The following is a 72,089-nucleotide window of genomic DNA, read 5'->3' as shown; positions in this document are numbered from 1 at the left end:
GTGTGATGGGACGGTGTGGAGGGAAATTCACTCTGTGTCTGACCCCGGGAGTGTGTGATGGGACGGTGTGTGGAGGGAGATTCACTCTGTGTCTGACCCCGGGAGTGTGTGACGGGACGGGACGGAGGGAGATTCACTCTGTGTCTGACCCCGGGAGTGTGTGATGGGACGGTGTGGAGGGAGATTCACTCTGTGTCTGACCCCGGGAGTGTGTGACGGGACGGTGTGGAGGGAGATTCACTCTGTGTCTGACCCCGGGAGTGTGTGACGGGACGGTGTGGAGGGAGATTCACTCTGTGTCTGACTCCGGGAGTGTGTAACGGGACGGTGTGGAGGGAGATTCACTCTGTGTCTGACTCCGGGAGTGTGTGACGTGACGATGTGGAGGGAGATTCACTCTGTCTCTGACCCCGGGAGTGTGTGACGGGACGGTGTGGAGGGAGATTCACTCTGTGTCTGACCCCGGGAGTGTGTGACGGGACGGTGTGGAGGGAGATTCACTCTGTGTCTGACTCCGGGAGCGTGTGATGGGACGGTGCGGAGGGAGATTCACTCTGTGTCTGACCCCGGGGGAGTGTGTGATGGGACGGTGTGGAGGGAGATTCACTCTGTGTCTTCCCGTTGAGTCAGTGACTTCGCCACGCTCACCGTCTCATCAGTCCACTCCTCGTCCCATCACTCCTCTTCCTCCCAAACCTCTCACCCCTCCTCCCCAAAACCCACATGTATATGTGTATGTGCGAATATCTGAGATATACATTAGTTTAATAAATGACAACATTATTAGAATTAAAACATATATACAATACCCAAGACTATATAAAACACAAATTAAAATGCTGTTATTACAATCAATAACATACACGATCCCGGAATTGTATCCATGGGCACCGCATGTTCCTTCGCCATAGATTCTGAGTGCGACAGTGGCCATTGTAAGTCAGTGTCTCACTCCATCCCTGGCGGACACATTAACCAAGGATTCGCCCATTTTAAATCAGCGCGTCCCTCCCTCTCTTGTACTCACTTCTACCAAAGCCGCCACTCCCTCCCCAGCGGCCATTTCAAGTGAAGCGTCGGACAACCCACCTCTCCCGGGAGTTCCGGGAGTCTCCCGCATATTGATGGTGCCTGCTTCCCTGAAATGAGATTTTGCAGGGTGGGATTAATTGAGTGATGGAATGGTGCAGACGGAGCTTCACTGTGTGTTTGGCATTGCAAGTGTGTGATGGGACGGTGTGGAGGGAGATTCACTCTGTGTCTGACCCCGGGAGTGTGTGATGGGACGGTGTGGAGGGAGATTCACTCTGTGTCTGACCCCGGGAGTGTGTGATGGGGACGGTGTGGAGGGAAATTCACTCTGTGTCTGACCCCGGGAGTGTGTGATGGGACGTTGTGGAGGGAGATTCACTCTGTGTCTGACCCCGGGAGTGTGTGATGGGACGGTGTGGAGGGAGATTCACTCTGTGTCAGGTCCTGGGTGTGAGTAAATTTACAAATGTAAATTAAACAATGTGTGAGCTGCTGACGTGCGGGAATAAATAAACTGCTTCCGACTCACTCACAGTCACACACAATTAACTGACCGGCGACAACGAGTGACAGTTTGAATCATCAGTCCGGTTTCTCACCGTCACTCTGCATCAGGGAACCCATGATTATAAAATCACACTTCAGTCCACTGTGGCCGGGATGTTAATCAAGGCTGTTCACAAGTATCCAAACAAATCCACGGTGAGTTTGCAGTTCCCTGCCTCCGTATCCCTCCCCACCTCCCCCCACCCCCCCCCACCCCCGTCCCAGCCTCTCTTTCTCTCCTTCGCCCTTCTCTCTCTCTCCCCTTCAGGCTTCTCTCTCTCTCTTCTTCGCACTCTCCCTCCACCCCTCTCTCTCCTCCCCTGCCTCTCTCTTTCTCCCTCTCTCCTTCCCCCCCTCTCCTCCTCCAGTCTCTCTCCCCTCCCCTTCGCTCTCTCCTCCTCCCCCCTCACTCTCTCCTCCCCTCTCTCTTTTCCCTCTCTCCTCCCCTGTCTCCTCCTCTCTCCTTCCCCCCTCTCTCCTCCTCCAGTCTCTCTCTCCTCCCCTTCTCACTCTCTCCCCTCTCTCTTTTCCCTCTCTCCTCCCCTCTCTCCCCCTCTCTCTCCTTCTCCCTTCTCCTCCTTCAGTCTCTTTCCCCTCCGCTCTCTCTCTTCTCCTCCTTCTCCCTCTCTCCTCCCCTCTCTCCTCTCTCTCCTTCCCTCCTCTCTCCTCCTCCAGTCTCTCTCCCCTCCCCTTCGCTCTCTCTCTCCTCCTCACTCTCTCCTCCCCTCTCTCTTTTCCCTCTCTCCTCCCCCTCTCTCCCCCCTCTCTCTCCTTCTCCCCTCTCCTCCTTCAGTCTCTTTCCCCTCCCCTTCGCTCTCTCTCTCCTTTCTCTCTGTCTCCTCCCCCTCTCCCTCCCCCTCTCTCCCCTTTCTCCCTCTCTCCCCCTCTCTCTCCTTCCCTCTTCTCTCTCCTTCCACCTCTTTCTCTCCTTCCCCCACCCTCTCTCTCACTTCCCCTCTTTCTTCTCCCTTTCTTTATCCCCCATCGCGGTGTCTCTCACATTTCTCTTCCTCCTCTTCCTCTCTCTCTCACTCTCTCTCTCTCTCTTTCCCCTCCCTTTTCCCTGCGCTCCCTCTCCCGATTTCTTCATCTCTTCTCTACACCATCTCCCTCTGTCCACTCTTCTCTCTTCGCCCTCTTACGCTCCCCTTCTCTCCCTCTGATCCTTCCCGCCTCTCCTCCATTTTCACTCCGTGTCACTCCCCCATCTCTTTTCCACTTTCCTTCCATCTCTGGGACTACCAACCCGCTCTCCTTTCTCCCTTACCACTGTCCCTCTCTCTGTCCATCTCCTCGCTTCTCTCTCTCTCTCTCTCTCTCTCTCTCTCTCTCTCTCTCTCTCTCTCTCTCTCTCTCTCTCTCTCTCTCTCTCTCTCTCTCTCTCTCTCTCTCTCTCTCTCTCTCTCTCACTCGCCCCCTCTACATTCTGTCACGTACACACGACCCTGTGAATGGAACAGCATACAGCCGGAGCCCGGTGTTGCTGTTAACAACTCACTATTTTAATCGTAACTTCCAAATATAGTAAGAAAGTAAACCAAGAGTTAGCAATATTATGCCTATATAGAGGTAAAAATAAAGTTCTCAAACTCATTCAAGCTCAGTTGGCAGGAGTCACAGTCCAAAATGGAGGGTAACGGGGTAGTGTGGGTTTAGTACTATTTTTTAAGGTTTATTTGGGTCGGCACAACATGGAGGGCTGAAGGGCCTGTACTGTGCTGTAGTGTTCTATTCAAAACAAGCCGCAGGGAAAATCATTCATTGTCCATCAGATAACTCCACCTCCCACACCATAGTAAACAAGTCTTTCTCACCCCCCACCTCCCTTCCAATTTCTCTCTCTCTCCCTGTTCCTATCTCCACTTCCTTTCTACTTTCTGGCTCTCTCTCTCTCTCCCCCTCCTTCCCTCTCTCTCTCCATCGCCCCGTATCTTATCTCTCTCCCCCACTCTCTTTCTGCATCCCTCTCACCCTCTCTCGATCCTCCCTCTCTCCTCCCTTTTCAATTCCTCTCCCACTCTCTCTCTGTGTCCCTCCTCCCGCACCGATTCCACACACACACTCTCTCTCTCCCCCCTCTCGCTGCTTTCCCTGTTCAGTTGGTCTCCCCCTCCCGTCACTTCCACTGTCCCTTTCAAACTTATCTCTCCCGCTCCTTGTCTCTCCCCTTCCATCTCTCTCTCCCTTTCTCTCTCTCTCTCCTCCTCTCCCCTCCTCTGCCTCTTCTCAATTTATCCTTTGCTCTTTCCTCCCACACTCCCTCTCTCTCTCCCTTTCTCTCTCTCTCTCCTCCTCCCCCCTCCTCTGCCTCTTCTCAATTTATCCTTTGCTATTTCCTCCCACACTCACTCTCTCTCTTTCTCTCTCTCTCTACGGCAGACGATCGCCTGCCTGGTTGCGAATGTGATCTGCGCCCTCGCCTGCACTCCCGCCGTCATCCTGTACTCGCTGAACGTCCGCATCTTCCCCTGCATCGGGTACTGCTACACCGGATGCCGGATGGTGAGTGTTCCGTCCGCCCCCCAATACACACACACACACACACACACACACACACACACACACACACACACACACACACACACACACACACACAGACACAGACACAGACACACACACACACACACACACACATACACACACACACTCACACACACACAGAGACACACACACACACAGAGAAACACACACACTCACACACACACACAGAGACACACACACACAGACACACACACACACACACACACACACACACACACACACACACTGGAGAGCCAGCCCTCATCCACACACCCCCACCTCGCACCCACGGCCTTCCCCCTCTCCCGCGGTGTTACCTTGCTCCCCTCGCGGTAGCGCTCCCTCACTCCACGCAAAAGCCTCCTCCGAACCCTCCCTCCCGTCTGTTGTAGCGGCCCCTCTCTCCTCTCCTCCCCCCTCCCTCCCTCGACCAATTCCTCCGGCAGCTCCTTCCACAGACGGACCACCCGTATCCCTCTAAACCTTTCCTATCCGTGTCCCTGTCCGAGTGTCGTTAATGTACCTGCCCCGACCACTTCCTCTGGCAGCTCCTTCCACAGACGGACCACCCGTATCCCTCTAATCCTTTCCTATGTGTGTCCCTGTCCGAGTGTCGTTAATGTACCTGCCTCGACCACTTCCTCTGGCAGTTCCTTCCACAGACGGACCACCCTCTGTGTGAAAAATTTTCCCATCGGGTCCCCTATTAAATCTCTAAAACCTGTGCCCTATGATTCAAGATTCCCCCCTACGCTCCAGGGAATGAAGTCCCTACCTGCCCGACCTCTCTCCGTAACTCAGCCCCTCGAGTCCCGGCGACACCCTCGTAAATCCCTGTGAGCTCCCGCCTCCGGTACACGGTGCCCTGTCCGACGATGGCGGTCATGTTAAACGCCGCCTTCACCGCCCCGTCTGCCTGTGACCCGACTTCTAGGGAACCATAAATCTAGGAAAATCTAGGAATCTAGGAATAATGGTACATAGTTCCCTGAAGGTGGAATCTCATGTGGATAGGGTGGTGAAGAATGCTTTTGGTATGCTGGCCTTTATAAATCAGAGCATTGAGTATAGGAGTTGGGATGTAATGTTAAAATTGTACAAGGCATTGGTGAGGCCGAATTTGGAGTATTGTGTACAGTTCCGGTCACCGAATTATAGGAAAGATGTCAACAAAATAGAGAGAGTACAGAGGAGATTTACTAGAATGTCACCTGGGTTTCATCACCTAAGTTACAGGGAAAGGCTGAACAAGTTAGGTCTTTATTCTTTGGAGCGTAGAAGGTTGAGGGGGGACTTGATAGAGATATTTAAAATTATAGGGGGGTAGAGTTGACGTGGATAGGCTTTTTCCATTGAGAGTAGGGGAGATTCAGACAAGAGGACATGAGTTGAGAGTTAGGGGGCAAAAGTTTAGGGGCAACACGAGATGGAATTTCTTTACCCAGAGAGTGGTAGCAGCTTCCAGTAAAAGTGGTAGAGGCAGGTTCGATTTTGTCATTAAAAAAATGGACAGGAAAGGAATAGAGGGTTATGGATTGAGTGTAGGTCGGTGGGACTAGGTGAGAGTAAGCGTTCGGCACGGACTAGAAGAGCCGAGATGGCCAGTTTCCATGCATTAATTGTTATATGGTTATAAACCAAAACTTGGCGTGTTCCGTTAATCGAAGGCTAAAGTTCTCCGTCTCTCACCCCTCTCCCTCTTTCACCCCTCTCCGCCTCTCACCCTGTCCATGTCTCACTCTCTCTGTCTCTGCCCCTCTCTGTTTTCCACCCTTCTCTGCCTTCCCTGTCCGACCTCTCTCATCTCCTGCCTCTCACCTCTCTCTCCCCCATCTGACTCTCATGTCTCTCCCTCGATCAACTGTCCTCTGCCACCTCTCTTCATTCTCCCGCTTCCCTACCCCCATCTCTCTCCCACCCACCCCCTCTCTTCCTCACCCATTGCCCCCATTCTCTCCCTCCCCGTTTTGGTCTCCCCACCTCCGCCTACCCCAATACCCACTCTCCCTCACCCCTCTCCCATCCCCGGCCATTTCCACCCATGCCCCTCCCTCCCTCTCTCTCTCTCTCTCCTCTCTGTCTCTCACCCCATTTCTCTTTGTCTCCCCCCCCCCCACCCTCCACTCCTCTCTTTCCGTCTGGCTCTCTCCCACCTCCCATGCTCCCTCCGCCAAACACCGAATCTCGCAGAGGTTTGTCAGTGGGATCACGGTGATCTTGCTGGTCAACTGCCTGGTCTCGCTGGTGATGTCCGTCCTCACGGCCATCGCCAACTGCAGGGACCTCGAGTGCTGCGCCGCACAGCCTCCGGTGGTGAGTGGGATCTTCCTGTGCACGGGGGGTGCTGTGGGCGGCGAGGGATGGGGCATGGTGACAAGAGATGGGGGAGGTGAACAGCGTGGGGAGGGAACAAGAGAGTGGAGGGGTAGAGAGAGATGGGGGCAGAAAAGGAATAAAAGGGTGGGGAGAGGGGTGGAAAGAGGAGGATGGGTGGAGGGGGTGGAGACAGGAGGATAGGGTGGGGAGAGGGGAGGAGAGAGGAGGATAGGGTGGAGAGAGGATGATGGGGTGGGGAGAGGAGGATAGGGTGGAGGGGTGGAGAGAGGATAGGGTGGGAAGGGTGGAGAGGGGTGGAGAGAGGAGGATAGGGTGGGAAGAGGGGTGGAGAAAGGAGGATAGGGTGGAGAGGGGTGGAGAGAGGAGGATAGGGTGGAGAGGGGTGGAGAGAGGATGATGGGGTGGGGAGAGGAGGATCGGGTGGAGAGGGGTGGAGAGAGGATGATGGGGTGGGGAGAGGAGGATAGGGTGGGAAGAGGGGTGGAGAGAGGAGGATAGGGTGGACGGGGTGGAGAGAGGAGGATAGGGTGGGAAGAGGGGAGGAGGATTGGGTGGAGAGGGGTGGAGAGAGGATAGGGTGGGGAGAGGAGGATAGGGTGAGGAGAGAGAGGTGGGGGAAGAGATGGAGAGAGAAGAGGGGACAGAGGGGACTGAGAGGGTCTCATCTCCTCTCCTCACTTTATCTTTCTTCCCTCATCGATCTGACCCCTCCCTCTCCCCCACCCTGCAGAAAATGGTGGTGATCCACGCCAACCAGCCCGCACCGCCAGACCTCGCCTCCGTCTTCTCCGGCAAGCCGGCGCCCACTCCTGCCTTTGACGGGCCCCAGTGACGACACGTCCCCCTACTCTACGGGACAGCCTGAAGGATTCGGGCCGAACGATCTGAGGCTCAGCCCGAAAGAAAAGTCAAAGCAGGACTTTCGAGACTGAGGAGGGGAGGGGAGGGTAACGGTGCTAGCCTCTTCCCGTAGTCATATTCCTCCCCCGTGGGAACCCCGCAGTTCCATCTCCCTTGTTACGAGCCGCCCTCTCCCACCCTCGGCTCCCGTCACTCCTGAAACACTCCGCTCTCTGTCCCCTCGCTCTCCCCTCTATCACCGCCCATTTCACCCTGGCTGGTGGCCATTTTGTGATGGTTACCATTGACAACCGCTCTCCCCGCATCATAGAATGGGGCAAACCCTTTTCCTCACCTTCCACTCACTTCCCTCCCTGTTTATTCAATCTCAACTCCTCATCCCTCCTCTCCTTCCCCTCGGTGCCCGCTCTCACATCTCTCCATTTAACCTTCTGCCGACTGCCATTGTGTGACAGTCAGACCCTCCTTCCCACTCCCTCACACTCACCATCTTGTCACCCTCCTTCCCATCCCATTACTCGCAAACCCCTTCCCTACCTCCCCTCGCTCTCCTCTCCCCGCCATCTCGACGCTCTGCATCGTATGCTGGTTGGGGCTGCCATGTTGCGATGCCAATCTTCACCTCTCCTCATCGCCCTCTTTCTCTCTCTCTGTTACCCAGTGAGTCACTCCCGTACTCACCCCGTCACTCCTGACACCCTTTCCCCTCTCTGGCCCCTTGCCCTTTCTCCCGCCATCCACCACATTTTGGTGAACATTTTCTGATGGGAAATTTCGCTCCCCCACCCAATCCCTTCTCCCCCGTCCGTTGAGTGAGTCGCTCCCCTCTCCCTCGTTGAGACAATGAACCCCCCGACCCATCAGCCCTGACCGCGTCCCCGACCCCCGCTCCCCCCTTTCTCCTTCCCACGCCCCACTTTTTTGCTGCTCGTCTTATTTGTGAAGGAAATGTCACCACCCATTCATCCCCCACTATTGAAAACGTCACTCCCCCACACCCCACATCCTGTCCAATCAGACCACTCCCTCCCGTCCCATCACTTCCCCTCTCTCCCCGTCCCATCACTCCCGCTCCCTTCCAGTCGTTTCACTCCTCCTCACCCCGTCGTTGTCTTCTCCATGTCGGCCACCAGTTTGTGACAGGGACTTTCGCCCCTCCCCTCTCCGTCCCCTATTGAGTCAGTGACTTCGCCACGCTCACCGTCTCCTCAGTCCACTCCTCGTCCCGTCACTCCTCTTCCTCCCAAATCCCTCACCCCTCCTCCCCAAAACCAACATGTATATGTGTATGTGCGAATATCTGAGATATATACATTAGTTTATTCAATGACAACATTATTAGAATTAGAACATATATACAATATGGAAGACGATATAAAACACAAATTAAAATACTGTTATAACAATCAATAACAAACTCGATCCCGGGATTGTATCCATGGCACCGCATGTTCCTTCGCCATAGATTCTGAGTGTGACAGTGGTCATTGTAAGTCAGTGTCTCACTCCATCCATGGCGGCCACATTAACCAAGGATTCGCCCATTTTAAATCAGCGCGTCCCTCCCTCTCTTGTGCTCACTTCTACCAAAGCCGTCACTCCCTCCCCAGCGGCCATTTCCAGTGAAGCGTCGGACATCCCACCTCTCCCGGATATTGATAGCGGCTCCCTGACGCCCGCGAATTATATACAATATCCCGCAAATCGGTTTTTTTTTGAGAACGAGAGAGAGAGAGAATTGAATACTCTGCCATGGCAGAGTAAAAAAATATAAAACGTACTTCACCCCAGACTACACTAAAGTGTTCCCCTGCCTAATAGGGGTCAGGAATAATGACAGTGTCGCTCGCTGCCCTGTCTGCAACATTGGGTTTTCTATTGCACATGGGGGGTTAAATCACTGTTGAGGTGAGTTTAACGGGTGTCATTCGTTCATTAGCATAGCTAACGCTATTTAAACTAGCTGGCTAGCCGCTAAGGAGCTGCTCTATTGCAGACATCCCACCTCTCCCGGGAGTTCCGGGAGTCTCCCGCAAATTGATGGTGTCTGCTTCCCTGAAATGGGATTTTGCAGGGTGGGATTAATTGAGTGATGGAATGGTGCAGACGGAGCTTCACTGTGTGTTTGGCATTGCAAATGTGTGATGGGACCGTGTGGAGGGAGATTTACTTTGTGTCTGACCCCGGGAGTGTGTGATGGGACGGTGTGGAGGGAAATTCACTCTGTGTCTGACCCCGGGAGTGTGTGATGGGACGGTGTGGAGGGAGATTGTCTCTGTGTCTGACCCCGGGAGTGTGTGATGGGACGGTGTGGAGGGAGATTCACTCTGTGTCTGACCCCGGGAGTGTGTGATGGGACGGTGTGGAGGAAGATTCACTCTGTGTCTGACCCCGGGAGTGTGTGATGTGACGGTGTGGAGGGAGATTCACTCTGTGTCTGACCCCGGGAGTGTGTGTGATGGGACGGTGTGGAGGGAGATTCACTCTGTGTCTGACTCCGGGAGTGTGTGATGGGACGGTGTGGAGGGAAATTCACTCTGTGTCTGACCCCGTGAGAGTGTGTGATGGGACGGTGTGGAGGGAAATTCACTCTGTGTCTGACCCCGGGAGTGTGTGATGGGACGGTGTGGAGGGAGATTCACTCTGTGTCTGACCCCGGGAGTGTGTGATGGGACGGTGTGGAGGGAGATTCACTCTGTGTCTGACCCAGGGAGTGTGTGATGGGACGGTGCGGAGGGAGATTCACTGTGTCTGACCCAGGGAGTGTGTGATGGGACGGTGCGGAGGGAGATTCACTGTGTCTGACCCCGGGAGTGTGTGATGGGACGGTGTGGAGGGAAATTCACTCTGTGTCTGACCCCGGGAGTGTGTGATGGGACGATGTGGAGGGAAATTCACTCTGTGTCTGACACCGGGAATGTGTGACGGGACGATGTGGAGGGAGATTCACTCTGTGTCTGACCCCGGGAGTGTGTGATGGGACGGTACAGAGGGAGATTCACTCTGTGTCTGACCCCGGGAGTGTGTGATGGGATGGTGTGGAGGGAGATTCACACTGCGTCTGACCCCGGGAGTGTGTGATGGGACGGTGTGGAGGGAGATTCACTCTGTGTCTGACCCCGGGAGTGTGTGATGGGACGGTGTGGAGGGAGATTCACTCTGTGTCTGACCCCGGGAGTGTGTGATGGGACGGTGTGGAGGGAGATTCACTCTGTGTCTTCCCGTTGAGTCAGTGACTTCGCCACGCTCACCGTCTCATCAGTCCACTCCTCGTCCCATCACTCCTCTTCCTCCCAAACCCCTCACCCCTCCTCCCCAAAACCCACATGTATATGTGTGTGTGCGAATATCTGAGATATATACATTAGTTTAATAAATGACAACATTATTAGAATTAAAACATATATACAATACCCAAGACTATATAAAACACAAATTAAAATGCTGTTATTACAATCAATAACACACACGATCCCGGGATTGTATCCATGGGCACCGCATGTTCCTTCGCCATAGATTCTGTGTGTGACAGTGGCCATTGTAAGTCAGTGTCTCACTCCATCCCTGGCGGACACATTAACCAAGGATTCGCCCATTTTAAATCAGCGCGTCCCTCCCTCTCTTGTGCTCACTTCTACCAAAGCTGTCACTCCCTCCCCAGCGGCCATTTCCAGTGAAGCGTCGGACAACCCACCTCTCCCGGGAGTTCCGGGAGTCTCCCGCATATTGATGGTGCCTGCTTCCCTGAAATGAGATTTTGCAGGGTGGGATTAATTGAGTGATGGAATGGTGCAGACGGAGCTTCACTGTGTGTTTGGCATTGCAAGTGTGTGATGGGACGGTGTGGAGGGAAATTCACTCTGTGTCAGGTCCTGGGCGTGAGTAAATTTACAAATGTAAATTAAACAATGTGTGAGCTGCTGACGTGCGGGAATAAATAAGCTGCTCCCGACTCACTCACAGTCACACACAATTAACTGACCGGCGACAACGAGTGACCGGTTGAATAATCAGTCCCGTTTCTCACCGTCACTCTGCATCGGGGAACCTATGATTATAAAATCACACTTCAGTCCACTGTGGCCGGGATGTTAATCAAGGCTGTTCACAAGTCTCCAAACAAATCCACGGTGAGTTTGCAGTTCCCTGCCTCCGTATCCCTCCCCCCCCCCCCCGTCCCAGCCTCTCTTTCTCTCCTTCGCCCTTCTCTCTCTCCCCTTCAGGCTTCTCTCTCTCTCTTCTTCCCACTCTCCCTCCACCCCTCTGTCTCCTCCCCTGCCTCTCTCTCTCTCTCTCTCTCTCTCTTTGTCAATTTAACATCATTATATCGGCCAGACTACCGAATGCACCGTCCTCAGAAAAGGGAGCAAAAGGATTCTCTCCCGGGATAATCCGACCCCGGGACACCGGTGTCCCAGACTGAGCCACGGACCCCCGGGCTCTTCCTGTCTGAGTAATTCCCCGGGGTGTCACGTGGGGAGTCTCGAACACGCACTTCCGGCGGAAGCTGCCCCGCCGGACAGCAGGCGGAAACACGTCACTGCGGGACCGCTGCGAGCGACGCACACAGCGCGAGGCCCGAGTTGGTTCCGTTAAAACCGTTGGGAATCAGCCCTGGCGCGCGGCCGTTAAAGGTAAGGGCGGGAGTTAAAGGGGGAGGGCGGGGAGTCGGCCAAATGTCCCCATCCCGCGGGCGGGGATGTTCACACATTCAGATGTTCACACGATCACCTTCAGTCCGGGTCTGAGTTCCTCCAGAGACCCCAGTTCCTTCATCCCGGTCTCACTGAACCGATTCCCCCACAGCCTGAAACAGATGGGAGAATAAAGATGAAATAAACGGATTAAACAACAGTGTCAGTAACAGGGGACTGGGGTTAATGTTTCAACAACACTCACAGACAAATATCACCAGAAAACCCGCGGATCCGCTGATATTTTATCACATTGAACATTAACACAAACACTCACCAGATCAGCTCCAGACTCGGGATGGTCAGTATGAGGCGGCGGAGAGCGGGGACAGATCCGTCTGTCAGAGAGTTGAATCCCAGGCTCAGCACCGTCAGTGATGGGTTTGTACTGAGAGCGGAGGCGAGATCCTCGGCACCAGAATCTGTGAGATCGACATTGTACAGCCTGGAGATGAGAGAGAGTGAGGGTGAAGGACACAGAGAGACAGGAGACGGTACAAATCCCCAGTGTTTATCAGTAACACAATTACTGATCGCATTAATGTTCAGTGTCAGACACCCAGTGACTGTAACCACAATCTCCCACAGTCTGGTACTTACCACAGTCTCTGTATTTTACACTCCGGGTTCCTCAGAGCTGCAGACACCAGTTTCACTCCTGAATCCCCCAGTTTATTATAACTCAGGTCCAGCTCCGTCAGTGATGGGTTTGTCCTGAGAGCGGAGACGAGATCCTCGGCACCAGAATCTGTGAGATCGACATTGTTCAGCCTGGAGATGAGAGAGAGTGAGGGTGAAGGACACAGAGAGACAGGAGACGGTACAAATCCCCAGTGTTTATCAGTAACACCATTACTGATCACATTAATGTTCAGTGTCAGACACCCAGTGACTGTAAACACAATCTCCCACAGTCTGGTACTTACTCCAGTTTCTGTATTTTACACTCCGGGTTCATCAGAGCCGCAGACACCAGTTTCACTCCTGAATCTCCCAGTTTATTACCACTCAGGTCCAGATCCGTCAGTGATGGTTTTGTACTGAGAGCGGAGACGAGATCCTCGGCCCCAGAATCTGTGAGACCGACCTTGTCAAGCCTGGAGATGAGAGAGAGTGAGGGTGAAGGACACAGAGAGACAGGAGACGGTACAAATCCCCAGTGTTTATCAGTAACACCATTACTGATCACATTAATGTTCAGTGTCAGACACCCAGTGACTGTAAACACAATCTCCCACAGTCTGGTACTTACCGCAGTTTCTGTATTTTACACTCCGGGTTCCTCAGAGCCGCAGACACCAGTTTCACTCCTGAATCTCCCAATTTATTAACACTCAGGTCCAGATCCGTCAGTGATGGGTTTGTACTGAGAGCGGAGACGAGATCCTCGGCACCAGAATCTGTGAGACTGACATCCCTCAGCCTGGAGATGAGAGAGAGTGAGGGTGAAGGACACAGAGAGACAGGAGACGGTACAAATCCCCAGTGTTTATCAGTAACACAATTACTGATCACATTAATGTTCAGTGTCAGACACCCAGTGACTGTAAACACAATCTCCCACAGTCTGGTACTTACCGCAGTTTCTGTATTTTACACTCCGGGTTCCTCAGAGCCGCAGACACCAGTTTCACTCCTGAATCTCCCAATTTATTAACACTCAGGTCCAGATCCGTCAGTGATGGGTTTGTACTGAGAGCGGAGGCGAGATCCTCGACACCAGAATCTGTGAGACCGACACCCATCAGCCTGGAGATGAGAGAGAGTGAGGGTGAAGGACACAGAGAGACAGGAGACGGTACAAATCCCCAGTGTTTATCAGTAACACAATTACTGATTTTTTTTCTTCAGCACGACTGTGCAAGTCGGCCAGTGAGAAGAGCGAGAAGAGTTTAAAATGAAGACAGATTTACAGAGCGAGCGTCAGAGGAGCGGGAGACAGAGTAGGAAGGCTTTGGATCGACGGGGCTTCGGCGATAAAGGGTCGAGGCGAGGTAGGTTATCTGTTTACAATACAGACAGAGAGTATGTGTGTGAGGCTGGTTTTCTGTGCTCGGTGTCAGATGTGGGAGATCCTGGAGACTCCCAGCCTCCCGGACGGCAACATCTGCACCCGTTGTGTCGAGCTGCAGCTCCTTAGGGACCGAGTTAGGGAACTGGAGATGCAGCTCGATGACCTTCGTCTGGTCAGGGAGAGCAAGGAAGTGATAGAGAGGAGTTACAGGCAGGTGGTCACACCGGGGCCACGGGAGACTGAGGAAGTGGGTCACAGTCAGGAGAGGGAAGGGCAATAAGCAGATACTAGAGAGTACCCCTGTGGCTGTACCCCTTGACAATAAATACCCCTGTTCGAGTACTGCCGGAGGGGGGTGGCCTACGGGTTGGGGAGCATCAGTGTCAGTGCCTCTGGCACAGAGTCTGGCCCTGTGGCTCAGGAGGGCAGGGAAAGGAAGAGGAAGGCAGCAGAGATAGGGGACTATAGTTAGGGGATCAGACAAATGATTCTGTGGTGGCAGGAAGGAAACTCGGATGGTAGTTTGCCTCATAGGTGCCAGGGTATGGGATGTTTCTGATCACGTCCAAGATATCCTGCGGTGAGAGGGAGAACAGCCAGAGGTCGTGGTACATATTGGTACAAGTGACATAGGAAAAGGGAAGAGGTCCTGAAAGTAGACTACAGGGAGTTAGGAAGGAAGTTGAGAAGCAGGACCTCAGAGGTAGTAATCTCGGAATTACTGCCTGTGCCAGGTGACAGTGAGAATAAGATTAGGATGAGGTGGAGGATAAACGCATTGACTGAGGGATTGGAGCAGGAGGCAGGGATTCAGATTTCTGGATCATTGGGACCTCTTTTGTGGCAGGTGTGACCTGTACAAAAAGGATGGGTTGCATTTGAATCCCTGGAGGACCAATATCCTGGCAGGAAGGTTTGCTAAGGCTACTGGGGAGAGTTTAAACAAGAATTGCTGGGGGGAGGGAACCAAATTGATGTGATGGAGGAGAGGGAGGTTGGCTCACAAATAGAGAGAATTTGGAGACAGTGTGAAAGGGAGGATACGCGGGTGATAGAGAAGGGAGGCACTCAGTCCGATGGTTTGAGATGTCTCCATTTTAATGCAAGGAGTATGATGAATAAAACGGATGAGCTTAGAGCGTGGATCAGCTCTCGGAGCTATGATGTGGTGGCCATTACAGAGACTAGGATGGTGCAGGGGCAGGAATGGTTACTTCGAGTGCCAGGATTTAATTGTTTCAGAAAGGACAGGGAGGGAGGCAAAAGAGGTGGGGACGTGGCACTGTTGATCAGAGATAGTGTCATGGCTACAGAAAAGGAGGACACTACGGCATCTCTGGGTGGAAGTTAGGAACAGGAAGGGGTCAATAACACTACTGGGTGTTTTGTATAGACCACCCAACAGTAACAGGGACATCGAGGAGCAGATAGGGAGACAGATTCTGGAAAGGAGTTTTAATAACAGGGTTGTTGAGGTGTGAGATTTTAATTTCCCAAATATTGATTGGTATCTCCCTAGAGTGAGGGGTTTAGATGGAGCGGAGTTTGTTAGGTGTGTTCAGGAAGGTTTTCTGACACAATATGTAGATAAGCCTACAAGAGGAGAGGTTATACTTGATCTGCTATTGGGAAATGAACCTGGTCAGGTGTCAGGTCTCTCAGTGGGAGAGCATTTTGGAGATAGTGATCACAATTTTGTCTCTTTTACCACACCTTTAGAGAGGTATGGGTCAGTTAAGTTAGGGAAACCTTTAATTGGAGAAAGGGGAACTATGGGGCTATCAGGTTGGAACTTGTAAGCATGAATTGGAAACAGATGTTGTCAGAGAATAGTACCAAAGCAATGTAGAAAATGTTCAAGGGATATTTACATGGGGTTCTGAGAAGGTGCGTTCCAATGAGACATGGAAAGGATGGTAGGGGACAAGATCTGTGATGTACAAAGGCTGTTGTAAATCTAGTCAAGAAGAAAAGAAGAGCTTACAAAAGGTTCAAAAACGAGGTAGTGATATGAATCTGGAAGATTATAAGGCTAGCAGGAAGGAGCTTAAGAATGAAATCAGGAGAGCTGGAAGGGGCCATGAGAAGGCCTTGGCGGACAGGATTAAGGAAAACCCTAAAGCATTCTGCAAGTATGTGAAGAGCAAGAGGATAAGACGTGACAGAATAGGACGAATCAAGTGTGACAATGGAAAAGAGCGTATTGAACCGGAGGAAATAGCGGAGATATTTAATGAACCATTTGCTTCAGTATTCATGATGGAAAAGGATCTTGGCAATTGTAGGGATGACTTGCAGTGGACTGAAAAGTTTGAGAATGTAGATATTAAGAAATATGTGGTGGAGCTTTTGGAAAGTATCAAGTTGGATAAGTCACCGCGACCGGAAAAGGTGTACACCAGGCGACTGTTGGAAGCGAGGGAAGAGATTGCTGAGCCTCTGGCGATGATCTTTGCATCATCAATGAGGACATGAGAGTTTCCGGAGGATTGGAGGGTTGCGAATGTCGTTCACTTATTCAAGAAAGGGAGTAGGGTTAGCCCAGGAAATTATAGACCAGTGAGTCTTACTTCAGTGGTTGGTAAGTTGATGGAGAAGATCCTGAGAGGTAGGATTTATGAACAGCTGGAGAGGCAAAATATGATTAGGAATAGTCAGCATGGCTTTGTCAAAGGCAGGTTGTGCCTTACGAGTCTGAATGCTTTTGTTGAGGATGTGACTAAACACATTGATGAAGGAAGGAAGAAGATGCAGTGTATATTGATTTCAGCAAGGCATTTGATAAGGTACACCATGCAAGACTTATTGAGAAAGTAAGGAGGCATGGGATCCAAGGGGACATTGCTTTGTGGATCCAGAACTGGCTTGCCCACAGAAGGCAAAGAGTGGTTGTAGACGGGTCATATTCTGCATGGAGGCCGGTGACCAGTGGAGTGCCTCAGGGATCTGTTCTGGGACCCCAAGTCTTTGTGATTTTTATAAATGACCTGGATGAGGAAGTGGAGGGTAGGGTTAGTAAATATGATGATGACACAAAGCTTGGGGGTGTTGTGAATAGTGTGGAGGGCTGTCAGAGTTTACAATGGGACATTGATAGGATGCAAAACTGGGCTGAGAAGTGGCAGATGGAGTTCAACCCAAATAAGTGTGAAGTGGTTTACTTTGGTAGGTCAAATATGATGGCAGAATATAATATTAATGGTAAGACTCTTAGCAGTGTGGAGGATCAGAGGGATCTTGGGGTCCGAGAACATAGGACACTCAAAGATGCTATGCAGGTTGACTCTGTAGTTAAAAGGGCGTACAGTGTATTAGCCTTCATCAGTCGTGGGATTGAGTTTAAGAATCGAGAGGTAATGTTTAACAGTTGAGAGATTATGAGGGGGGATAGATCGAGTTGACGTGGATAGACTTTTTCCATTGAGAGTAGGGGAGATTCAAACAAAAGGACATGATTTGAGAGTTAGGAGGCAAAAGTTTAAGGGTAACACGAGGGGGAATTTCTTTACTCAGAGAGTGGTAGCTGTGTGGAGCGAGCTTCCAGTAGAAGTGGTAGAGGCAGGTTGGGTATTGTCATTTAAAGTAAAATTGGATAGGTATATGGACAGGAAAGGAAAGGAGGATTATGGGCTGAGTGCCGGTCAGTGGGACTAGGTGAGAGTAAGCGTTCGGCACAGACTAGAAGGGCTGAGATGGCCTGTTTCCGTGCTGTAATTGTTATATGGTTATATGTTGCAGCTATACAGGACCCTGGTCAGACCCTACTTGGAATACTGTGCTCAATTCTGGTCGCCTCACTATAGGAAGGACGTGGAAACCATAGAAAGGGTGCAGAGGAGATTTACAAGGATGTTGCCTGGATTGTGGTGCACGCCTTATGAGAATAGGTTGAGTGAACTTGGCCTTTTCTCTTGGAGTGACGGAGGATGAGAGGTGATTTGGTAGAGATGTACATGATAATGAGAGGCATTGATCATGTAGATAGTCAGAGGCTTTTCCCCTGGGCTGAACTGGCTAACATGAGAGGGCATAGTTTTAAGGTGCTTGGAAGTAGGTACAGAGGAGATGTCAGGGGTAAGTTTTTTTACACAGAGAGTGGTGAGTGCGTGGAATGGGCTGCTGGCGGCGGTGGTGGAGACGGAAACGATCGGATCTTTTAACTCCAGGAAGGCTACATGGAGCTTAGAAACATGGAGGGCTATGGGTAAAACTGAGGTAATTCTAAAGTAGAAACATGTTCGGCACAGCGTTGTGGGCCGAAGGGCCTGTATTGTGCTGTAGATTTTCTATGTTTCTTTGTTTCTACTGATCACATTAATGTTCAGTGTCAGACACCCAGTGACTGTAAACACAATCTCCCACAGTCTGGTACTTACACCAGTTGCTGTATTTTACACTCCGGGTTCCTCAGAGCCGCAGACACCAGTTTCACTCCTGAATCTCCCAGGTCATTCCCCCCAAATCTAAACACAAAGAGACAGATTGATGAACAAAGTGATTCAAACCGTGGGTCTAGGGAAATTTCTCTCACTTGGATATTTCTGGAAACATTAAACCCTTCAGTAAATCACTGATCGGAGTTCCCATCACTATCAATGTCCCTCACTGACCAGCTCCAGCGTATTCACCAAATGTCGGTAATTTAGTCTGTCGGTGTGACTCTGTAAACTCCACATATTCTGTCCCATTCCCCGATGGCTAAACAAAATGTTCCTGACAGAAAAGCAGAAATGTCAATGGGACACAGTGAAATAGACCCACCCGAGCTAAAGGGATGGGGAAGAGAGATCCCACAAGAAGAGTGGGGGATGGGGGAGAGAGATCCCGCAGGAGGAAGGGGAATGGGGGAGAGGGATCCCATAGGATGAAGGGGGATGGGGGAGAGAGATCCCACAGGAGGAAGGGAGATGGGGAAGAGAGATCCCACAGGAGGAAGGGGGATGGGGAAGAGAGATCCCACAGGAGGGGGGATGTGGTAGAGAGATCCCACATGTGGAAGGGGGAAGGGGAAGTGATAGATCCCTGAAGAGGAAGGAAGATGTGGAAGGGAGACCCACAAGAAGGGTGGGGTATGACAACAGAAGCCCCACAGAAGAAAGGTGGATGGGGAATAGAGATCCCACAGGAGGAAGGGGGATGGGGAAGGGAGATCCCACAGGTGGAAGGGGGACGGGGAAGAGAGATCCCACAGGAGGAGGGGGGATGGGGAAGTGAGATCCCACAGGAGGAAGGGGGACGGGGAAGAGAGATCCCACAGGAGGAAGGGGGATGGGGAAGTGAGATCCCACAGGAGGAAGGGGGATGGGGAAGAGAGATCCCACAGGAGGAAGGGGGACAGGGAAGGGACATCCCACAGGAGGAAGGGGGACGGGGAAGGGACATTGCACAGGAGGAAGGTCGAAGGGGAAGGGAGATCTCACAGGTAGATTGCTACCCATGCCCCGTGCTAGTGAGGCTAGAAATAGGAAGATAATGCAGCTAAATACGTGGCTGAGGGGATGGTGCATGAGGGAGGGGTTCATGTTTCTGGACAATTGGGCTTTCTTCCAGAAGAGGTGCGGCCAGTTCGAATTGGACAGTTTGCACCTGAACTGGAGGGGACTAACATCCTTGCCGGTAGGTTAGGCAAGTTCTGCTCAGGGGGTTTTAAACCAGATTGTAAGCGGAGGGTGCAGTGTGTTAGAGCTGATAGTGATGTGGAGGAGGATACGGGTCATGTGAGGACTGCTTGTATAGACAGATATCAAATGTTTGTACATGATAGAAATGTTCTCAGGTACATCTATTTCCATACGAGGAGTATTGTAGGTAAGGCAGATGAGTTTAGGTCGTGGATTGGAACATGATCATATCGACATCATTGCTATTAGTAAGACTTGGTTGCAGGAGGGGCAGGACTAATAACTATATAAACATATAACAATTACAGCACGGAAACAGGCCATTTCGGCCCTTCTAGTCCGTGCCGAATGCTTACACTCACCTAGTCCCACTGACCCGTACTCAGCCCATAACCCTCCATTCCTTTCCTGTCCATATACCTATGCAATTTTACTTTAAATGACAATACTGAACCTGCCTCTACCACTTCTACTGGAAGCTCGCTCCACACAGCGACCACTCTCTGAGTAAAGAAATTACCCGTTATATTACCCTTAAATGTTTGCCCCCTAACTCTCAACTGATGTCCTCTTGTTTGAATCTCCACTATTCTCAATGGAAAAAGCCTATCCACATCAACTCTATCTATCTCCCTCATAAGTTTAAATACCTCTATCGTCCCCCCTCAACCTTCTATGCTCCAAAGAATAAAGACCTAACTTGTTCAATCTTTCTGTGTAACTTAGGTGCTGAAACCCAGGTAACATTCTAGTAAATCTTCTCTGTACTCTCTCTATTTTATTGACATCTTTCCTATAATTCGGTGACCAGAACTGTACACAATACTCCAAATTTGGCCTTACCAATGCCTTGTAGAATTTTAACATTACATCCCAACTCCTATACTCAATGCTCTGATTTATAAAGGCCAACATACCAAAAGCTTTCTTCACCACCCTATCCACATGAGATTCCACCTTCAGGGAACTATGCACCATTATTCCTAGATCACCCTGTTCTACTGCATTCTTCAATGCCCTACAATTTACCATGTATGTCCTATTTGGATTATTCCTACTAAAATGCAGTACCTCACACTTATCAGCATTAAACTCCATCTGCCATCGTTCAGCCCACTCCTCTAACAGTTCTAAATCTCTCTGCAAACTTTTAAAACCTACTTCATTATCCACAACGCCACCTACCTTAGTATCATCTGCATACTTACCAATCCAATTTACCACCCCATCATCATGATCATTAATGTATATGAGAAACAACATTAGACCCAGTACAGATCCCTGAGGCCCACCACTTGTCACCGGCCTCCAACCTGACAGTTATCCACCACTACTCTCTGGCATCTCCCATCCAGACACTGTTGAATCCATTTTACTGCTTCAGTATTAATACCTAACGATCAAATCTTCCTTATTAACCTTCTGTGCGGAACCTTGTTAAGGGACTTAATGAAGTCCATATAGACAACATCCACTGCTTTACCCTCGTCAACTTTACTCGTAACCTCTTCAAAAAATTCAATAAGGTATGTCAAACATGACCTTTCACGCACAAATCCATGATGACTTTTCCTAATCAGACCCTGTCTATCCAGATAATTATATATACCATCTCTAAGAATACCTTCCATTAATTTACCCACCACTGACGTCAAACTGGCAGGCCTATAATTGCTAGGTTTACTCTGGGAACCCTTTTTAAACAATGGAACCACATGAGCAATATGCCAATCCTCCGGCACCATCCCCGTTTCTAATAACATTTGATATATTTCTGTCAGAGCCCCTGCTCTTTCTACACTAACGTCCCTCATGGTCCTAGAGAATATCCTGTCAGGCTCCGGAGATTTATCCACTTTTATATTCCTTAAAAGCGCCAGCTTCATGTTCTGGGTTTCCGTTGTTTCAGACGTGATAGGGGTGAAGGATGAAAGGGGGAGGAGTGGCATTACTAGTCAGGGAGAATATCACAGCTGTGCGTAGACGGGACAGCCCGGAGGGCTCGTCTACAGAGGCCATATGGGTGGAGCTGAGGAACGGGGAAAGTGCGACCACACGAATAGGGTTGTATTATAGACCGCCCAATAGACAGAGAGAATTGGAGGAGCAAATCTGTAGAGAGTTAGCAGACCGATGTAAGAAACAGAAAGTTGTAATCGTAGAGGATTTTAAATTTCCACATATTGACGGGGACTCCCACTCTGAGAAAGGGTTAGATGGCGTGGAGTTTGTCAAATGTGTTCAGGAAAGTTTTCTAAATCAATATATTGAGGTACCAACGAGAGAGGGTGCAGTACCTGATCTCCTATTAGCGAACCAGACAGGTCAGGTGACAGAAGTATATGTAAGCAAACATTTTGGGTCCAGTGACCATAATGTCATTAGTTTCAAGATAATTATGGATAAGGATAGGACTGGTCCACCAGTTAAGGTTCTGAATTGGAGAAGGGCCAATTTTGTGGAAATGAGAGAGGATCTGGGAAGAGTGGGTTGGGATAAGTTGTTTTCTGGCAAGGATGTGTTCAGTAAGTGGAACGCCTTCAAGGGTGAAATTTTGAGAGTGCAGAGTTTGCATGTTCCTGCCAGGATTAAAGGCAAAGTTAACAGGCATAGGGAACCTTGGTTTACAAGTGATATTGGTGATCTGGTTAAGTAGGTGTTTCGCAGGTATAGGCAACAAGGAACAAATGAGATACTTGAAGAGTATAGAAAATGTAAGGGAATACTAAAGAAGGAAATCAGGAAGACAAAAAGAAGACATGAGGTTGCTTTGGCAGATAATGTGAAGGTAAACCCAAAGGGTTTCTTCAAGTATATTGAGAGTAAAAGGATAGTAAAGGACAAAATTGGTCGCCTAGAAGATCAGAGTGGTCGTCTATGTGCGGAGCCTCACGAGATGGGGGAGATCATAAACAGGTTTTTTGCGTCAGTGTTTACACAGGAAACTGGCATAGCGGATATGGAATTAAGGCAAACAAACAGTAGTGTCATGGAACATATAGAGATTAAAGAGGAGGAGCTGCTTGCTGCATAACAGTGAGTAAAGGTCGATAAATCCCCCGGGCCTGACATGATATCTCCTCGGACCTTGAGAGAGACTAGTGTAGAAATTGCAGGGGCCCTGGCAGAAATATTTAAAATGTCCTCAGCCACGGGTGCGGTGCCGGAGGATTGGAGGGTAGTTCATGTAGTTCTGTTGTTTGAAAAAGGCTCCAAAAGTACACCAGGTAATTACAGGCCAGTAAGCCTGACATCACTAGTAGGTAAGTTATCAGAAGGTGTTCTGAGAGATCGGATATACAAGGATTTGGACAGCCAAGGGCTGATAAAAGATAGTCAACATGGCTTTGTGTGTGGTAGATCAAGTTTAATGAATCTTGTAGTGTTTTTCGAGGAGGTTACCAAGAATGCATATGAAGGAAAGGCTGTGGATGTTGTCTGCATGAACTTTAGTAAGGCCTTTGACAAGGTCCCACACATAAAAGGTCAGTTCAGAAGGTTCAGACAGTAGGTATCCATGGAGAGGTTGTACACTGGATTCGAATTGGCTGTGTGGGAGACAATAGAGAGTGGTAGTGGATGATTGCTTCTCAGACTGGAGGCCTGTGACTAGTGGTGGGTCTCAGGGATCTGTGCTGGGACCATTGTTGTTTGTTGTCTATATCAATGATCTAGATGATAATGTGATAAATTGGATCAGCAGGTTTGCTGATGACACTAAGATGGAGGCGTTGTGGACAGTGAGGAAGGCTTTGAAAGCTTGCAGAGGGATCTGGACCAACTGGAAAAATAGGCCAGAAAATGACAGATGGAATTTAGAACATATGACATATAACCATATAACAATTACAGCACGGAAACAAGCCATCTCGGCCCTTCTTGTCTGTGCCGAACGCTTACTCTCACCTAGTCCCACTGACCGGCACTCAGCCCATAACCCCCCATTCCATTCCTTTCCTGTCCATATTACTATCCAATATTTTTAAAATAACAAAATTGAACCCGCCTCTACCACTTCTACTGGAAGCTCGTTCCACACAGCTACCACTCTCTGAGTAAAGAAGATCTCCCTTGTGATACCCCTAAACTTTTGTCCTTTCACTCTCAACTCATTCCCTCTTGTTCGAATCTCCCCTACTCTGAATGGAAAAAAGACTATCCATGTCAACTCTATCTATCCCCCTCATAATTTTAAATACCTCTATCAAGTCCCCCCTCAACCTTCTACGCTCCAAAGAATAAAGACCTAACTTATTCATTAGGTGCTGAAACCCAGGTAGTATTCTAGTAAATTTACTTAGAACTCTCTCTATTTTGTTGACATCTTTCCTATAATTCGGTCACCAGAACTGTACACAATACTACAAATTTGGCCTTATTAATGCCTTGTACAATTTTAACATTACATCCCAACTCCTATACTCAATGCTCTGATTTATAATGGCCAGTATACCAAAAGGTTTCTTCACCACCCTATCCACATGAGATTCCACCTTCAGGGAACTATGCACCATTATTCTTAGATCACTCTGTTCTGCTGCATTCCTCAATGCCCTACCATTTACCATGAATGTCCTTTTTGGATTATTCCTACCAAAATGTATCACCTCACAAATATCAACATTAAACACCATCTGCCATCTTTCAGCCCACTCTTCTAACTGGCCTAAATCTTTGAACAACAAGCTTTGAAAACCTTCATTATCCACAACGTCACCTATCTTAGTACTATCTGCATACTTACTAATCCAATTTACCATTCCATCATCCAGATCATTAATGTATATGACAAACAACATTGGACCCAGTACAGATCCCTGAGGCACACCACCAGTCATCACTTTATTGCAGACAAGTGTAAGGTGTTGCATTTTGGAAAGACAGATCAAGGTAGGACATAGACAGTAAATGGTGGGGCACTGAGGAGTGTGGAGGAACAAAGGGATCTGGGAGTTCAGATACATAATTCCCTGAAAGTGGCGTCACAGGTAGACAGGGTTGTAAAGAAGGCTTTTGGCATCCTGGCATTCATAAGTCAAAGTACTGAGTATAGGAGTTGGAATATTATGGTGAGGTTGTAAAGGACATTGGTGAGGTCAAATTTGGAGTATTGTGTGCAGTTCTGGTCACTGAACTATAGGAAGGATATCAGTATGGTTGAAAGAATGCAAAGAAGATTTACTAGGATGTTGCCGGGTCTTCAGGAGTTGAGTTACAGGGAAAGATTGAACAGATTACGACTTTATTCCTTGGAGCGCAGAAGAATGCGGGGGGAATTCAAAGAGGTTGACAAAACTCTGAGGGGTATAGACAGGGTAAATGAGAATAGGCTCTTTCCACATACATTAGGAGAGATAAATTACAGGAGGACTTGGCTTCAGGGTGAAAGGGGAAAGGTTTCGGGGGAAAATCTTCACTGAGAGAGTGGTGAGAGTGTGGAACGAGCTGCCATCCGATGTGGAAAATGTGGACTCACTCTTAAGCTTTAAGAATAAATTGGATAGATACATGGATGGGGGCGGTCTGGAGGGTTATGGACTGGGACAAGCGGAATAAAGTTTTGGCACAGAGCAGAAGGGCCAGATGGCTTGTTTTCTGTGCGCTGGTGTTTTATGATTCTATGAAGGGCTGTGGGGTGGAGAGTTCACTCAGGCGTAAGGGCGAATGGGAAGAGAGCTCCCACAGGCGGAAGGGAAATGGGGAAGAGAGACCCCACAGGAGGATGTGGGAAGGGGAAGAGAGATCCCACAGGAGGAAAGAGGAAGGGGAAAAGCGATCCCACCGGAGGAAGGGGGATGGGGAAGAGAGATCGCATAGGAGGAAGGGAGATGGGGAAGAGAGATCACACAGGAGGACGGGGGATGGGGAAGGGAGATCCCACTGGAGGATGGGGGATGGGGAAGAGAGATCCCACAGGAGGAAGGGGGATGGGGAAGAGAGATCCCACTGGAGGATGGGGGAAGAAGAATAGATATCCCACAGGAGGAAGGTGATGGGGAAGGGAGATCCCATAGGAGGATGGGGGATGGGGAAGAGAGATCCCACAGGAGGAAGGTGATGGGGAAGGGAGATCACACAGGAGGACGGTGGATGGGGAAGGGAGATCCCACTGGAGGATGGGGGATGGGGAAGGGAGATCCCACAGGAGGAAGGGGGATGGGGAAGAGAGATCCCACTGGAGGATGGGGGAAGGGGAATAGAGATCCCACAGGAGGAAAGTGATGGGGAAGGGAGATCCAACAGGAGGAAGGGGGAAGGGGAATAGAGATCCCACAGGAGGAAGGTGATGGGGAAGAGAGATCCCACAGGAGGAAGGGGGAAGGGGAATAGAGATCCCACAGAAGGAAGGTGATGGGGAAGGGAGATCCAACAGCAGGAAGTTGTTGCGGAAGAAAGCCCAGAGGAGGAAGCGGAATGTGGAAAAGATGTCCAACAGAAGGAAGAGGATGGGAAAGAGAGTACCCAGAGGAACAAAGCTGGTGGGGAAGATAAATCTGACAGGAAAGAGACATTACATAGCAGGAAGGGGGGTGGGGAAAAGAGATCCCACAGGAAGAAAGGGAGAGGGGAAGATAAATCCCACAGGAAGGAAGGAGCATGGGGAAGAGAGATCTGATAGGAAGGGGGGGGACGTGGAAGAGAGATCATACAGGAGGATGGCGGATGACTAGGAGAGATACCTCAGGAAGTGGGGACATGGAACAGAGGAACCACAGGAGGAATAGGAGTGGGGAAGAGAGATCCCACAGGAGGAAGGGGGATGGGGAAGAGAGATCCCACAGGAGGAAGGGGGATGGGGAAGAGAGACCTCACAGGACGAACGGGGATGGGGAAGAGAGACCACACAGGAGGAAGGGGGATGGGGAAAAGCGATCCCACCGGAGGAAGGGGGATGGGGAAGAGATATCCCACAGGAGGAAGGGGATGGGGTAAAGCGATCCCACCGGAGGAAGGGGGATGGGGAAGAGATATCCCACAGGAGGAAGGGGATGGGGAAAAGCGATCTCACAGGAGGAAGGGGGATGGGGAAGAGAGACCTCACAGGACGAAGGGGGATGGGGAAGAGAGACCACACAGGAGGAAGGGGGATGGGGAAAAGCGATCCCACCGGAGGAAGGGGGATGGGGAAGAGAGATCCCACAGGAGGAAGGGGATGGGGAAGAGAGATCTCACAGGAGGAAGGGGGATGGGGAAGAGAGACCTCACAGGACGAAGGGGGATGGGGAAGAGAGACCACACAGGAGGAAGGGGGATGGGGAAAAGCGATCCCACCGGAGGAAGGGGGATGGGGAAGAGAGATCCCACAGGAGGAAGGGGGATGGGGAAGAGAGACCCCACAGGAGGAAGGGGGATGGGGAAAAGCGATCCCACCGGAGGAAGGGGGATGGGGAAGAGAGATCCCACAGGAGGAAGGGGGATGGGGAAGAGAGATCCCACAGGAGGAAGGGGAATGGGGAAGAGAGACCCCACGGTAGGAAGGGGGTTGGTGAAAAGCGATCCCACCAGAGGAAGAGGGATGGGGAAGAGTGATCCCACCGGAGGAAGGGGGATGGGGAAGAGAGATCCCACAGGAGGAAGGGGGATGGGGAAGAGAGATCCCACAGGAGGAAGGGGAATGGGGAAGAGATACCTCACAGGATGAAGGGGGATGGGGAAGAGAGACCCCACAGGAGGAAGGGGGATGGGGAAAAGTGATCCCACCGCAGGAAGGGGGATGGGGAAGAGAGATCCCACAGGAGGAAGGGGGATGGGGAAGAGAGACCCCACAGGAGGAAGGGGGATGGGGAAAAGCGATCCCACCGGAGGAAGGGGGATGGGGAAGAGAGATGCCACAGGAGGAAGGGGGATGGGGAAGAGAGACCCCACAGGAGGAAGGGGGATGGGGAAAAGCGATCCCACAGGAGGAAGGGGGATGGGGAAGAGAGACCCCACCGGAGGAAAGGGGATGGGGAAGAGAGACCCCACAGGAGTAAGGGGGATGGGGAAGAGAGATCTCACAGGAGGGAGATGGGGAAGGGATGTCCCACAGGAGGATGTGGGAAGGGGAAGAGAGAACTCGCAGGGTGAAAGGGGATGGGGAAGAGAGATCCCACAGCAGGAAGGGGGATGGGGAAGAGAGACCCCACAGGAGGAAGGGGGATGGGGGAGAGAGATCCCACAGGAGGAAGGGGGATAGGGAAGAGAGATCCCACAGGAGGAAGGGGGATGGGGAAGAGAGACCTCACAGGATGAAGGGGGATGGTGAAGAGAGATCCCACAGGAGGAAGGGGGATGGGGAAGAGAGACCCCACCGGAGGAAAGGGGATGGGGAAGGAGACCCCACAGGAGTAAGGGGGATGGGGAAGAGAGATCTCACAGGAGGGAGATGGGGAAAGAGACCCCACAGGAGGATGTGGGAAGGGGAAGAGAGAACTCGCAGGGTGAAAGGGGATGGGGTAGAGAGATCCCACAGGAGGAAGGGGGATGGGGAAGAAAGACCCCACAGGAGGAAGGGGGATGGGGAAAAGCGATCCCACCGGAGGAAGGGGTATGGGGAAGAGAGATCCCACAGGAGGAAGGGGGATGGGGAAGAGAGACCCCACCGGAGGAAAGGGGATGGGGAAGAGAGACCCCACAGGAGTAAGGGGGATGGGGAAGAGAGATCTCACAGGAGGGAGATGGGGAAGGGATGTTCCACAGGAGGATGTGGGAAGGGGAAGAGAGACCCCACAGGAGTAAGGGGGATGGCGAAGAGAGATCCCACAGGAAGAAGGGGATGGTGAAGGGAGGTCCCATGGGAGGAAGGGGAGAGAAGAGAGAGGGATTAAACAGGATGAAGGGGGAAGGGGTTGAGAGATCGGCCAGGAGGAGGGATGTGGAAGAGATGTCCCGCAGGAGGAGGGGGGTGTGAAAGAGAGATCCCACAGGATGAAGGGGGATGGGGATTAGGGAAACCACAGGAGGAAGGGGGATGGGGAAAAGAGATCCCACAGGAGGAAGGGGGATGGGGAAGAGAGATCCCACAGGAGGAAGGGGATGGCGAAGAGAGATCCCATCGGAGGAAGGGGGAAGGAGAGAGAGGGATTAACCAGGATGAAGGGGGATGGGGTTGAGAGATCTGCCAGGAGGAGGAGGGATGTGGAAGACAGTTCCCACAGGAGAATGTGGGATTGGGAAGAGAAATCTCACAGGAGGAAGGGGGATGGGGAAGAGAAATTACACAGGACAATGGGGCATGCCAAAGAGCGATCCGACAGGAAGTGGCAGGTATTCGAAACAAGGCCCCGCAGGAGTAAGAGGATGGGGAAAAGAGATCCCACAGGAGGAAGGGGGATGGGGCAGAGAGATCCCACAGGAGGAAGCGGGATGGGGAAGAGAGATCCCTCAGGAGGAAAGGGGATGGGGAAGAGAGATCCCACAGGAGGAAGGGGGATGGGGAAAAGAGATCCCAGAGGAGGAAGGGGGATGGGGAAAAGAGATCCCACAGGAGGAAGGGGGATGAGGAAGGAAGATCCCACAGGTGGATGGGGGATGGGGAAGAGAGATCCCACAGCAGGATGTTGATGGGGAGCAGAGAGTGCACAGGTGGAAGGGGATGGGGAATAGAGATCCCACAGAAGTAAGGGGATTGGGGAGAAAGATGGTGGGGAGGAGATATCCCACAGTTGGAAGGAGAATGGGGAAGAGAGATCTGACAGGAGGATGTGGGATGGGGTTGTGAGATACATGTGGAGGGACAAGACAGATCCCACAGGAAGAGGGGGCATTATGATGACCCACAGGAGGAAATGGGATGGGGAAGAGCAATCCCTCGGAAGGAAGGGGGTGGTGACAATAGATCCCACAGAAGGAATGGGAATGGGGAATACAGATCCTATAGGATGATCATGCATGGGGAAGAGAGATGAGACAGGAGGAAGTGGGTGGGGAAGCGAGATCATACAGGAGGTTGGGGGATGAGTAGGAGAGATCCCATAGGAGGAAGAGTGATGGGGAAAATAAATGCCACGGCAGGAAGGGGGATTGGGAAGAGAGATCCCATCCGATGTAGGGGATTGGGAAGAGAGATCCCACAGAACGAAGGGGGATGGGGAAGAGAGATCCCACAAGAGGATGGGGAATGGGGAAGAGAGATGTATAGGAGGAAGGGAAATGGCGAAGCAAGATCCCGTAAGAAGTGGAGGGATGGAAACAGAGCCCCCACGGGGGTCAGGTGGATGGGGAAGAGAGATCCCACTGTATGAAATGGGATATTGAAGAGAGATCCCACAGGAAGAAAGGGGTGGGGAGTTTAAATCCTGCAGGAGGAAGGGAGTTGGGGAAGACAGATCCAACAGATGGAAGTGGGATGGGAACAGAGGCCCCAGAGGGTGAAAGGGGATGCAGAAGAGAGATCCCACAGGAGCATGAGGGGTGGAGAAGAGAGATTCCACTGTAGGAATGGGGATGGGGAAGAGAGATTCATCAGGAGGAAGGGAGCTGGTGATGAGAGATCCCACAGGAGGAAGTTGTATAGGGAACAGAGAGCCCACAGGAGGAAGGGAGATGGGTAGAGAGATCTCACAGCAGGAAGAGGGATGGGGAAGGGAGATCCCACAGGCGGCATGGGAGTGTGGAAGAGAGATTCCACAAGCAGGATGAGGCATGGGGAAGAGAGATCCCACAGGAGGAAGGGGGATGGGGAAGAGAGATCCCACAGGAGGAAGGGGGATGGGGTAGAGAGATCCCACAGGAGGAAGGGGGATGGGGAAGAGAGATCCCACAGGAGGAAGGGGATATAGAGAGAGATTAAACAGGATGACGCGGGAAGGGGTTGAGAGATTGGCTAGGAGGACGAGGGATGTGGAAGAGAGTTCCCACAGGAGGATGTGGGATTGGGAAGAGAAATCTCACAGGAGGAAGGGGGTTGGGGAAGTGAAATTCCACAGGACAATGGGGCATGCCAAAGAGAGATCTGACAGGAAGAAGTCGATGGGGGAGAGAGATCCCACAGGAGGAAGGTGTATGGAGAAGAGACATCCCACAGCAGGAAGGGGGATGGGGATGAGAGATCAAACAGCAGGACGGAATGGGGAAGGGAGTCCCACAGAAGGAAGGGGATGGGGAAGAGGGATCCCACGGCAGGAAGGGGGATGGGGGTGAGAGATCCCACAGAAGGAAGCGGGATGGGGAAGAGAGATCCAACAGGAGGAAGGGGGATGGGGAATAGAGATCCAACAGGAGGAAGGGGGATGGGGAAGAGAGATCCAACAGGAGGAAGGGGGATGGGGAATAGAGATCCAACAGAAGGAAGGGGAATGGGGGAGAGAGATCCCACACGAGGAAGGGGGATGCTGAGGAGAGATCCAACAGCAGGAAGGTGGAGTGGGAACAGAGAGCCCAGAGGATGAAAGGGGGATGGAAAAGTGAGATCCCACAGGTGGATTGCTACCCATGCCCCGTGCTAGTGAGGCTAGAAATAGGAAGATAATGCAGCTAAATACGTGGCTGAGGGGATGGTGCATGAGGGTGGGTTTCATGTTTCTGGACAATTGGGCTTTCTTCCAGGGGAGGTGGGACCAGTTCGAATTGGGCAGTTTGCACCTGAACTGGAGGGGACTAACATCCTAGCCGGTAGGTTAGCAAGTTCTGCTCCGGGGGTTTTAAACTAGTTTGCAGGGGGAGGGGGCAGAGTGTTAGAGCAGATAGTGAGGTGGAGGAGGATAAGGGTCATGCGAGGACTGCTTGTATAGACAGATATCAATGGTTTGTACGTGATAGAAATGTTCTCAGGTACATCTATTTTGATGCAAGGAGTATTGTAGGTAAGGCAGATGAGTTTAGGGCGTGGATTGGCACGATAATGATATCGACATTATTGCTATTAGTAAGACTTGGTTTGCAGGAGGGGCAGGACTCGCAGCTTCATGTTCTGGGTTTCCGTTGTTTCAGAGGTGATAGGGCGGAGGGATGAAAGGGGGAGAAGTGGCATTACCAGTCAGGGAGAATATCACAGCTGTGCGTAGATGGGACAGCCCGGAGGGCTCGTCTACAGAGGCCGTATGGGTGGAGCTGAGGAACGGGAAAGGTGTGACCACACGAATAGGGTTGTATTATAGACCGCCCAATAGTCACAGAGAATCGGAGGAGCAAATCTGTAGAGAGTTAGCAGACCAATGTAAGAAACAGAAAGTTGTAATCATAGGGGATTTTAACTTTCCACATATTGATGGGGACACCCACTCTGAGAAAGGGTTAGATGGTGTGGAGTTTGTCAAATGTGTTCAGGAAAGTTTTCTAAATCAATATATTGAGGTACCAACGAGAGAGGGTGCAGTACCTGATCCCCTATTAGGGAACCAGACAGGTCAGGTGACAGAAGTATATGTAAGCAAACATTTTGGGTCCAGTGACCATAATGTCATTAGTTTCAAGATAATTATGGATAAGGATAGGACTCATGCACCAGTTAAGGTTCTGAATTGGAGAAGGACCAATTTTGTGGAAAAGAGGGAGGATATGGGAAGTGAGGATTGGGTTAAGTTGTTTTCTGGCAGGGATGTGTTTAGTAAGTGGAACGCCTTCAAGGGTGAAATTTTGAGAGTGCAGAGTTTGCATGTTCCTGCCAGGATTAAAGGCAAAGTTAACAAGCATAGGGAACCTTGGTTTACAAGTGATATTGGTGATCTGGTTAAGTAGGTGTTTAGCAGGTATAGGCAACAAGGAAGAAATGAGGTACTTGAAGAGTATAGAAAATGTAAGCGAATACTAAAGAAGGAAATCAGGAAGGCAAAAAGAAGACATGAGGTTGCTTTGGCAGATAATGTGAAGGTAAACCCAAAGGGTTTCTACAAGTATATTGAGAGTAAAAGGATAGTAAAGGACAAAATTGGTCCCCTAGAAGATCATGAGTGGTCGTCTATGTGTGGAGCCTCACGAGATGGGGGAGATCTTAAACAGGTTTTTTGCATCAGTGTTTACTCAGGAAACTGGCATAGCGGATATGGAATTAAGGCAAACAAACAGTAGTGTCATGGATCATATAGAGATTAAAGAGGAGGAGCTGCTTGCTGCCTTACTGTGAATACAGGTAGTTAAATCCCCCGGGCCTGACATGATTTTTTTTCTCGGACCTTGAGAGAGACTAGTGTAGAAATTGCAGGGGCCCTGGCAGAAATATTTAAAATGTCCTCAGCCACGGGTGCGGTGCCGGAGGATTGGAGGGTAGTTCATGTAGTTCCGTTGTTTGAAAAAGGCTCCAAAAGTACACCAGGTAATTACAGGCCAGTGAGCCTGACATCAGTAGTAGGTAAATTATCAGAAGGTGTTCTGAGAGATCGGATATACAAGGATTTGGACAACCAAGGGCTGATTAAAGATAGTCAACATGGCTTTGTGTGTGGTAGATCAAGTTTAATGAATCTTGTAGTGTTTTTCGAGGAGGTTACCAAGAATGTATATGAAGGAAAGGCTGTGGATGTTGTCTGCATGAACTTTAGTAAGGCCTTTGACAAGGTCCCACGTAAGAGGTTAGTTCAGAAAGTTCAGACACTAGGTATCCATGGAGAGGTTGTAAACTGTATTCGAATTGGCTGTGTGGGAGAAGACAGAGAGTGGTAGTGGATGATTGCTTCTCAGACTGGAGACCTGTGACTAGTGGTATGCCTCAGGGATCTGTGCTGGGACCATTGTTGTTTGTTGTCTATATCAATGATGTAGATGATAATTTGATAAATTGGATCAGCAGGTTTGTGGATGACACTAAGATGGATGCGTTGTGGACAGCGAGGAAGGCTTTCAAAGCTTGCAGAGGGATCTGGACCAACTGGGAAAATGGGCCAGAAAATGGCAGATGGAATTTAATGCAGACAAGTGTGAGGTGTTCCATTTTGGAAGGACAAATCAAGGTACGACTTACACAATAAACGGTAGGGCACTGAGGAGTGCGGAGGAACAGAGGGGGTCTGGGGGTTCAGATACATAAGTCCCTGAAAGTGGCGTCACAGGTAGACAGGGTTGTAAAAAAGGCTTTTGGCATCCTGGCATTCATAAATCAAAGTACTGAGTATAGGAGTTGGAATATTATGGTGAGGTTGTATAAGGCATTGGTGAGGCCAAATTTGGAGTATTGTGTGCAGCTCTGATCACCGAACTGTAGGAAGGATATCAGTAAGTTTGAAAAAGTGCAGAGAAGACTTACTAGGATGTTGCTGGGTGTGCAGGAGTTGAGATACAAGGAAAGATTGAACAGGTTAGGACTTTATTCCTTGGAGCATAGAAGAATGAGGGGAGATTTGATAGAGGTTTACAAAATTATGAGGGTATAGACAGGGTAAATGCGAATAGGCATAGATTAGGAGAGATACAAATGAGAAGACATGGCTTCAGTTTGAAAAGGGAAAGGTTTAGGGGGAGCATTAGGAGGAACTTCTTCACTCAGAGGGTGGTGAGAATGTGGAACGAGCTGCCATCTGATTTGGAAAATATGGACTCACTCTTAAGCTTTAAGAATAAATTGGATAGATACATGGATGGGAGAGGACTGGAGGGTTATGGACTGGGTGCAGGTCAATGGGACTAGCGGAATAAGGTTTTGGTACAGACAAGAAGGACTGAATGGCTTGTTTTCTGTGCTGTAGTAAAATCTATGATTTTATGATTGTATGGGGAGGAGAGTTCCCACAGGCGAAATGGGGATGGGAAAGAGAGATCACAAAGGAGGAAGGGGATGGGGAAGTGAGATCCCACAGGAGGAAGAGGGATGGGGAAGAGAGAACCCAAAGGAAGAAGGGATCACACAGGAGGAAGGGGATGGGGAAGAGAGATCCCACACGGGGAAGGGGGATGGGGAAGAGAGATTCCACAGGATGAAAGGGGGATGGGGAGAAGAGATCTTACAGGAAGGCGGGGGGGTGTGTGGGTTGTGTGGAAAAGACATCCCACAGGAGGATGAGGAAAGAGTAATAGAGAGCCTACAGGAGGAATGGGGGTGTGTGCAAGATTCCAAAGAATGGAAGGGGGATTGGGATGAGAGGTCCCACGGGAGGATTCCAAGGGTAAACGATAATCCTACAAGACGAGAGGATGCAGAAATTTTTTGTATGTGTGTGTTGGGTCTGAACAGAGGCCCAGAGGAGATGCGCCCTCGCTCTTTGCGTATCTGGAAGTGAGCAAAGTCACACACGGGGAAGGGCAGGGGAGGACAATCTCACAATGGTATTTCTTTCCTTCTCACTGGGACAGTCTGCTGACAGTCTCTTGTCCCTCACCGGGAAGGGGGTGTGAATCTCTGACCCACCTGCTGCAGTCAGTGTCGGTCTGGGTGTCAGTAACAGTGAGAAGGAACATTGCCAATGGATGGGTCACAGGCAGCGAGAAACACGGCCATTCCTGTGATTTACTACCATTAAACCAATGGTCGTTGTTCACTGATCTGATGAAGTCTCCAACATCCCTTCACAAGGAACCAAAGAACCCTCCTGTCCTTGGGGAATTACTGACCGATCCCCTGGGCATTTGTCATAATTCTTCACAATCTGATTTACTACAAATTTACCGAAATTCCTTTCCATTGAAACAACACAATGGAACAGTTTCACAGTTCAGAGTGAGAGATAAATCAAGTTACCTCAATTCCTGGCACTTGTGCAGCCCGGGTCCCAGCCGTTGGATTCCTTCACACTGAATGTGACAGCCCTGCAGGTCGAGGTGTTTTATTGTATCACAGAGTCCGATGACATGAGACAGGACCGCGCAGTCAATTGGGGTCAGTGTCATTCCACTGAATGAAAGTGTTTCCACAGATCCCAGTGCGGCCTGAGCCAGTCCACGATTCTGAGACTCAAACAGGTAGTGCAATGTGTTCAGGAGGCTCCTTTTACCAGCTTCACTCCCCGTGTTTCCACTCTGGCGTTTAACCTCCTCCTTCACCCAGTCAATCACCCGGCAGGTTGTTTGATGAGGAAATGGACCCAGAAACTCCTCCAGGCCCCGAGCTGTCATTGGGGAGGAGAGACCAGCAACAAAACGGAGAAATACCTCAAATCGCCCATCTGTCGTGTTGTGGGCTTTAGTGAGGAACTTCAGGATATCCCCGGGATGTGGATTCAGGAATTGTGCGACTGCAGCTACAAACTCTTGGATGGTGAGGTGTGGGAATGTGTACACCACACTCTGGGCAGAATCTTCTCTCTCCAAAAGCTCCATCAGGAATCCGGACAGGAACTGGGAAGGCTGCAGATTGTAGTTGATCAAATCTCCATGTGTAAACACAATCTTCTTCTCAGACACTCCTCTGTAGGCCATCTGACCAACCCTGAGTAACACATCACGGGGGCTCTCAATCTCACGGCCGTGGTTTTTCAGGATGTTGTAAATATAGTAGGAGTACAGTTGGGTGATGGTTTTGGGAACTCGCTGTGGGTCCCTGACTCTTTGTGTGAAGAAGGGGCCCAGTGCCAGAGTGAGGATCCAGCAGTAGGAGGGGTTGTAGCTCATGGTGTACAGGATCTCGTTCTCCTTCACGTGTTTGAAAACAGCTTCTGCCACCGTCCGATCTTCAAAATACCTGATGAAATATTCCTTCCTTTCTTCACCAACAAATCCCAGGATTTCAGCCCAGACACTGATGTCTGCCTTTTCCAATAAATGTAACGCAGTGGGACGGGTTGTCACCAGCACTGAACACCCTGGGAGCAGCTTGCCCTGGATTAAACTATACACAATGTCAGACACGTTGCACTTGAATTCAGGATCTGTGTACTGTGATTCTGTGTCTCTCCGACCATCAACAAAGTTAATTTTGTCCTTGAATTCATCCAATCCGTCAAATATGAACAGCAGTCCCTTTGTGTGTTTCCAGACCTTTCCCAGAATATTCCCAAAGTAAGGATACTGATGCAGAATCAGTTCTTTCAGGTTTATTCTGCAGTTAATGGAGTTTAAATCCCGGAATTTGAAACTGAAGACAAACTGGAATTGTTGGTATATCTTCCCCGTGGCCCAGTCATAAACAATCTTTTGTACCATTGTTGTTTTCCCAATCCCTGGGACTCCGGCCACTGCTGCAGACATCCTGGATTTGTTTCTAAAGACAGATCTTTTCAATCTTTGAACAAAGCTCTTCTTGAATAACTGATCAGTCCGGATTTTTTCCAGCTTACCACGGAGATCTTTTTCTCTCCACTCCTCGTGGTCTCTGCCTCTTGCCAGCAGCTCATGTTCCACCAGTCTCCGATCTCGAACAGTAGAAATGACCGTGAGCTCAGCGTATCGATCAACCAGCTGGAAAACCTTCACCTTCTCCCTCATCAGGATCGTGTTCACTCTCAGTTTTTCAGTTTGTGTCCGCAGAGTCTCCATGTGTTTCCTTCGAACATCTTATGACGGACAGAAATAGGTTGTCAATGCCTGATCTGATGAACATGGAGCTCACGACATATTTTCTTTAATTAAAAAATACCTGTGAAAGACACTGTTTGTGTGAAATCGGGTGATCAGAGATTAGAGTGTCTGAAAGTGAAAGACGGCCCAGAAACATTTCTGATCTGATTCAGATCCGCTGTTAAAGGCTCCACTCTCCCCTCTGTTGGTAGTTTGCAGATTCCCCGGTGTTCCAGCGAGCACCAAGTGCACACGTGATTCTGGAGAGGAGAGTGTTGTGTGGAGCGGGTGGTTTCACTGCTTTCACTGCTCAGCTTCTGCTGAACTGTGCAACACCACAGAGGGTAACAATGGGGGGTGAGGGGGGCATTTACTTACTCTACTGACTTTTACTTTTCTCACAATGGACCCCATGTTCTTGACACTCCTTTAGGATGAAGCTGTCAGTACTGAGCCACAGAAAAGGAACATAATTTCAGTTTCCTTTTCCAGGCTGAGCCAGTCACGATGTAACACACCCCGCACTGGTCTACAGTCTCTGATTCTCCGAGGAGCTGGTACATGAACCCAGGCAATTCCCCGATGATGCGCGGAAGAGCAGGAAGCTGAAGAGGATGGCAGCGGGAATAGGGAACTCTAGAGTCAGGAGGACAGGTAGGCGATTCTGTGGACACCGATGGTACTTTGCCTCTCAGGTGCCATTGTCCGAAATGTTTCTGGACGCGTCCACAATATCCTGAGAAGGGAGGTTGAGCAGCCAGAAGCCGTGACAAACATTGGTAACAACGACATAGGAAAAGCAAAGGGAGGAGGTCTGGAAAACCGAACACAGGGATTAGGAAAAAAGCTGAGGAACAGGACCTCAAAAGTAGTGATCTCAGGATTGCTGCCTGTGCCACCCGACAGTGGCAATAGGAATAGAATGAGGTGGCAGAGAAATGTGTGGCAGAGCATTTGGAGCAGGGGGCAGTGAATCAGATTTTTGGATAATTGGGACCACTTCCGGGGTAGGTAGGACCTGTACAAAAGGCACGGGTTACACGTGAATCCGATGAGGACCAATATTCTTCCGGGCAGATTTACTGGAGCTGTTGGGAGTGTTTTAACCTAAAATGGCCGGGGGACTGGAACTAGGACGATAGAGCTGTGGATGAACCAACAGGTTTACAAGTAGATGATGGGTTTAACATGAATGTAAGGAAGGACAAGCCAATGACTGAGTTCAAATACAGACGGAGCAAAGTGTTAAATTGTACTGCATAGACAACATTCAAAAGGGCGGAGATGCAAGACTAAACGCATTGCATTTAAATGCACCGAACATTCAGAATAAGATGGACGAACTTTTGGCGCAATTAGAGATTGGTTGGTATGATGTTGTGGGCATCACTGAGTCGTGGCTGAAAGAAGACCATAGCTGGGAGCTTAACGTTAAAAGATTTACGTCTTATCGAAAGGACAGGCAGGAAGGCATAGGCGTTGGTGATGCGGCTGTGCTGGTTTGAGGTGGAACCACATCTGTAGAAAGAGGTGACATAGGCTTAGAGAATGTTGAAGCTTTGTGGGTGGAGATAGGAAACTGTAAGAGTTAAAAAAAATTTATAGGGACGAAAATTATGGAGGCACGAGAGAGAAGCTTACCCAGGTAGATTGGAGAAGGATACTAGCATAGATGATCGCAATGGAATAAAGCGAATTACAGAGGCACGAGAGAGAAGCTTTCCCAGGTAGATTGGAGAAGGTTACTAGCGGAGATGATCGCAATCGAATAAAGCGAATTACAGAGGCACGAGAGAGAAGCTTTCCCAGGTAGATTGGAGAAGGATACTAGCGGAGATGATCGCAATGGAATAAAGCGAATTACAGAGGCACGAGAGAGAAGCTTTCCCAGGTAGATTGGAGAAGGATACTAGCGGAGATGATCGCAATCGAATAAAGTGAATTACAGAGGGACGAGAGAGAAGCTTTCCCAGGTAGATTGGAGAAGGATACGAGCGGAGATGATCGCACTGGAATAAAGTGAATTACAGAGGCACGAGAGAGAAGCTTTCCCAGGTAGATTGGAGAAGGATACGAGCGGAGATGATCGCAATGGAATAAAGCGAATTACAGAGGCACGAGAGAGAAGCTTTCCCAGGTAGATTGGAGAAGGATACTAGCGGAGATAGTCGCAATGGAATAAAGCGAATTACAGAGGCACGAGAGAGAAGCTTTCCCAGGTAGATTGGAGAAGGATACTAGCGGAGATGGTCGCAATGGAATAAAGCGAATTACAGAGGCACGAGAGAGAAGCTTTCCCAGGTAGATTGGAGAAGGATACTAGCGGAGATGGTCGCAATGGAATAAAGCGAATTACAGAGGCACGAGAGAGAAGCTTTCCCAGGTAGATTGGAGAAGGATACTAACGGAGATGATCGGAATGGAATAAAGCGAATTACAGAGGCACGAGAGAGAAGCTTTCCCAGGTAGATTGGAGAAGGATACTAGCGGAGATGATCGGAATGGAATAAAGCGAATTACAGAGGCACGAGAGAGAAGCTTTCCCAGGTAGATTGGAGAAGGATACTAGCGGAGATGATCGCAATGGAATAAAGCGAATTACAGAGACACGAGAGAGAAGCTTTCCAAGGTAGATTGGAGAAGGATACTAGCGGAGATGATCGCAATCGAATAATGCGAATTACAGAGGCACGAGAGAGAAGCTTTCCCAGGTAGATTGGAGAAGGTTACTAGCGGAGATGATCGCAATGGAATAAAGCGAATTACAGAGGCACGAGAGAGAAGCTTTCCCAGGTAGATTGGAGAAGGATACTAGCGGAGATTATCGCAATGGAATAAAGCGAATTACAGAGGCACGAGAGAGAAGCTTTCCCAGGTAGATTGGAGAAGGATACTAGCGGAGATGATCGCAATGGAATAAAGCGAATTACAGAGGCACGAGAGAGAAGCTTTCCCAGGTAGATTGGAGAAGGATACTAGCGGAGATGATCGCAATGGAATAAAGCGAATTACAGAGGCACGAGAGAGAAGCTTTCCCAGGTAGATTGGAGAAGGATACTAGCGGAGATGATCGCAATCGAATAATGCGAATTACAGAGGCACGAGAGAGAAGCTTTCCCAGGTAGATTGGAGAAGGTTACTAGCGGAGATGATCGCAATGGAATAAAGCGAATTACAGAGGCACGAGAGAGAAGCTTTCCCAGGTAGATTGGAGAAGGATACTAGCGGAGATTATCGCAATGGAATAAAGCGAATTACAGAGGCACGAGAGAGAAGCTTTCCCAGGTAGATTGGAGAAGGATACTAGCGGAGATGATCGCAATGGAATAAAGCGAATTACAGAGGCACGAGAGAGAAGCTTTCCCAGGTAGATTGGAGAAGGATACTAGCGGAGATGATCGCAATGGAATAAAGCGAATTACAGAGGCACGAGAGAGAAGCTTTCCCAGGTAGATTGGAGAAGGATACTAGCGGAGATGATCGCAATGGAATAAAGCGAATTACAGAGACACGAGAGAGAAGCTTTCCCATGTAGATTGGAGAAGGATACTAGCGGAGATGATCGCAATGGAATAAAGCGAATTACAGAGGCACGAGAGAGAAGCTTTCCCAGGTAGATTGGAGAAGGATACTAGCGGGGATGATCGCAATGGAATAAAGCGAATTACAGAGGCACGAGAGAGAAGCTTTCCCAGGTAGATTGGAGAAGGATACTAGCGGAGATGGTCGCAATGGAATAAAGCGAATTACAGAGGCACGAGAGAGAAGCTTTCCCAGGTAGATTGGAGAAGGATACTAGCGGAGATGATCGCAATGGAATAAAGCGAATTACAGAGGCACGAGAGAGAAGCTTTCCCAGGTAGATTGGAGAAGGATACTAGCGGAGATGATAGCAATGGAATAAAGCGAATTACAGAGACACGAGAGAGAAGCTTTCCCATGTAGATTGGAGAAGGATACTAGCGGAGATGATCGCAATGGAATAAAGCGAATTACAGAGGCACGAGAGAGAAGCTTTCCCAGGTAGATTGGAGAAGGATACTAGCGGGGATGATCGCAATGGAATAAAGCGAATTACAGAGGCACGAGAGAGAAGCTTTCCCAGGTAGATTGGAGAAGGATACTAGCGGAGATGGTCGCAATGGAATAAAGCGAATTACAGAGGCACGAGAGAGAAGCTTTCCCAGGTAGATTGGAGAAGGATACTAGCGGAGATGGTCGCAATGGAATAAAGCGAATTACAGAGGCACGAGAGAGAAGCTTTCCCAGGTAGATTGGAGAAGGATACTAGCGGAGATGGTCGCAATGGAATAAAGCGAATTACAGAGGCGCGAGAGAGAAGCTTTCCCAGGTAGATTGGAGAAGGATACTAGCGGAGATGATCGCAATGGAATAAAGCGAAGTACAGAGGCACGAGAGAGAAGCTTTCCCAGGTAGATTGGAGAAGGATACTAGCGGAGATGATCGCAATGGAATAAAGCGAACTACAGAGGCACGAGAGAGAAGCTTTCCCAGGTAGATTGGAGAAGGATACTAGCGGAGATGATCGCAATGGAATAAAGCGAATTACAGAGCACGAGAGAGAAGCTTTCCCAGGTAGATTGGAGAAGGATACTAGCGGAGATGATCGCAATGGAATAAAGCGAATTACAGAGGCACGACAGAGAAGCTTTCCCAGGTAGATTGGTGAAGGATACTAGCGGAGATGATCGCAATGGAATAAAGCGAATTACAGAGACACGAGAGAGAAGCTTTCCCAGGTAGATTGTAGACAGATACTAGCGGGGATGATCGCAATGGAATAAAGCGAATTACAGAGGCACGAGAGAGAAGCTTTCCCAGGTAGATTGGAGAAGGATACTAGCGGAGATGATCGCAATGGAATAAAGCGAATTACAGAGGCACGAGAGAGAAGCTTTCCCAGGTAGATTGGAGAAGGATACTAGCGGAGATGATCGCAATGGAATAAAGCGAATTACAGAGGCACGAGAGAGAAGCTTTCCCAGGTAGATTGTAGAAGGATACTAGCGGAGATGATCGCAATGGAATAAAGCGAATTACAGAGGCACGAGAGAGAAGCTTTCCCAGGTAGATTGGAGAAGGATACTAGCGGAGATGATCGCAATGGAATAAAGCGAATTACAGAGGCACGAGAGAGAAGCTTTCCCAGGTAGATTGTAGAAGGATACTAGCGGGGATGATCGCATTGGAATAAAGCGAATTACAGAGGCACGAGAGAGAAGCTTTCCCAGGTAGATTGGAGAAGGATACTAGCGGAGATGATCGCAATGGAATAAAGCGAATTACAGAGGCACGAGAGAGAAGCTTTCCCAGGTAGATTGGAGAAGGATACTAGCGGAGATGATCGCAATGGAATAAAGCGAATTACAGAGGCACGAGAGAGAAGCTTTCGAAGGTAGATTGGAGAAGGATACTAGCGGAGATGGTCGCAATGGAATAAAGCGAATTACAGAGGCACGAGAGAGAAGCTTTCGAAGGTAGATTGGAGAAGGATACTAGCGGAGATGGTCGCAATGGAATAAAGCGAATTACAGAGGCACGAGAGAGAAGCTTTCCCAGGTAGATTGGAGAAGGATACTAGCGGAGATGGTCGCAATGGAATAAATCGAATTACAGAGGCACGAGAGAGAAGATTTCCCAGGTAGATTGGAGAAGGATACTAGCGGAGATGGTCGCAATGGAATAAATCGAATTACAGAGGCACGAGAGAGAAGATTTCCCAGGTAGATTGGAGAAGGATACTAGCGGAGATGATCGCAATGGAATAAAGCGAATTACAGAGGCACGAGAGAGAAGCTTTCCCAGGTAGATTGGAGAAGGATACTAGCGGAGATGATCGCAATCGAATAAAGCGAACTACAGAGGCACGAGAGAGAAGCTTTCCCAGGTAGATTGGAGAAGGATACTAGCGGAGATGATCGCAATGGAATAAAGCGAATTACAGAGGCCCGAGAGAGAAGCTTTCCCAGGTAGATTGGAGAAGGATACTAGCGGAGATTATCGCAATGGAATAAAGCGAATTACAGAGGCACGAGAGAGAAGCTTTCCCAGGTAGATTGGAGAAGGATACTAGCGGAGATGATCGCAATGGAATAAAGCGAATTACAGAGGCACGAGAGAGAAGCTTTCCCAGGTAGATTGGGGAAGGATACTAGCGGAGATGGTCGCAATGGAATAAAGTGAATTACAGAGGCACGAGAGAGAAGCTTTCCCAGGTAGATTGGAGAAGGATACTAGCGGAGATGGTCGCAATGGAATAAAGCGAATTACAGAGGCACGAGAGAGAAGCTTTCCCAGGTAGATTGGAGAAGGATACTAGTGGAGATGATCGCAATGGAATAAAGCGAACTACAGAGGCACGAGAGAGAAGTTTTCCCAGGTAGATTGGAGAAGGATACTAGCGGAGATGATCGCAATGGAATAAAGCGAATTACAGAGGCACGATAGAGAAGCTTTCCCAGGTAGATTGGAGAAGGTTACTAGCGGAGATGATCGCAATCGAATAAAGCGAATTACAGAGGCACGAGAGAGAAGCTTTCCCAGGTAGATTGGAGAAGGATACTAGCGGAGATGATCGCAATGGAATAAAGCGAATTACAGAGGCACGAGAGAGAAGCTTTCCCAGGTAGATTGGAGAAGGATACTAGCGGAGATGATCGCAATGGAATAAAGCGAATTACAGAGGCACGACAGAGAAGCTTTCCCAGGTAGATTGGAGAAGGATACTAGCGGAGATGATCGCAATGGAATAAAGCGAATTACAGAGGCACGACAGAGAAGCTTTCCCAGGTAGATTGGAGAAGGATACTAGCGGAGATGATCGCAATGGAATAAAGCGAATTACAGAGAAACGAGAGAGAAGCTTTCCCAGGTAGATTGTAGAAGGATACTAGCGGGGATGATCGCAATGGAATAAAGCGAATTACAGAGGCACGAGAGACAAGCTTTCCCAGGTAGATTGGAGAAGGATACTAGCGGAGATGATCGCAATGGAATAAAGTGAATTACAGAGGCACGAGAGAGAAGCTTTCCCAGGTAGATTGGAGAAGGATACTAGCGGAGATGATCGCAATGGAATAAAGCGAATTACAGAGGCACGAGAGAGAAGCTTTCCCAGGTAGATTGGAGAAGGATACTAGCGGAGATGATCGCAATGGAATAAAGGGAATTACAGAGGCACGTGAGAGAAGCTTTCCCAGGTAGATTGGAGAAGGATACTAGCGGAGATGATCGCAATGGAATAAAGCGAATTACAGAGACACGAGAGAGATGCTTTCCCAGGTAGATTGTAGAAGGATACTAGCGGGGATGATCACATTGGAATAAAGCGAATTACAGAGGCACGAGAGAGAAGCTTTCCCAGGTAGATTGGAGAAGGATACTAGCGGAGATGATCGCAATGGAATAAAGCGAATTACAGAGGCACGAGAGAGAAGCTTTCCCAGGTAGATTGGAGAAGGATACTAGCGGAGATGGTCGCAATGGAATAAAGCGAATTACAGAGGCACGAGAGAGAAGCTTTCCCAGGTAGATTGGAGAAGGATAGTAGCGGAGATGGTCGCAATGGAATAAAGCGAATTACAGAGGCACGAGAGAGAAGCTTTCCCAGGTAGATTGGAGAAGGATACTAGCGGAGATGGTCGCAATGGAATAAATCGAATTACAGAGGCACGAGAGAGAAGATTTCCCAGGTAGATTGGAGAAGGATACTAGCGGAGTTGATCGCAATGGAATAAAGCGAATTACAGAGGCACGAGAGAGAAGCTTTCCCAGGTAGATTGGAGAAGGATACTAGCGGAGATGATCGCAATGGAATAAAGCGAATTACAGAGGCACGAGAGAGAAGCTTTCCCAGGTAGATTGGAGAAGGATACTAGCGGAGATGATCTCAATGGAATAAAGCGAATTACAGAGGCACGAGAGAGAAGCTTTCCCAGGTAGGTTGGAGAAGGATACTAGCGGAGATTATCGCAATGGAATAAAGCGAATTACAGAGGCACGAGAGAGAAGCTTTCCCAGGTAGATTGGAGAAGGATACTAGCGGAGATGATCGCAATCGAATAAAGCGAATTACAGAGGCACGAGAGAGAAGCTTTCCCAGGTAGATTGGAGAAGGATACTAGCGGAGATGATCGCAATGGAATAAAGCGAATTACAGAGGCACGATAGAGAAGCTTTCCCAGGTAGATTGGAGAAGGTTACTAGCGGAGATGATCGCAATGGAATAAAGCGAATTACAGAGGCACGAGAGAGAAGCTTTCCCAGGTATATTGGAGAAGGATACTAGCGGAGATGATCGCAATGGAATAAAGCGAATTACAGAGGCACGAGAGAGAAGCTTTCCCATGTAGATTGGAGAAGGATACTAGCGGAGATGATCGCAATGGAATAAAGCGATTTACAGAGGCACGAGAGAGAAGCTTTCCCAGGTAGATTGGAGAAGGATACTAGCGGAGATGATCGCAATCGAATAAAGCGAATTACAGAGGCACGAGAGAGAAGCTTTCCCAGGTAGATTGGAGAAGGTTACTAGCGGAGATGATCGCAATCGAATAAAGCGAATTACAGAGGCACGAGAGAGAAGCTTTCCCAGGTAGATTGGAGAAGGATACTAGCGGAGATGATCGCAATGGAATAAAGCGAATTACAGAGGCACGAGAGAGAAGCTTTCCCAGGTAGATTGGAGAAGGATACTAGCGGAGATGATCGCAATGGAATAAAGCGAATTACAGAGGCACGAGAGAGAAGCTTTCCCAGGTAGATTGGAGAAGGATACTAGCGGAGATTATCGCAATGGAATAAAGCGAATTACAGAGGCACGAGAGAGAAGCTTTCCCAGGTAGATTGGAGGATACTAGCGGAGATGATCGCAATGGAATAAAGCGAATTACAGAGGCACGAGAGAGAAGCTTTCCCAGGTAGATTGGAGAAGGATACTAGCGGAGATGATCGCAATGGAATAAAGCGAATTACAGAGGCACGAGAAAGAAGCTTTCCCAGGTAGATTGGAGAAGGATACTAGCGGAGATGATCGCAATGGAATAAAGCGAATTACAGAGACACGAGAGAGAAGCTTTCCCAGGTAGATTGTAGAAGGATACTAGCGGGGATGATCGCAATGGAATAAAGCGAATTACAGAGACACGAGAGAGAAGCTTTCCCAGGTAGATTGTAGAAGGATACTAGCGGGGATGATCGCAATGGAATAAAGCGAATTACAGAGGCACGAGAGAGAAGCTTTCCCAGGTAGATTGGAGAAGGATACTAGCGGAGATGATCGCAATGGAATAAAGCGAATTACAGAGGCACGAGAGAGAAGCTTTCCCAGGTAGATTGGAGAAGGATACTAGCGGAGATGGTCGCAATGGAATAAAGCGAATTACAGAGGCACGAGAGAGAAGCTTTCCCAGGTAGATTGGAGAAGGATACTAGCGGAGATGGTCGCAATGGAATAAAGTGAATTACAGAGGCACGAGAGAGAAGATTTCCCAGGTAGATTGGAGAAGGATACTAGCGGAGATGATCGCAATGGAATAAAGCGAATTACAGAGGCACGAGAGAGAAGCTTTCCCAGGTAGATTGGAGAAGGATACTAGCGGAGTTGATCGCAATGGAATAAAGCGAACTACAGAGGCACGAGAGAGAAGCTTTCCCAGGTAGATTGGAGAAGGATACTAGCGGAGATGATCGCAATGGAATAAAGCGAATTACAGAGGCACGAGAGAGAAGCTTTCCCAGGTAGATTGGAGAAGGATACTAGCGGAGATGGTTGCAATGGAATAAAGCGAATTACAGAGGCACGAGAGAGAAGATTTCCCAGGTAGACTGGAGAAGGATACTAGCAGAGATGATCGCAATCGAATAAAGCGAATTACAGAGGCACGAGAGAGAAGCTTTCCCAGGTAGATTGGAGAAGGATACTAGCGGAGATGATCGCAATCGAATAAAGCGAATTACAGAGGCACGAGAGACAAGCTTTCCCAGGTAGATTGGAGAAGGTTACTAGCGGAGATGATCGCAATCGAATAAAGCGAATTACAGAGGCACGAGAGAGAAGCTTTCCCAGGTAGATTGGAGAAGGATACTAGCGGAGATGATCGCAATCGAATAAAGCGAATTACAGAGGCACGAGAGAGAAGCTTTCCCAGGTAGATTGGAGAAGGATACTAGCGGAGATGATCGCAATGGAATAAAGCGAATTACAGAGGCACGAGAGAGAAGCTTTCCCAGGTAGATTGGAGAAGGATACTAGCGGAGATGATCGCAATGGAATAAAGCGAATTACAGAGGCACGAGAGAGAAGCTTTCCCAGGTCGATTGGAGAAGGATACTAGCGGAGATGATCGCAATGGAATAAAGCGAATTACAGAGGCACGAGAGAGAAGCTTTCCCAGGTAGATTGGAGGATACTAGCGGAGATGATCGCAATGGAATAAAGCGAATTACAGAGGCACGAGAGAGAAGCTTTCCCAGGTAGATTGGAGAAGGATACTAGCGGAGATGATCGCAATGGAATAAAGCGAATTACAGAGGCACGAGAAAGAAGCTTTCCCAGGTAGATTGGAGAAGGATACTAGCGGAGATGATCGCAATGGAATAAAGCGAATTACAGAGACACGAGAGAGAAGCTTTCCCAGGTAGATTGTAGAAGGATACTAGCGGAGATGATCGCAATGGAATAAAGCGAATTACAGAGGCACGAGAAAGAAGCTTTCCCAGGTAGATTGGAGAAGGATACTAGCGGAGATGATCGCAATGGAATAAAGCGAATTACAGAGGCACGAGAGAGAAGCTTTCCCAGGTAGATTGGAGAAGGATACTAGCGGAGTTGATCGCAATGGAATAAAGCGAACTACAGAGGCACGAGAGAGAAGCTTTCCCAGGTAGATTGGAGAAGGATACTAGCGGAGATGATCGCAATGGAATAAAGCGAATTACAGAGGCACGAGAGAGAAGCTTTCCCAGGTAGATTGGAGAAGGATACTAGCGGAGATGGTTGCAATGGAATAAAGCGAATTACAGAGGCACGAGAGAGAAGATTTCCCAGGTAGACTGGAGAAGGATACTAGCAGAGATGATCGCAATCGAATAAAGCGAATTACAGAGGCACGAGAGAGAAGATTTCCCAGGTAGACTGGAGAAGGATACTAGCAGAGATGATCGCAATCGAATAAAGCGAATTACAGAGGCACGAGAGAGAAGCTTTCCCAGGTAGATTGGAGAAGGATACTAGCGGAGATGATCGCAATCGAATAAAGCGAATTACAGAGGCACGAGAGACAAGCTTTCCCAGGTAGATTGGAGAAGGTTACTAGCGGAGATGATCGCAATCGAATAAAGCGAATTACAGAGGCACGAGAGAGAAGATTTCCCAGGTAGACTGGAGAAGGATACTAGCAGAGATGATCGCAATCGAATAAAGCGAATTACAGAGGCACGAGAGAGAAGCTTTCCCAGGTAGATTGGAGAAGGATACTAGCGGAGATGATCGCAATCGAATAAAGCGAATTACAGAGGCACGAGAGACAAGCTTTCCCAGGTAGATTGGAGAAGGTTACTAGCGGAGATGATCGCAATCGAATAAAGCGAATTACAGAGGCACGAGAGAGAAGCTTTCCCAGGTAGATTGGAGAAGGATACTAGCGGAGATGATCGCAATCGAATAAAGCGAATTACAGAGGCACGAGAGAGAAGCTTTCCCAGGTAGATTGGAGAAGGATACTAGCGGAGATGATCGCAATGGAATAAAGCGAATTACAGAGGCACGAGAGAGAAGCTTTCCCAGGTAGATTGGAGAAGGATACTAGCGGAGATGATCGCAATGGAATAAAGCGAATTACAGAGGCACGAGAGAGAAGCTTTCCCAGGTCGATTGGAGAAGGATACTAGCGGAGATGATCGCAATGGAATAAAGCGAATTACAGAGGCACGAGAGAGAAGCTTTCCCAGGTAGATTGTAGAAGGATACTAGCGGGGATGATCGCAATGGAATAAAGCGAATTACAGAGGCACGAGAGAGAAACTTTCCCAGGTAGATTGGAGAAGGATACTAGCGGAGATGATCGCAATCGAATAAAGCGAATTACAGAGGCACGAGAGAGAAGCTTTCCCAGGTAGATTGGAGAAGGATACTAGCGGAGATGATCGCAATGGAATAAAGCGAATTACAGAGGCACGAGAGAGAAGCTTTCCCAGGTAGATTGGAGAAGAATACTAGCGGAGATGATCGCAATGGAATAAAGCGAATTACAGAGGCACGAGAGAGAAGCTTTCCCAGGTAGATTGGAGAAGGATACTAGCGGAGATGATCGCAATGGAATAAAGGGAATTACAGAGGCACGAGAGAGAAGCTTTCCCAGGTAGATTGGAGAAGGATACTAGCGGAGATGATCGCAATGGAATAAAGCGAATTACAGAGGCACGAGAGAGAAGCTTTCCCAGGTAGATTGGAGAAGGATACTAGCGGAGATGATCGCAATGGAATAAAGCGAATTACAGAGGCACGAGAGAGAAGCTTTCCCAGGTAGATTGGAGAAGGATACTAGCGGAGATGATCGCAATGGAATAAAGCGAATTACAGAGGCACGAGAGAGAAGCTTTCCCAGGTAGATTGGAGAAGTATACTAGCGGAGATGGTCGCAATGGAATAAAGCGAATTACAGAGGCACGAGAGAGAAGATTTCCCAGGTAGATTGGAGAAGGAAACTAGCGGAGATGATCGCAATGGAATAAAGCGAATTACAGAGGCACGAGAGAGAAGCTTTCCCAGGTAGATTGGAAAAGGATACTAGCGGAGATGATCGCAATCGAATAAAGCGAATTACAGACGCACGAGAGAGAAGCTTTCCCAGGTAGATTGGAGAAGGTTACTAGCGGAGATGATCGCAATCGAATAAAACGAATTACAGAGCACGAGAGAGAAGCTTTCCCAGGTAGATTGGAGAAGGTTACTAGCGGAGATGATCGCAATCGAATAAAGCGAATTACAGAGGCACGAGAGAGAAGCTTTCCCAGGTAGATTGGAGAAGGATACTAGCGGAGATGATCGCAATGGAATAAAGCGAATTACAGAGGCACGAGAGAGAAGCTTTCCCAGGTAGATTGGAGAAGGATACTAGCGGAGATGATCGCAATGGAATAAAGCGAATTACAGAGGCACGAGAGAGAAGCTTTCCCAGGTAGATTGGAGAAGGATACTAGCGGAGATTATCGCAATGGAATAAAGCGAATTACAGAGGCACGAGAGAGAAGCTTTCCCAGGTAGATTGGAGGATACTAGCGGAGATGATCGCAATCGAATAAAGCGAATTACAGAGGCACGAGAGAGAAGCTTTCCCAGGTAGATTGGGGAAGGATACTAGCGGAGATGGTCGCAATGGAATAAAGTGAATTACAGAGACACGAGAGAGAAGTTTTCCCAGGTAGATTGGAGAAGGATACTAGCGGAGATGATCGCAATGGAATAAAGCGAATTACAGAGACACGAGAGAGAAGCTTTCCCAGGTAGATTGGAGAAGGATACTAGCGGAGATGATCGCAATCGAATAAAGCGAATTACAGAGGCACGAGAGAGAAGCTTTCCCAGGTAGATTGGAGAAGGATACTAGCGGAGATTATCGCAAACGAATAAAGCGAATTACAGAGGCACGAGAGAGAAGCTTTCCCAGGTAGATTGGAGAAGGTTACTAGCGGAGATGATCGCAATGGAATAAAGCGAATTACAGAGGCACGAGAGAGAAGCTTTCCCAGGTAGATTGGAGAAGGTTACTAGCGGAGATGATCGCAATGGAATAAAGCGAATTACAGAGGCACGAGAGAGAAGCTTTCCCAGGTAGATTGGAGAAGGATACTAGCGGAGATGATCGCAATGGAATAAAGCGAATTACAGAGGCACGAGAGAGAAGCTTTCCCAGGTAGATTGGAGAAGGATACTAGCGGAGATGATCGCAATGGAATAAAGCGAATTACAGAGGCACGAGAAAGAAGCTTTCCCAGGTAGATTGGAGAAGGATACTAGCGGAGATGATCGCAATGGAATAAAGCGAATTACAGAGACACGAGAGAGAAGCTTTCCCAGGTAGATTGTAGAAGGATACTAGCGGGGATGATCGCAATGGAATAAAGCGAATTACAGAGACACGAGAGAGAAGCTTTCCCAGGTAGATTGTAGAAGGATACTAGCGGGGATGATCGCAATGGAATAAAGCGAATTACAGAGGCACGAGAGAGAAGCTTTCCCAGGTAGATTGGAGAAGGATACTAGCGGAGATGATCGCAATGGAATAAAGCGAATTACAGAGGCACGAGAGAGAAGCTTTCCCAGGTAGATTGGAGAAGGATACTAGCGGAGATGGTCGCAATGGAATAAAGCGAATTACAGAGGCACGAGAGAGAAGCTTTCCCAGGTAGATTGGAGAAGGATACTAGCGGAGATGGTCGCAATGGAATAAAGTGAATTACAGAGGCACGAGAGAGAAGATTTCCCAGGTAGATTGGAGAAGGATACTAGCGGAGATGATCGCAATCGAATAAAGCGAATTACAGAGGCACGAGAGAGAAGCTTTCCCAGGTAGATTGGAGAAGGATACTAGCGGAGATGATCGCAATGGAATAAAGCGAATTACAGAGGCACGAGAGAGAAGCTTTCCCAGGTAGATTGGAGAAGGATACTAGCGGAGATTATCGCAATGGAATAAAGCGAATTACAGAGGCACGAGAGAGAAGCTTTCCCAGGTAGATTGGAGGATACTAGCGGAGATGATCGCAATCGAATAAAGCGAATTACAGAGGCACGAGAGAGAAGCTTTCCCAGGTAGATTGGGGAAGGATACTAGCGGAGATGGTCGCAATGGAATAAAGTGAATTACAGAGACACGAGAGAGAAGTTTTCCCAGGTAGATTGGAGAAGGATACTAGCGGAGATGATCGCAATGGAATAAAGCGAATTACAGAGACACGAGAGAGATGCTTTCCCAGGTAGATTGGAGAAGGATACTAGCGGAGATGATCGCAATCGAATAAAGCGAATTACAGAGGCACGAGAGAGAAGCTTTCCCAGGTAGATTGGAGAAGGATACTAGCGGAGATTATCGCAAACGAATAAAGCGAATTACAGAGGCACGAGAGAGAAGCTTTCCCAGGTAGATTGGAGAAGGTTACTAGCGGAGATGATCGCAATGGAATAAAGCGAATTACAGAGGCACGAGAGAGAAGCTTTCCCAGGTAGATTGGAGAAGGATACTAGCGGAGATGATCGCAATGGAATAAAGCGAATTACAGAGGCACGAGAAAGAAGCTTTCCCAGGTAGATTGGAGAAGGATACTAGCGGAGATGATCGCAATGGAATAAAGCGAATTACAGAGACACGAGAGAGAAGCTTTCCCAGGTAGATTGTAGAAGGATACTAGCGGGGATGATCGCAATGGAATAAAGCGAATTACAGAGACACGAGAGAGAAGCTTTCCCAGGTAGATTGTAGAAGGATACTAGCGGGGATGATCGCAATGGAATAATGCGAATTACAGAGGCACGAGAGAGAAGCTTTCCCAGGTAGATTGGAGAAGGATACTAGCGGAGATGATCGCAATGGAATAAAGCGAATTACAGAGGCACGAAAGAGAAGCTTTCCCAGGTAGATTGGAGAAGGATACTAGCGGAGATGGTCGCAATGGAATAAAGCGAATTACAGAGGCACGAGAGAGAAGCTTTCCCAGGTAGATTGGAGAAGGATACTAGCGGAGATGGTCGCAATGGAATAAAGTGAATTACAGAGGCACGAGAGAGAAGATTTCCCAGGTAGATTGGAGAAGGATACTAGCGGAGATGATCGCAATGGAATAAAGCGAATTACAGAGGCACGAGAGAGAAGCTTTCCCAGGTAGATTGGAGAAGGATACTAGCGGAGTTGATCGCAATGGAATAAAGCGAACTACAGAGGCACGAGAGAGAAGCTTTCCCAGGTAGATTGGAGAAGGATACTAGCGGAGATGATCGCAATGGAATAAAGCGAATTACAGAGGCACGAGAGAGAAGCTTTCCCAGGTAGATTGGAGAAGGATACTAGCGGAGATGGTTGCAATGGAATAAAGCGAATTACAGAGGCACGAGAGAGAAGATTTCCCAGGTAGACTGGAGAAGGATACTAGCAGAGATGATCGCAATCGAATAAAGCGAATTACAGAGGCACGAGAGAGAAGCTTTCCCAGGTAGATTGGAGAAGGATACTAGCGGAGATGATCGCAATCGAATAAAGCGAATTACAGAGGCACGAGAGACAAGCTTTCCCAGGTAGATTGGAGAAGGTTACTAGCGGAGATGATCGCAATCGAATAAAGCGAATTACAGAGGCACGAGAGAGAAGCTTTCCCAGGTAGATTGGAGAAGGATACTAGCGGAGATGATCGCAATCGAATAAAGCGAATTACAGAGGCACGAGAGAGAAGCTTTCCCAGGTAGATTGGAGAAGGATACTAGCGGAGATGATCGCAATGGAATAAAGCGAATTACAGAGGCACGAGAGAGAAGCTTTCCCAGGTAGATTGGAGAAGGATACTAGCGGAGATGATCGCAATGGAATAAAGCGAATTACAGAGGCACGAGAGAGAAGCTTTCCCAGGTCGATTGGAGAAGGATACTAGCGGAGATGATCGCAATGGAATAAAGCGAATTACAGAGGCACGAGAGAGAAGCTTTCCCAGGTAGATTGTAGAAGGATACTAGCGGGGATGATCGCAATGGAATAAAGCGAATTACAGAGGCACGAGAGAGAAACTTTCCCAGGTAGATTGGAGAAGGATACTAGCGGAGATGATCGCAATCGAATAAAGCGAATTACAGAGGCACGAGAGAGAAGCTTTCCCAGGTAGATTGGAGAAGGATACTAGCGGAGATGATCGCAATGGAATAAAGCGAATTACAGAGGCACGAGAGAGAAGCTTTCCCAGGTAGATTGTAGAAGAATACTAGCGGAGATGATCGCAATGGAATAAAGCGAATTGCAGAGGCACGAGAGAGAAGCTTTCCCAGGTAGATTGGAGAAGGATACTAGCGGAGATGATCGCAATGGAATAAAGGGAATTACAGAGGCACGAGAGAGAAGCTTTCCCAGGTAGATTGGAGAAGGATACTAGCGGAGATGATCGCAATGGAATAAAGCGAATTACAGAGGCACGAGAGAGAAGCTTTCCCAGGTAGATTGGAGAAGGATACTAGCGGAGATGATCGCAATGGAATAAAGCGAATTACAGAGGCACGAGAGAGAAGCTTTCCCAGGTAGATTGGAGAAGGATACTAGCGGAGATGATCGCAATGGAATAAAGCGAATTACAGAGGCACGAGAGAGAAGCTTTCCCAGGTAGATTGGAGAAGGATACTAGCGGAGATGGTCGCAATGGAATAAAGCGAATTACAGAGGCACGAGAGAGAAGATTTCCCAGGTAGATTGGAGAAGGAAACTAGCGGAGATGATCGCAATGGAATAAAGTGAATTACAGAGGCACGAGAGAGAAGCTTTCCCAGGTAGATTGGAAAAGGATACTAGCGGAGATGATCGCAATCGAATAAAGCGAATTACAGACGCACGAGAGAGAAGCTTTCCCAGGTAGATTGGAGAAGGTTACTAGCGGAGATGATCGCAATCGAATAAAACGAATTACAGAGCACGAGAGAGAAGCTTTCCCAGGTAGATTGGAGAAGGTTACTAGCGGAGATGATCGCAATCGAATAAAGCGAATTACAGAGGCACGAGAGAGAAGCTTTCCCAGGTAGATTGGAGAAGGATACTAGCGGAGATGATCGCAATGGAATAAAGCGAATTACAGAGGCACGAGAGAGAAGCTTTCCCAGGTAGATTGGAGAAGGATACTAGCGGAGATGATCGCAATGGAATAAAGCGAATTACAGAGGCACGAGAGAGAAGCTTTCCCAGGTAGATTGGAGAAGGATACTAGCGGAGATTATCGCAATGGAATAAAGTGAATTACAGAGGCACGAGAGAGAAGCTTTCCCAGGTAGATTGGAGGATACTAGCGGAGATGATCGCAATCGAATAAAGCGAATTACAGAGGCACGAGAGAGAAGCTTTCCCAGGTAGATTGGGGAAGGATACTAGCGGAGATGGTCGCAATGGAATAAAGTGAATTACAGAGACACGAGAGAGAAGTTTTCCCAGGTAGATTGGAGAAGGATACTAGCGGAGATGATCGCAATGGAATAAAGCGAATTACAGAGACACGAGAGAGAAGCTTTCCCAGGTAGATTGGAGAAGGATACTAGCGGAGATGATCGCAATCGAATAAAGCGAATTACAGAGGCACGAGAGAGAAGCTTTCCCAGGTAGATTGGAGAAGGATACTAGCGGAGATTATCGCAAACGAATAAAGCGAATTACAGAGGCACGAGAGAGAAGCTTTCCCAGGTAGATTGGAGAAGGTTACTAGCGGAGATGATCGCAATGGAATAAAGCGAATTACAGAGGCACGAGAGAGAAGCTTTCCCAGGTAGATTGGAGAAGGTTACTAGCGGAGATGATCGCAATGGAATAAAGCGAATTACAGAGGCACGAGAGAGAAGCTTTCCCAGGTAGATTGGAGAAGGATACTAGCGGAGATGATCGCAATGGAATAAAGCGAATTACAGAGGCACGAGAGAGAAGCTTTCCCAGGTAGATTGGAGAAGGATACTAGCGGAGATGATCGCAATGGAATAAAGCGAATTACAGAGGCACGAGAAAGAAGCTTTCCCAGGTAGATTGGAGAAGGATACTAGCGGAGATGATCGCAATGGAATAAAGCGAATTACAGAGACACGAGAGAGAAGCTTTCCCAGGTAGATTGTAGAAGGATACTAGCGGGGATGATCGCAATGGAATAAAGCGAATTACAGAGACACGAGAGAGAAGCTTTCCCAGGTAGATTGTAGAAGGATACTAGCGGGGATGATCGCAATGGAATAAAGCGAATTACAGAGGCACGAGAGAGAAGCTTTCCCAGGTAGATTGGAGAAGGATACTAGCGGAGATGATCGCAATGGAATAAAGCGAATTACAGAGGCACGAGAGAGAAGCTTTCCCAGGTAGATTGGAGAAGGATACTAGCGGAGATGGTCGCAATGGAATAAAGCGAATTACAGAGGCACGAGAGAGAAGCTTTCCCAGGTAGATTGGAGAAGGATACTAGCGGAGATGGTCGCAATGGAATAAAGTGAATTACAGAGGCACGAGAGAGAAGATTTCCCAGGTAGATTGGAGAAGGATACTAGCGGAGATGATCGCAATGGAATAAAGCGAATTACAGAGGCACGAGAGAGAAGCTTTCCCAGGTAGATTGGAGAAGGATACTAGCGGAGTTGATCGCAATGGAATAAAGCGAACTACAGAGGCCCGAGAGAGAAGCTTTCCCAGGTAGATTGGAGAAGGATACTAGCGGAGATGATCGCAATGGAATAAAGCGAATTACAGAGGCACGAGAGAGAAGCTTTCCCAGGTAGATTGGAGAAGGATACTAGCGGAGATGGTTGCAATGGAATAAAGCGAATTACAGAGGCACGAGAGAGAAGATTTCCCAGGTAGACTGGAGAAGGATACTAGCAGAGATGATCGCAATCGAATAAAGCGAATTACAGAGGCACGAGAGAGAAGCTTTCCCAGGTAGATTGGAGAAGGATACTAGCGGAGATGATCGCAATCGAATAAAGCGAATTACAGAGGCACGAGAGAGAAGCTTTCCCAGGTAGATTGGAGAAGGTTACTAGCGGAGATGATCGCAATCGAATAAAGCGAATTACAGAGGCACGAGAGAGAAGCTTTCCCAGGTAGATTGGAGAAGGATACTAGCGGAGATGATCGCAATCGAATAAAGCGAATTACAGAGGCACGAGAGAGAAGCTTTCCCAGGTAGATTGGAGAAGGATACTAGCGGAGATGATCGCAATGGAATAAAGCGAATTACAGAGGCACGAGAGAGAAGCTTTCCCAGGTAGATTGGAGAAGGATACTAGCGGAGATGATCGCAATGGAATAAAGCGAATTACAGAGGCACGAGAGAGAAGCTTTCCCAGGTCGATTGGAGAAGGATACTAGCGGAGATGATCGCAATGGAATAAAGCGAATTACAGAGGCACGAGAGAGAAGCTTTCCCAGGTAGATTGTAGAAGGATACTAGCGGGGATGATCGCAATGGAATAAAGCGAATTACAGAGGCACGAGAGAGAAACTTTCCCAGGTAGATTGGAGAAGGATACTAGCGGAGATGATCGCAATCGAATAAAGCGAATTACAGAGGCACGAGAGAGAAGCTTTCCCAGGTAGATTGGAGAAGGATACTAGCGGAGATGATCGCAATGGAATAAAGCGAATTACAGAGGCACGAGAGAGAAGCTTTCCCAGGTAGATTGGAGAAGAATACTAGCGGAGATGATCGCAATGGAATAAAGCGAATTACAGAGGCACGAGAGAGAAGCTTTCCCAGGTAGATTGGAGAAGGATACTAGCGGAGATGATCGCAATGGAATAAAGGGAATTACAGAGGCACGAGAGAGAAGCTTTCCCAGGTAGATTGGAGAAGGATACTAGCGGAGATGATCGCAATGGAATAAAGCGAATTACAGAGGCACGAGAGAGAAGCTTTCCCAGGTAGATTGGAGAAGGATACTAGCGGAGATGATCGCAATGGAATAAAGCGAATTACAGAGGCACGAGAGAGAAGCTTTCCCAGGTAGATTGGAGAAGGATACTAGCGGAGATGATCGCAATGGAATAAAGCGAATTACAGAGGCACGAGAGAGAAGCTTTCCCAGGTAGATTGGAGAAGGATACCAGCGGAGATGGTCGCAATGGAATAAAGCGAATTACAGAGGCACGAGAGAGAAGATTTCCCAGGTAGATTGGAGAAGGAAACTAGCGGAGATGATCGCAATGGAATAAAGCGAATTACAGAGGCACGAGAGAGAAGCTTTCCCAGGTAGATTGGAAAAGGATACTAGCGGAGATGATCGCAATCGAATAAAGCGAATTACAGACGCACGAGAGAGAAGCTTTCCCAGGTAGATTGGAGAAGGTTACTAGCGGAGATGATCGCAATCGAATAAAACGAATTACAGAGCACGAGAGAGAAGCTTTCCCAGGTAGATTGGAGAAGGATACTAGCGGAGATGATCGCAATGGAATAAAGCGAATTACAGAGGCACGAGAGAGAAGCTTTCCCAGGTAGATTGGAGAAGGATACTAGCGGAGATGATCGCAATGGAATAAATCGAATTACAGAGACACGAGAGAGAAGCTTTCCCAGGTAGATTGTAGAAGGATACTAGCGGGGATGATCGCATTGGAATAAAGCGAATTACAGAGGCACGAGAGAGAAGCTTTCCCAGGTAGATTGGAGAAGGATACTAGCGGAGATGATCGCAATGGAATAAAGCGAATTACAGAGGCACGAGAGAGAAGCTTTCCCAGCTAGATTGGAGAAGGATACTAGCGGAGATGGTCGCAATGGAATAAAGCGAATTACAGAGGCACGAGAGAGAAGCTTTCCCTGGTAGATTGGAGAAGGATACTAGCGGAGATGGTCGCAATGGAATAAAGCGAATTACAGAGGCACGAGAGAGAAGCTTTCCCAGGTAGATTGGAGAAGGATACTAGCGGAGGTGGTCGCAATGGAATAAATCGAATTACAGAGGCACGAGAGAGAAGATTTCCCAGGTAGATTGGAGAAGGATACTAGCGGAGATGATCGCAATTGAATAAAGCGAATTACAGAGGCACGAGAGAGAAGCTTTCCCAGGTAGATTGGAGAAGGATACTAGCGGAGATGATCGCAATGGAAGAAAGCGAACTACAGAGGCACGAGAGAGAAGCTTTCCCAGGTAGATTGGAGAAGGATACTAGCGGAGATGATCGCAATGGAATAAAGCGAACTACGGAGGCACGAGAGAGAAGCTTTCCCAGGTAGATTGGAGAAGGATACTAGCGGAGATGATCGCAATGGAATAAAGCGAATTACAGAGGCACGAGAGAGAAGCTTTCCCAGGTAGATTGGAGAAGGATACTAGCGGAGATGATCGCAATCGAATAAAGCGATTTACAGAGGCACGAGAGAGAACCTTTCCCAGGTAGATTGGAGAAGGATACTAGCGGAGATGATCGCAATCGAATAAAGCGAATTACAGAGGCACGAGAGAGAAGCTTTCCCAGGTAGATTGGAGAAGGTTACTAGCGGAGATGATCGCAATCGAATAAAGCGAATTACAGAGGCACGAGAGAGAAGCTTTCCCAGGTAGATTGGAGAAGGATACTAGCGGAGATGATCGCAATGGAATAAAGCGAATTACAGAGGCACGAGAGAGAAGCTTTCCCAGGTAGATTGGAGAAGGATACTAGCGGAGATGATCGCAATGGAATAAAGCGAATTACAGAGGCACGAGAGAGAAGCTTTCCCAGGTAGATTGGAGAAGGATACTAGCGGAGATGATCGCAATGGAATAAAGCGAATTACAGAGGCACGAGAGAGAAGCTTTCCCAGGTAGATTGGAGAAGGATACCAGCGGAGATGGTCGCAATGGAATAAAGCGAATTACAGAGGCACGAGAGAGAAGATTTCCCAGGTAGATTGGAGAAGGAAACTAGCGGAGATGATCGCAATGGAATAAAGCGAATTACAGAGGCACGAGAGAGAAGCTTTCCCAGGTAGATTGGAAAAGGATACTAGCGGAGATGATCGCAATCGAATAAAGCGAATTACAGACGCACGAGAGAGAAGCTTTCCCAGGTAGATTGGAGAAGGTTACTAGCGGAGATGATCGCAATCGAATAAAACGAATTACAGAGCACGAGAGAGAAGCTTTCCCAGGTAGATTGGAGAAGGATACTAGCGGAGATGATCGCAATGGAATAAAGCGAATTACAGAGGCACGAGAGAGAAGCTTTCCCAGGTAGATTGGAGAAGGATACTAGCGGAGATGATCGCAATGGAATAAATCGAATTACAGAGACACGAGAGAGAAGCTTTCCCAGGTAGATTGTAGAAGGATACTAGCGGGGATGATCGCATTGGAATAAAGCGAATTACAGAGGCACGAGAGAGAAGCTTTCCCAGGTAGATTGGAGAAGGATACTAGCGGAGATGATCGCAATGGAATAAAGCGAATTACAGAGGCACGAGAGAGAAGCTTTCCCAGCTAGATTGGAGAAGGATACTAGCGGAGATGGTCGCAATGGAATAAAGCGAATTACAGAGGCACGAGAGAGAAGCTTTCCCTGGTAGATTGGAGAAGGATACTAGCGGAGATGGTCGCAATGGAATAAAGCGAATTACAGAGGCACGAGAGAGAAGCTTTCCCAGGTAGATTGGAGAAGGATACTAGCGGAGGTGGTCGCAATGGAATAAATCGAATTACAGAGGCACGAGAGAGAAGATTTCCCAGGTAGATTGGAGAAGGATACTAGCGGAGATGATCGCAATTGAATAAAGCGAATTACAGAGGCACGAGAGAGAAGCTTTCCCAGGTAGATTGGAGAAGGATACTAGCGGAGATGATCGCAATGGAAGAAAGCGAACTACAGAGGCACGAGAGAGAAGCTTTCCCAGGTAGATTGGAGAAGGATACTAGCGGAGATGATCGCAATGGAATAAAGCGAACTACGGAGGCACGAGAGAGAAGCTTTCCCAGGTAGATTGGAGAAGGATACTAGCGGAGATGATCGCAATGGAATAAAGCGAATTACAGAGGCACGAGAGAGAAGCTTTCCCAGGTAGATTGGAGAAGGATACTAGCGGAGATGATCGCAATCGAATAAAGCGATTTACAGAGGCACGAGAGAGAACCTTTCCCAGGTAGATTGGAGAAGGATACTAGCGGAGATGATCGCAATCGAATAAAGCGAATTACAGAGGCACGAGAGAGAAGCTTTCCCAGGTAGATTGGAGAAGGTTACTAGCGGAGATGATCGCAATCGAATAAAGCGAATTACAGAGGCACGAGAGAGAAGCTTTCCCAGGTAGATTGGAGAAGGATACTAGCGGAGATGGTCGCAATGGAATAAAGCGAATTACAGAGGCACGAGAGAGAAGATTTCCCAGGTAGATTGGAGAAGGATACTAGCGGAGATGATCGCAATGGAATAAAGCGAATTACAGAGGCACGAGAGAAAAGCTTTCCCAGGTAGATTGGAGAAGGTTACTAGCGGAGATGATCGCAATGGAATAAAGCGAATTACAGAGGCACGAGAGAGAAGCTTTCCCAGGTAGATTGGAGAAGGATACTAGCGGAGATGATCGCAATCGAATAAAGCGAATTACAGAGGCACGAGAGAGAAGCTTTTCCAGGTAGATTGGAGAAGGTTACTAGCGGAGATGATCGCAATGGAATAAAGCGAATTACAGAGGCACGAGAGAGAAGCTTTCCCAGGTAGATTGGAGAAGGATACTAGCGGAGATGATCGCAATGGCATAAAGCGAATTACAGAGGCACGAGAGAGAAGCTTTCCCAGGTAGATTGGGGAAGGATACTAGCGGAGATGGTCGCAATGGAATAAAGTGAATTACAGAGACACGAGAGAGAAATTTTCCCAGGTAGATTGGAGAAGGATACTAGCGGAGATGATCGCAATGGAATAAAGCGAATTACAGAGGCACGAGAGAGAAGCTTTCCCAGGTAGATTGGGGAAGGATACTAGCGTAGATGGTCGCAATGGAATAAAGTGAATTACAGAGACACGAGAGAGAAGTTTTCCCAGGTAGATTGGAGATGGATACTAGCGGAGATGATCGCAATGCAACAAAGCGAATTACAGAGGCACGAGAGAGAAGCTTTCCCAGGTAGATTGGAGAAGGATACTAGCGGAGATGATCGCAATCGAATAAAGCGAATTACAGAGGCACGAGAGAGAAGCTTTCCCAGGTAGATTGGAGAAGGATACCAGCGGAGATGATCGCAATGGAATAAAGCGAATTACAAAGGCACGAGAGAGAAGCTTTCCCAGGTAGATTGGAGAAGGATACCAGCAGAGATGATCGCATTGGAATAAAGCGAATTACAGAGGCACGAGAGAGAAGCTTTCCCAGGTAGATTGGAGAAGGATACTAGCGGAGATTATCGCAATCGAATAAATCGAATTACAGCGGCACGAGAGAGAAGCTTTCCCAGGTAGATTGGAGAAGGATACTAGCGGAGATGATCGCATTGGAATAAAGCGAATTACAGAGGCACGAGAGAGAAGCTTTCCCAGGTAGATTGGAGAAGGATACTAGCGGAGATGATCGCATTGGAATAAAGCGAATTACAGAGGCACGAGAGTGAAGCTTTCCCAGGTAGATTGGAGAAGGATACTACCGGAGATGATCGCAATGGAATAAAACGAATTACAGAGACACGAGAGAGAAGCTTTCCCAGGTAGATTGGAGAAGGATACTAGCGGAGATGATCGCAATGGAATAAAGCGAATTACAGACGCACGAGAGAGAAGCATTCCCAGGTAGATTGGAGAAGGATACTAGCGGAGATGATCGCAATGGAATAAAGTGAATTACAGAGGCACGAGAGAGAAGCTTTCCCAGGTAGATTGGAGAAGGATACTAGCGGAGATGGTCGCAATGGAATAAAGCGAATTACAGAGACACGAGAGAGAAGCTTTCCCAGGTAGATTGGAGAAGGATACCAGCGGAGATGGCCGAAGCTTCTGGGAATAGGTCTCAAGTTACAGGATGGATACGGCCCATGGAGGAAGAAGTTCTCAAGTGACACGTGTAGGCAACCAGGGGTGACAAAGGAAGTTAAGGATTGCATAAAAGCCGAGGAAAGGGCCTACAAGATAACAATAGTCAACTGGAAAAGCTATAAGTAGGGAAAAGATGAAATATGAGGGCAGAAAAGCCAATAATATAAAGCAGGATAATAAACACTTTTTTTTCCATTTATATAAAGATTAAAAGGGAGGTGAGAGTCCATGCTGGAACACTGGATAATGTGCACTCTGCATATATCTTCACTGTTCCAGACGCTAGCCGCATGCAGTGGTCTGCGAGTGACAGGCAGTAGGAGTGAGTGCCATTGCTATTACAAAAGAAAAACATCTCGGCATACTGAAAGCTCTTAAGGTGCAATGTCACCTGGGCCAGATGGACTGCATCCCAGAGATCTGAGAGAGGTTGCTGAAGTGATGACAAATGGATTGATCATGATCTTTGAAGAATCACTTTATTCTGGCATGGTCCCGGAGGACTGGAAGATTGCAATTGTCACTCTAGTCTTTACGAAGGGAGGAAGGCAAAAGAAGGAAAATTATAGACCAGTTAGCCAAACTTCAGTGATTGGGACAGAGTTGGAGTCTCTTATTAAGGTTGAGGTTTCGAGGTACTTGGAGGCTAATGACAATATGAGTCAGCAATGGTTCTGTTAGATTTCACGGTGGAAGTAAGAAGCAGGCTGGACAAAGGAGTCAGTGGATGCCATTTACTTGGATTTTCAGAAGGCATTTGATAAGCTGCCGCACATGAGTCTGCTTAACCAGATAGAAATCTATGGCGTCACAGGAAAGATACTGGCATGTGTAGTGGAATGGCTGACAGGCAGCAGGCAGCGAGTGGGAATAAAAGGGGCCTTTTTCTGATTGACTGCCAGTGACTGGTGGTGTTCCTCAGGGATCATTATTGGGACCGCTGACTTTCAGATTTCTTGTCAGTGATTTAGATGATGGAATGAATGGATTTGTGGCTAAGTTTGCGGATGATACGAAGATAGGTGGAGGGGTCGGTAGTGTGATTGCAACAGGACTGAGGCAAATTGGAAAAATGGGCAAAAAGGTGGCAGATGGAATACAGTGTTGGAAATGTATGATAATGCATTTTGGTGAAAGGAGCCGACTATTATCTAAACGGGCAGAAGGTCGAAGAATCAGAGGTGCAGAGCGACTTCAGAGGGACCTCGGAGCCTCAAGCAAAACTCACAGAAGATTAATTTAAAGGTCAAGTCTGTGGGAAAGGCGGCAAAAAAGAGAATCGAATATAAATGCTGAGCCTTTACAAGACTGTATAGTCAGGCTGCACTACAGGAGTATTGTCAACAGCTTTGCGCCCCGTACCTCTGAAAAGATGTGTGGTCATTAGAGAGAGTCCCGAGGAGATTCAAGAGGATGATTCCGGGAATGAAGGGGGTAACATATGAGGAGTGTTTTGGCAACTTTGGGCCTGTACTCACTGGAATTTTGAGGAATGCAAGGAAATCTCTTTTAAACTTGCAGAATGTTGAAAGGACCAGATGTTGAAAGGATGTTTCCTGTGGTAGGTGCATCCAGAACTAGGGGCCAGGGCCTCACAATTGAGGGGAGATCCTTTACAACAGGTAAGGAGGACTCTTTGAGCCAGAGAATAACGACTCTCTGTAAGGTTCTGCCTCAGACTGCAGTGGAGGCCGAGTCCATAGGTGTAATGAAGGCAGAAGATCCTGATCGGTCAGGGCATCAAAGGATATGGCGAAAAGGTGTTGAGTGGAATCGGGGATCAGCCATGATGGAATGGCGGAGCAGACTGATGGGCTGAATGGCCTAATTCTGCTCCCAAGTCATGTTCTTATGGAGGAATAACAACAAATCTCGGCTCCACTTTGGATCGGAGTTGTGAGATTTCCCTTGCTGGAGTTGGATGTTCCAATTAGAATGGTTTGGCTTCAGTTTTGTCAAATCTCCAGATATTCGGCCCTACAGAAAAGGTGTTGTGACAAATGCAAATTGCTTCCTGTCCTCCAGCCACAGAAACAAAACCTGTCTCCCAGACTCTGACAGTCTCTAAACAGGCCTCTAAAGAGACGTATTCAGATTCTCAGAGTGAAATAACAACAAAAACCTCTCTCCCAGACTCTGACAGTCTCTAAACAGGCCTCTAAAGAGACGTATTCAGATTCTCAGAGTGAAATAACAACAAAAACCTCTCTCCCAGACTCTGACAGTCTCTAAACAGGCCTCTAAAGAGACGTATTCAGATTCTCAGAGTGAAATATCAACAAAAACCTGTCTCCCAGACTCTGACAGTCTCTAAACAGGCCTCTAAAGAGACGTATTCAGATTCTCAGAGTGAAATAACAACAAAAACCTCTCTCCCAGACTCTGACAGTCTCTAAACAGGCCTCTAAAGACAGGTATTCAGACTCTCAGAGTGAAATAACAACAAAAACCTCTCTCCCAGACTCTGACAGTCTCTAAACAGGCCTCTGAAGAGACGTATTCAGATTCTCAGAGTGAAATAACAACAAAAACCTGTCTCCCAGACTCTGACAGTCTCTAAACAGGCCTCTAAAGAGACGTATTCAGATTCTCAGAGTGAAATAACAACAAAAACCTGTCTCCCAGACTCTGACAGTCTATAAACCGGCCTCTAAAGACAGGTATTCAGACTCTCAGAGTGAAATACAGACTTTGAGATTTCCAGTCCATCACTTACCTTTCAGATGCTTGGGCACTTCAGATAAACCCCGCTCAGTGTCCATGTAGGCGAACTGGCCGTCACCTGTTCAAACAGATTAACCTGCATGAAGTCTGTTCTGTGTAATACTGTAAATTCATCAGCATTTATATCTGTAACACACAGTGTATTGTTCACCGTACCTAGCTCCCGTATTTCATTCAGTATTCTGCTCAGCTTCGGTAAATGGTGATGTAGTTTCACAAAGGATTCCCACATCATCCTCCGGGCCCCGGAGCCCTTCTCCATCACCAGATCCAGGAGGAGTTTGGAAGCGCCCACTCGGTTTCCCTTCTCCACGAGCTCAGTCACGCTCTGTAATGAACAATGGGGAATATATTGAGGAGTGGAGGGATGTGTTCAAATCTACCCTGAACATGGACTGACCCAGCACATTCTGCTCGTCACAGATCACTGACAGCCATTGAATTGTTCGTAGCAGGAAAAATAAATTAAAAGAAGTTAGCGTGGTCAGTCATGACTTTCTGAACGCCACAGATTGCGGGGTACTTATCCACTTGGCAAGGTTTAAACAGAGCAGACATAGTGTGAGTGAGCCAGAGATAGAGTAGGTTATTGAGGCTTTGTGTCAGAGAGGGTTCAGTGAGGAGAGGCGGAGGATTTAGGTAGATCTTGGGTAATATTTCCCTTCTCTGTTTCACTGTTAGAACAGTGGGAATGCCAGGCAGGATAGTGGGATGCTCTTCCTACAGGATGCGGCAAGACAGGGAGACATTCAGTGTCCCCGATAACTACACCATCAGGAATTTCATCCAGCTGCAGCTTAATACAGACTGTGCTGAGGAATTGGAGCTGGAGCTGGGTGAACTCAGGATCATTCCGGAGGCTGAGAGATTGACTGACAGGCTATACAGGGAGGGAGCTATACCCAAGGTGCAGAACACAGGAAACTGGGTGACTGTCAGGAGGGGGAAGGGAACAGGCAACCTCTACAGGAAACTCCATGTAACAGGTATACGAATTTTTGTTTCGGGGTATTGCCTAGCAGAGGAAAGCCACGGTGATTATGCCTCTGTCTCTGAGTTTGGCTTTGTGACTCGAAAGGGATGAGAATTGCTGATCTGCACTGACGGGGAGTTCAATGTCAGGACAACAGACTGGAGATTCTATTTACGAGAACAGGATTTTTGGATGGTGTCTTGCCAAGGTCAGTGATATCTCGTATCGACTCTGAAACTTTCTTAAGGGCAGGATGAGCAGGTCTTGGTCCACGTTGGTACCAATGACAAGAGTAGGAAGTGTGATGAGATCCTGCAAAGTGATACAGATACAAAATTTCTTGAAAGTGTTATCGAAGGTAGATGGCGTTGTAAAGCTTTTTGGACATGGGGCTTCATGAATCAAAATATTGAATACAGAATTTGGGATATTATGTCGAAGTTGATGTTGCAGAGGCTAATTTGAAGCAATGTGTACACTTACTTCCCGGAAGGATATCAATAAGATTGAACGAGTGCAGAATAAAATACAGATTGTTGCCAGGAGTTGAGGATCTGAGATATAGAGAAAGTGTGAATAGGTTAGGACATTATTCCATAGAGTGTAGGAGGACCAGGAGAGATGTGAAAGAGGTATACACGTTTATAAAAGGTATAGAGAGAGTTAGTGCGAAAATGCATTTATTACTGAGGTTGGGTGGGACTGGAATTAGAGATCATAGGGTAACGATGACAGGTGAAAGGCAACAGGAGGGGGAACTTGTTCACTCAGAGGTTGCTGAAGAGCGCGGAACGTGCTGCCATCTTAATTAGTCGATGTACATTCGAGTTGATTATTTAAGATCAGTTTGGATAAGTTCATTCAATGGGGGAGTTTTGGATGTCTCCAGTCCGGGTTCATATCAATGGGACTAAGCAGATAATAGCTCGGTGTGGACTAGATGGGCAGAAGAGCCTGCTGCTGTACTGTAGGGTTTGATGACGATGACTAGGTGAAACTATGGCCGGGTCACTGTTGATTTTCGCCAGGGTAATCCCTGGTGAACCGCAGCAGCTTCACACTTCACTGCCAGGCTCCATGAGGGGTCCAGTGCCAGCCAACAGCTGGAAACTGGCAGTGAGGAGCAGCCAGCAAACTCAGGACTATTGTGCATGTGTGACAGACCAAAGCCAACTGGTGGGAATGTTGAGTAAGAAGTTTGGACTGAAATTGTCAGCTGCCTCACGTGGAATATAGTGTTCAGTATGGTGTCTGGTTCTTCACTAATATTCATTCTGGGTGGCAATAGGTGAACGCACTCCAGTAGCACGAGGACCACTGGAAAGCTGTTTCTTTGTAATTCTATGTTAGCTGTAGATGTTTAGAATATTTTCAGTCGCACTAATGTTGCACTTCCCATGTTAACAGTATATGCTGTGGTAATTGCAAACTCAAATTGGATGTCACAAGGAACAGAAGGTAACAGAAACATGAGGCATGTTGGGATATTGATCAAAAAAAGGGTCAGCAGTTCAAATGAGAGACGATAGTAAGTGTTGCCTGAGTTTAAAATGGGGTTGAAGGTAGACTGAGAATGAGCTGAGAAATAAGTCACTATATATTTGATTTGTGGGAAACCCGTGGGTCATCAGGAGAACACATTGATGAATGGCCACTAAGGTCGAACATTGGGAACATGGTGTGATGTCAGAGAGAGTGGTGTAAAGTGGTTCTCTGTCCACTTGCAATGTCCGTCAAGTGTCACATCACTAAATTCACCAGTCAATCATTGCCTGTATCCTAATCTGTCTATAAATGAATGTGATCAGAAAACTGGAGAGAGGCTTGTATTGGTTAATAAAAGTTCAGGGTTTTCGCAGATGAAAACTCTTTTCTTGATGTTGACCACAATCATTACAGGATTTTCACTGCCCAGAGGTGCCGTTACACCGGTTCTGTCGGTCTGTGATTGATTCAGTAGAATCTACACTCAGCCTATGTTCCAACCACTTACTTGATTCTCTAGCCTGGTGAAGTGATCCTCGCCCATTAACATGAAGCTGACTCTCTCCACACCCTCCTCAATCGCCTGCTCCAGTCGCTCCTTGTAGAATCTCGTCAACTGGAACAGTTGATGATCCTCACAATTTGACAGGAAGGCGGAGATGGCGGAGTTCAAATCTGTAGTTGGTCATAGAACATAAAATAGTAGATATACCATGCGTAAGCGGGCACAATGCCAATTTAAACCAATCCCATCTTCAGGAACATGGTCAATATCCCTCCGTTCCCAGCCTACTCATGAGTTCAAACGCCTCTCAGACGTTGCTGAGTATCTGTTTCCAGTCCCTCCCTCGGCAGCTAATTCCAGACACCGATCACTCTCTGTGGAAAACATGCATCCTAAATCCCCTTTAAACTTTACCATCTAAACTTAAACCTGTTACCGCAGGTTTTTGTGGTGAAACTCGTCTGCACCCTCTACAAACCCTCCACATCATTCTCGATTTGTGCACAATACTGAAATTATCTCTTAACCAACGCGTATCCAGTTACAGTCTAACTTTAACAAATACCTCAACTCATCGTTAGCACACTACCAATTGTGCTGCCACCTTCAGGAAGCTATGCACATCCATCACAAGACCCGACAGTACATCAATCTTATTATCAGTCCCAACGTTCACTGTGCACATTGCTCGCGAATTTGACCTCTCAAAATGTAACTTCTCACATTTGCCTGAATTATCTGTACTTGGTGACTCTCTGTTCCTATTTCTAACTGGATGCTGAACGCTTTGACAACAGTCCCAAATTTATTCAACTCCTCCAACTCTGTAAATCAACGAATAAGTCCACACAGTATATCATATGATTAACCTAATTGATTCACACACACGACGCATGGCGAAACAGTGATCCTTGCGAACACTACTGGTCACAGACCTTCAGCCAGAACAACGCTCCTCTAGTGCTGACTCAATTTTATGTACCCAGGATGACTTTGAAATCAATTTACAGATTCTCAGTCCGAAACGTTGAAGGTTATTTTTTCTCTATAGGTGCTTCCTGACATGCTGAGTTCCTCCAGCATTTTGTATGGTGCCCTCTCCACTTATTATTTTGTTTTACTTTAATCCTATTCGCCAAGGTCATTTCATTGCTTCAGTAGCGCCCCCCCACCCCAGATTCCCTGTGTACAATTTCTCTTGTTAACTGTCTCCTGCACCCAGCCCGTCCTCCCTCAATATAACGTTCTTTAACTCAGACACAGAAAACAGACACCGGGAATTCCCCTCACCTCCATTGTGCAACATCTCGTTAATCTGGGGAGAATTCACCATTGCCCTTCCAAACAGAAAACAACGTCTGTTTCTCTTAATGGCTGTCGGAGGCATTTCCCACATCAGGGCGTACCAAATGCTGACGGAAATTCTATCTGTTCCCTCGACTGTTACATTGCCCACTGTTGTATTCCTGTCTGAGTGTTACCCACCCCCACCTTATTCAGGGGCTCCTTCTCCTTTCACTCAGGTGAAGATTTGTGTGGTAAGGGGAGTGATTCGACCATTCCCCTTGTTAGGTCCCTGCGCTGGAGCTGGTGAATTGTTCCAATGCTCATGGATTCTTTACCAGTTGGAACAATGACCCCGTTTGATGGCACTTTCTCTCTGCCCCTTTATCGCCCAAGTTTATCCCTCTGAATTATTGACGATTTGACTAGACGTGTACCATGATGACAGAGTTTTAATGAGAAAGAGGCCAGTGAGCATACCTGTGTCCATTCTGATTCTGTTGTTGGTTGATTACCGTCTGCTTGTCTGACGTCCGGGTGGAAGAAAGCTGCTGGCAATGACCTGAATTACACAAATAAAAAAGTATGATTCAGTTACACTGTCCTTCAAATTTAAAACACTTTTGTAAGGTCACTGCTCACTCTCCGACATTCCAGGGAGTAAATGGAGATTGGTACAAAGACCTCCAACTGAACACAAATTTCAAGAAGATAGCAAGGAAATATATGGAAACTTACTTAAAGGAGCGATGCAGTGAAGCTGAAGAAGCCAACAGGATTGGACAACAAAACAAGAGATCTGTTGCAGAAGATTAGAGAAATCAAAGGAACATTTCATGTAAAATGAGCATTGGAGAAGACAAAGAAGGGAAGGACCTTACAGAAGCAAAGGACATCAAAGGGAGATGGCAGGAACACACAGAATAATTGCACAAAGATCCAACAGCGAAGACATCTGCAATGACTCCCTCATCGATCTACAGCCAGACATTCTGGAAAGTGAAGTCGAATGGGCGACAGAAAACATTGCCAATAATAAGGCTGTAGGATGTGACAGGATTTCAGTAAAATTGTTAAAAATTCTAAAAGGTGATGCTGTAAAAGTATTGCATGCAATTTTCCAGCAGATCTGGGAAAATATAAACAACAATGACTTTCAGACTGGATTAAGATCCGTTTTTATCCCAATACCCAAGAACGGAAATGTAAAGTATTGTTCAAATTACCGGAAGTTTTCACGTGCTAGAAAGGTAATGCTAAAGATTGTGCAAGCAAGACCCTAGCAATATATGGAACACAAACAGCCAGATAGAAGCTGCTTTTAGAAGAGGCAGAAGCACCAGAGACCAAATTGCTGACCTACGCTGGATAATGGAGAAATCGCGAGAATTTCAGAAAAGTATTTATCTATGTTTTATTGACTACTCTAAAGCCTTCAGCAGTGTGGTCCATAATAAACTATGGCAAATCCTTAAAGAAATGGGAATACCTGGACATTTGTTCTGCCTTATGAGAAACTTGTACAAAGATCAAGAAGCAACAGTTAGAATGACACAGAACAACAAACTGGTTCAAGATTTGGAAAGGAGTATGACCAGGCTGCATACTGTCACCCTGTTTGTTTATTTTTTGCAATTTATTTATTTATTAATTTTTTAGAAAATTACGAAGAATAAATGTGATGATAAAATAGTAAGAACAAGAAAAATAATATTAATCCTCCCCCCCCTTAATCCTTATCTAAAGAAAGAAAAAAAAGAAGAGAAAGAATGCCTGGATATCGGAGGATCCCCACATGCTCCATGGAGTTCAAAATAATTTTAATATTTATTTTTACTTTCCCCAATTACTTTATAATTTTATCTTCAAATGACCTATGTATTTAATCCTATCTTTCGTAGGTATGGGAGCCAAATTTTCAAAAAATATATCATATTCATTTCTTACATTATATGTAATTTTTTCAAGTGGAATACAACTATATATTTCATTATGCCAACGATCCATAGTTAAATATAAATCAGATTTCCAAGTAACTGCGATAACTTTTTTGGCTACTGCCAATGCAATTTTTATAAGTTTTTTCTGATACTTATTCAAGTTTCGGTATTGTCCCTTCAATATCTCCTAATAAAAATAATATTGCACTATGTGGGAGTTGTACTCCAGTAATTTGTTCCAATAAAAGTCTCAGATTTATCCAAAATGGTTGAATTTTAAAACAAGACCAAGTAAAATGAAAAAAAGTACCAATTTGCTGATTACATTGAAAACATTGGTCAGACATATTTGAATTTAATCTATTTATTTTCTGTGGTGTTATATATAATTGATGTAAAAAATTATATTGTATTAATTTAAGTCGAACATTTATTGTATTTATCATACTATCAGAACATAATCTTGACCAACTTTTTCCATCA

General features: G+C 47.9%; 1 protein-coding gene across 1 annotated transcript; it reads right to left on the bottom strand.

Annotated features, from left to right (window-relative positions):
* Positions 1-12,015: 12,015 nt before the first annotated feature.
* LOC140721711 (NACHT, LRR and PYD domains-containing protein 12-like) lies at positions 12,016-69,715 on the bottom strand. Its single transcript, XM_073036496.1, has 12 exons — positions 69,673-69,715; positions 68,386-68,552; positions 65,576-65,747; positions 65,412-65,477; positions 35,212-36,961; positions 18,381-18,467; positions 13,569-13,739; positions 13,243-13,413; positions 12,917-13,087; positions 12,591-12,761; positions 12,268-12,435; positions 12,016-12,103 (listed from the first exon to the last, which is right to left on the bottom strand). Exons 1-12 carry the CDS (start codon positions 69,713-69,715, stop codon positions 12,016-12,018), a joined length of 3,225 nt encoding a protein of 1,074 aa, XP_072892597.1.
* Positions 69,716-72,089: the final 2,374 nt, after the last annotated feature.

Source organism: Hemitrygon akajei, unplaced genomic scaffold (assembly GCF_048418815.1).
Source record: "Hemitrygon akajei unplaced genomic scaffold, sHemAka1.3 Scf000060, whole genome shotgun sequence".
Taxonomy (NCBI): domain Eukaryota; kingdom Metazoa; phylum Chordata; class Chondrichthyes; order Myliobatiformes; family Dasyatidae; genus Hemitrygon; species Hemitrygon akajei.
Note: the sequence above shows the minus strand (reverse complement) of the source record. Positions and strands in the feature narration are given on the sequence as shown.

Bases quoted from the DNA above. Each gene is read 5' to 3' on its own strand.
- LOC140721711 (XM_073036496.1), bottom strand. From the start codon at position 69,715: ATGGTGAATTCTCCCCAGATTAACGAGATGTTGCACAATGGAG. The intron at 65,478-65,575 runs GTACGGTGAACA...CTGTTTGAACAG, and splicing joins GAATGAAATACGGGAGCTAG to GTGACGGCCAGTTCGCCTAC. The intron at 12,104-12,267 runs GTGAGTGTTTGT...CATCTGTTTCAG, and splicing joins CCGAGTCTGGAGCTGATCTG to GCTGTGGGGGAATCGGTTCA.